The 72,089-nt window shown below is 39.3% G+C and overlaps 3 protein-coding genes, 2 long non-coding RNA genes and 1 other non-coding gene across 11 annotated transcripts; 3 read left to right on the top strand and 3 right to left on the bottom strand.

Annotated features, from left to right (window-relative positions):
* The first annotated feature begins 10,638 nt into the window (after positions 1 to 10,638).
* LOC131232174 (small nucleolar RNA R71) lies at positions 10,639 to 10,745 on the top strand. Its single transcript, XR_009164788.1, has one exon. It is a non-coding gene; the product is annotated as a small nucleolar RNA R71 (small nucleolar RNA).
* A 12,512-nt stretch (positions 10,746 to 23,257) lies between these two features.
* LOC131231584 (cyclin-dependent kinase F-4-like) lies at positions 23,258 to 28,584 on the bottom strand. Of its 4 annotated transcripts, XM_058227832.1 has the most exons (6): positions 28,337 to 28,584; positions 26,408 to 26,551; positions 26,255 to 26,328; positions 25,696 to 25,804; positions 25,134 to 25,199; positions 23,258 to 23,465 (listed from the first exon to the last, which is right to left on the bottom strand). In XM_058227832.1, exons 3-6 carry the CDS (start codon positions 26,269 to 26,271, stop codon positions 23,340 to 23,342), a joined length of 318 nt encoding a protein of 105 aa, XP_058083815.1. In that variant the 5' UTR covers positions 26,272 to 26,328; positions 26,408 to 26,551; positions 28,337 to 28,584; the 3' UTR covers positions 23,258 to 23,339. The 4 variants fall into 4 exon arrangements, 1 of the variants encoding a protein (XP_058083815.1); XR_009164447.1 differs by lacking the exons at positions 25,134 to 25,199; positions 25,696 to 25,804; XR_009164445.1 differs by lacking the exons at positions 25,134 to 25,199; positions 25,696 to 25,804; positions 26,255 to 26,328; positions 26,408 to 26,551; positions 28,337 to 28,584 and adding an exon at positions 23,973 to 24,418.
* A 2,658-nt stretch (positions 28,585 to 31,242) lies between these two features.
* On the top strand, positions 31,243 to 33,416 carry LOC131231576 (receptor-like protein EIX1). 2 transcript variants are annotated; one of them, XM_058227820.1, is made up of 2 exons: positions 31,243 to 31,918; positions 32,914 to 33,416. In XM_058227820.1, exons 1-2 carry the CDS (start codon positions 31,295 to 31,297, stop codon positions 32,953 to 32,955), a joined length of 666 nt encoding a protein of 221 aa, XP_058083803.1. In that variant the 5' UTR covers positions 31,243 to 31,294; the 3' UTR covers positions 32,956 to 33,416. The 2 variants fall into 2 exon arrangements, with proteins under 2 accessions (XP_058083803.1, XP_058083805.1); XM_058227822.1 differs by lacking the exon at positions 32,914 to 33,416 and adding an exon at positions 32,065 to 32,197.
* A 3,788-nt stretch (positions 33,417 to 37,204) lies between these two features.
* LOC131231403 (peptidyl-prolyl cis-trans isomerase CYP19-4-like) lies at positions 37,205 to 37,864 on the top strand. Its single transcript, XM_058227571.1, has one exon. The coding sequence runs from the start codon at positions 37,222 to 37,224 to the stop codon at positions 37,837 to 37,839; it is 618 nt and encodes a 205-aa protein (XP_058083554.1). The 5' UTR covers positions 37,205 to 37,221; the 3' UTR covers positions 37,840 to 37,864.
* Positions 37,865 to 38,564: 700 nt separating this feature from the next.
* Positions 38,565 to 39,691, bottom strand: LOC131230857 (uncharacterized). The gene is made up of 2 exons (XR_009164114.1): positions 38,939 to 39,691; positions 38,565 to 38,860 (listed from the first exon to the last, which is right to left on the bottom strand). It is a non-coding gene; the product is annotated as an uncharacterized LOC131230857 (long non-coding RNA).
* A 2,715-nt stretch (positions 39,692 to 42,406) lies between these two features.
* On the bottom strand, positions 42,407 to 43,420 carry LOC131231214 (uncharacterized). 2 transcript variants are annotated; one of them, XR_009164248.1, is made up of 3 exons: positions 43,193 to 43,414; positions 43,046 to 43,114; positions 42,407 to 42,482 (listed from the first exon to the last, which is right to left on the bottom strand). It is a non-coding gene; the product is annotated as an uncharacterized LOC131231214 (long non-coding RNA). The 2 variants fall into 2 exon arrangements; XR_009164249.1 differs by having other exon boundaries at positions 42,408 to 42,949; positions 43,193 to 43,420.
* Positions 43,421 to 72,089: the final 28,669 nt, after the last annotated feature.

The raw sequence follows: 72,089 nt of genomic DNA, 5'->3' as shown, positions 1-72,089 counted from the left end.
AAATTGATCTGACTCAATCGATTGACATGTCCAATCAACACACTCTTAGGTTGATCTGTCATGTTCTGAAATATGATAATGGGATTAATAGTCTATAATACACGTAACTTTTTTTGGACCAATCACAAACTGATGAATAAAGGTGGGCCACCTTGATTTAATCAAAGGTGGACACCATTGGATGGAATATGTGGATCAATTAATAATTTTTCTTAAATGATTTATTAGGGACCTTGGATTTGAACCTATTCGACTACCCATTGATTTATCTTTACCGAGTACAGGCGAGTGAATCCCTACATGTCTCCTCTCCATTACAATTAAGATGGATTTGATATGATTGCTATGTTTGTTATATTATAGTGTTAAACTGGTTTACTGATGTATGAATGATTGTTTTGCATGGCTATTACTGTGAATTGCTTATACTTAGATGTTATATCATTACATTCATGAAATTAGAGTTTCCTCTCATTTGGAAAGATGTATATGACAAGTTGTGTAGGATGATGCATTGGGCATTGAGCGTGAATCATTTGCATTGCATAAAAATCCTCTGCTGATTCTTAGAGGCCCACTCAAGATGATTTGCATGCACACTTCGTGCTTGGGTTCCTGGGGGATCTCCCTAAAAGGTATACTAGGTATAATTGTTACTAAATACCTATTATACTACTGGAAGCCTACTCAAGGAGTAGATGCCGACCTTGCCCATGTGTACCCAATGTGATAAAAGTCTACCAAGTGCAGATGCGGGTTAACAGATATCCAACCAAAGCAAGTGGACTATTTCCCCACTCGATGCATCATTATTGCATTACATGTCATTCCTTCATCATACACATTTCTGTGCTTTAAGTGTTGTTCTGTGTTATCCTAATAGCATTGTGCATGACCAATGATAGGTTCACTCATTGGGCCTGGCTAGCTAAGATTTGTTGAGTAGCAATCGTATAAAGGTGATCGAGACTAAAAATGTAAATTAAGTAAGAATGAAGCCAAGATGATAGATGACCTAGGATCAATGGCCCTATTTATCTGAGGACAAACTCGTTGGATTGAAGTAATTGAATGGATCGTTAGACAAGAACAGTTGATTATGGAATTAATTTCTTTAATTTATTCATTGATGATTAGACATTGTTAAGGTAATTGTTACTAGACGTTCTGTGTGAAACGGTTCTTGATATTTATGGTTGAATAAAGTCCCAAATGGGTGCACTGTGTTGAGTTATTAATTAGTATGATGTGCTTGGAGGATGTGTTACTTGTGGATCATGAAAGTTTTTGGAATTGTATAATATGTATGGATGTGTAATTGTTAGATTGATGAATTATGGAATGAACATACAATGCATTTAAGTTAAGCCTCCTAGTAACTGTATGCTAAGTCGGTTTGAGTACACTTGGTGTACGAGTCATGGACTGTAACTCGGGTCTAAGAGTACATACTCTATATATAAAGTGCAAGGCGTGACAATCTACCACTGAATTCCCTTCTTGGAAAATATGATTGAACTTAGGTTGAGGAGCTGGTGCTTCTTTGAGATGACTCCCATTCAATACCAAATACTAGATGGGCAGGAATGTTGGCAGTCAGCAATCGACGTTGTGAGGATATGAGAATCTTCTTCTACATTGATAGTGGATAGCCTAAAGTGATGGCAAATCTCCAAACCATCTAGCATAGCCCGTGTTGTAGCTACATTATTAGAAACTCTACCGTAGGAGCTATGAAAAGCAAAGATCATGTAACCAGAGTGGTTTTTATAAACTCCTCCACTAGCCTCTCCTGGGTTGCCTGTCGATGAGCCATCTACATTTAATTTGAGCCATCCTCTCTTAGGCATCTGCTATTTGACAATATCCACCTTCCTCATGGGTGGGGGAAATATGATATATGCCAAGAGCTTGCAAGGTCACCTGATATGATAAGGCACTTTTGTATCCTACCTCCATCGGGTTTGTAACTTCTATAAGCCAGAAAGAAACTAACTATAATCTAATTTACCGACATCTGAAGACCTTCAAACGGGGTATAGTTATGGCTCAGCCAAATTTCCCAGACTATAAAACCCGACACCATACCTCAAAGGATACTCACTCAATAACTCATTGAGGTCTTTCTCATCCATTGTTTGGTTCTCCCATCTATTGATTGATTAGGAAGAAACAGAATATCAAATTGTTTCCCAAATTATGACCATACCTTGGCTGTAATGATCCCATGACATAATAGGTTGTTGATAGACTTTATTGCGTTTAGAGGCGGGGAAGCTTGAGATTACAGAGTAAGAAGAAAAGGGGCAATGTAGTAATAAACTCGGTGAGACCGAGGTCGAATCCACAGGGACTGAAACTTGTACGTGATCTGAAACCAACTAGATATAGAACTAGCAAAAAGATGTAATATAAATCCAATGTAAATTGATGAATAATGGTGAGAGATTAAACTTAAGGAATTCAGAGGAAGGGAAACTGGGGATTCAGAGGATCCACTTGTAGATATCAGGGAGATCTTATGCCATCATCATGTAAACTAAACTGAATTTCTTTTGATATAGTTTTTTAAAAGAGATGAAAAGTATATGAATTAGAATGGATTCCATCATCAATCCATGCCCAGGAGGCAAAGCAAACAATAGAATTAAACTAATTACCAACCAGTCAACAATGCATGAAAGTTAGGAAGGGTATCATCATCCGACTATGCCTAGGAGACGATGGTGAACAACCGGGCTTCCTGACGTCATATACATCAAAAGGGAAAATGAGATATTCAAGGCCATTACAGATCCATTGTAATTTCAATCACAACAGACCATTAAAGACAAAAAAAAAACATTCCTTTAATTTAACTAAGAACAACATCAGTTTAGTTTAAACGAAAAAGCATAAGTAAAAAAAACTCCCATCAGGCTACAAGCTTCACCTCTTAGCCCCAGCTAAGAGGTTTAGCCACACATGAATGGCCCGAACCCAAAGCAAATACAAACGTTCCTTCAATCCTCTTGTTGCTCAAGTCCTCAGCTTTTCCTCTGCCTGAAAACCAAAAACGATCCCTCTCCCGTCTCAAAACCTCCTCCTTTATAGACGTATTTAGGCGCACTCCTCCCGCTGCTGGAGTTCGTCTCCAAGGCTTCTGTTTTACACAGTTTAATAGCTCCAAAACACCTTGCGTTTGATTATTTTCGGGATGGCTGTACTGGCTTGGCTTCGAAATTTCCTCATGGCTGGGGTCTCGGCTAGCGTGGGCTCCACATGAATGGTTCAGATCGTTCATCCGATCAAGGATGATGGGCCACAGCTGTTCGAAATTTCCGGATTCCTCCGGACTGCGTAAACAGGACGCGTAACGTACCTGCGCTGTTCGGATGGTGGGGCCCCTGATCATAATTATTTGAGAAATCCAGCTCGTCCATTAGCTTAGTCACGAAAAATAGGTCGGACATGACCATTTTTTGGATCCGCTTCTTCGTGGCCCGTGAATGATTTCATTCCACCGTCCGTCTGCCGTTTGGACGATTGAAAATCGTTCTCCTCTGCCTTCTGAAATTCTGTCACCTAGGCAATGTTTATAGGGAGAATGGACGTCTGATGAACGGTCCAGATCCGATTGATGAATCACGGTAGTGGCCCACAAAATTTCTCCGCAACTTCTGACGTGAAACAGAGTTTCCGTGTCGGCATAAAACATGTCTGATGGACCCCACAGTGATGTCTTTGATAAAATCCACCACGTCCATTGTATTCCTAGCTAAAAACCAGTCAGGAATGGACGGTTTTGGAGTGTAGTTGGTGTGGTCCACTGAACTTTGCTCGCTGCCGTCCATCCTGCGATTTATAGTTAGGATCTTCCGGTAGCTTGCATGAGGACAAACTGACACCTAGGAGAGGGTTTTTGCCCCCCTATGGACACAATAGACAGTACTGATCATCCATTTGGATGATGTGTGGGACCCACTAGCCAAAAAAAGGTCGGACAGCGTTGGACGCTGCCTCCGTGATGAAGAAGGCTTAGGTCGGCCGGCTTTATATCCAGATATAAAGCCGCCAGTCGGCGCGCCGTACCTCATGTACACGCCTGCACATGCGGAGTAGACCGTGATGTTCGTGAGAAATCCGCTCCGTCCATCCGTTTTGACACGTGGTTTAAGGGGCTGAGACCAAAATTGGATTATATCCAGATATCGTGCGGGCCTCAAAATCAATGAATTGTGGGATCTGTCCGTTGGGCCACTTCAGAGGGATCCAATGGATGAAATTTTACGTGTACGGTTAATTTATGGCCCTCGTGCCATGTATGAAGTTTTGAGTCAAATAGATGGTGGGAAACCCGTGATCTTGCATTCTGGACTTTCAGGCCGCTTGAGCTTTCTCGATTTTCGTGGATCCTCGGCGTATAATTCCATAGATCTTGGTCCCCAGAGTCCGTCCCTTGCTTTGGTGCATTCTGAACGTTAAATCCGTGCTTTTAGCATCCCGATCCAGTCCCAGCTCGCAATTTCACCTTGCAACACAAACATGATTAAAATGGGTTATTAAACGGTACCATGTTCATAAATTCAGGTAATAACTGGGTCTGATATGTAATATTTGACCCTCAACACAACCCCCAACCAGCATCTTGCTAGTCCCGAGCAAGGTATGCGAAAAATAAATTGAGAATTACAGGACAATTTCTACAAACTCAAGAGATTTATGAAAAACAATTCAGATACTCGAATTCTAAGATTCATGAATGTTGGCATTACTTTCTCCTGAAATCAAGCTCACGGTAAACTTCATAATCAAGCTCAAATATTAATCCATTAATTAGAACGATTCTAAATATTGAGTTCCATGGGTGTATCGTGTAATCTCGGCTTATCATTAAGGTTCACTTCTTAATTTCATGATATTATCGGTAAACACTAAGATAATTCATAATAACTCAAACTTTCCTCACGGATCATCTTTTCATTAATCGACCTTTGATATATATATATTTTTTTCATTAAAATACCGCCAAGGGGAGGAATCAAATCTTCACCTATAGGGAGCAAACCTATGATGAAGACCATTGCCCACCCCTTTCCGCCGGCTACTTTGGGAAATTGAACCTTCACCTATAGGGAGCAAACCTATGGTGAAGATTACTCACCCAATCCTTTCAATTTTCTCAGGCCGGTTCCTTTCATGCTTAGTGAGTATCAAGTAAATCTTTCAATATCAAACTGAAACCTTAATGTGAAAGCGAGATGTGATATGTGAGAGCATAACTCAATCAATGTTTATAACTTCTAATTCTGGATTAACAATTCAAACTTAATTATGCAATCCAATAGATACTGAATCCAAGCGTCTTACATTTCCAACATCATGTATCTTGAAATTCCAAGTGCCCTAGATTGCTGTCAAAGTCCTTTCGAATTCACAAGAAAGTCCAGAAAAATACAAAAATTTCACCAATTTTTGTTCAAGACCAAGAAAATGCTGATTAGGTCACCTAATCTCCCACCCCCAACCAAAAATCTATATTGTCCTCAATGTAAAAGAAATAAGCATGCAATGCACATGGGACCACGGAAATATAGGAGGAGTGATGGAAAGAATCAAGAGGCTTTCCAAAGATATCTACATAAGAGCAGGTGAGCACAAGAGAGAAACCAACAGAAGGAGAAAAAAATAATAAAAAAATAACAAAAATAAAATCCTACCTACACCACTTTCACAGGTACTCTCGATTGCATTTAGCGTATGCAACAAGCCTTTAAACCCCTAGGTTGCCCCTAGTGGACTAGTTGTAGTCTCGTGAGGGTTTGCAGAAATGCTACCCACAAACATAGAACTAACTAAAAAAATTGAAATGAAATGAAGAGCTGGGTTGCCTCCCAGGAGCGCTAAGTTTACCGTCTTCAGCCAGACAAATAAAGCAACTACCCTAGTCCTATGAAAGCGATAAACCTACCTATACCTCCATCAGACTAGGAGATCAATCCTGGTAAACAGGATCAGTCAGAGGCATGGACATGTCCTCTGAATCAAATTTCTCGACAAATGGTTTCAATTGATGTCCATTGACTTTAAACTCTTTGCCATTGTCGGGATCTCTTATCTCAACGGCCCCATGAGGAAAAACAGTAACAACAATGTAAGGGCCGGTCCAACGAGATCGAAGCTTACCCGGAAAGAGATGTAATCGAGAATTGTACAAAAGGACCTTCTGACCAGGCGTGAATGATTTTCGCAAAATGTGTTGGTCATGAAATGCTTTCATCTTGTCCTTGTAAATTCTCGAATTATCGTACGCATCATTCCGGATTTCCTCAAGTTCATTCAATTGAAGTTTGCGTAGCGAGCCAGCGTTGTCCAGATTGAAATTAAGATTTTTGATCGCCCAGTACGCTTTATGTTCCAACTCCACAGGCAAGTGATAAGCTTTCCCATAGACAAGTCTAAAGGGAGACATTCCAATAGGGATTTTAAAGGCAGTACGGTATGCCTATAAGGCATCGGTCAATCGGATTGACCAATCCTTACGATCAGGGTTAACCGTTTTCTTCAAAATGTGTTTAATTTCCCTATTAGAAATCTCGGCTTGCCCACTTGTCTGTGGGTGGTACGAGGTGCTCACCTTATGAGAGATACTGTATTTCTTCATTAAGCTCTCAAATGGTTTATTGCAAAAGTGTGAGCCCCCATCACTAATGATGGCTCGAGGCGTTCCGAATCGAGAAAGGATGTTTTCTTTTAGGAATTTAATGACCGTGCGATGGTCATTAGTTTGACACAGAATCGCTTCGACCCATTTAGTGACATAATCCACGGCGAGCAAAATATACAGATTTCCAAACGATTGGGGGAATGGTCCCATGAAATCGATGTCCCAGCAATCAAATGCTTCAATGATAAGAATGAGATTCCTCGATGGGATAATGCTCCCAATTTTTACAACGCTCACAAGCTTTGCAAAACTCATGAGTGTCTCTAAACATAGTGGGCCAAGAAAAGCCACATTGTAGAATCTTGGCCGTGGTCTTTTAGCAGAAAAGTGACCACCCAGGCCTGTGTGACAGAAGGAGATGACGCTCCGATGCTCATCTCGCCTGGTACACATCTCCTTAGGATTTAGTCTGGGCAATATTTAAATAAATAAGGATCATCCCGGAAAAAGTTGAGCACCTCGGTGAAAAATTTCTTCTTTTCTTGCGCAGTCCCGGTATGGAACCTGTGCAAGATAATTAGCAATATCGGCAAACCAAGGTGAATGGGAGACTCAAAACAGTTTTCATCAGGGAACATGTTGTTGATATGAGTCGTCTCAAGGGAATCGAGGTATAAAGGCGAGAAAGGTGATCGGCCACAACGTTTTCTACTCCCTTTTATCTTTAATTTCCAAATCAAATTCTTGGAGTAGAAGGATCCATCGTATCGGGGGCTTAGAATCATTCTTAGAAAGAAGATACTTGATTGCCGCTGATTCGTATAGATAATGATCTTGGATCCGATCAGTAGGACCTAAATTTGTCCAAGGCGAACACTACGGCTAAGAGTTCTTTTCCGTAGTCGAGTAGTTCACTTGGGCGGATTTAAAGTCCTACTCGCGTAATGGAATGACGTAGGGTCTCTTATCTTTCTCCGGCCTAGAACCGCTCCAAGAGCATAATCAAGCGTCGCACATAAGCTTAAAAGGAAGGCTCCAATGGTGGCCGCATGATAGGTGCGTGGTTAACGTGCCCTTAAGCTTGGTGAAAGCTTCCGGGCATTGCTCCCACTCGTACAGAGCATCCTTTTGAAGAAGATTACATAAAGGACGAGAGAGAGACTAAAGTCCTTTATGAATCGCTGTAAAATCCTGCGTGTCCTAAGAAGGATCGCACGTCTCTGATGTTCTTGGGTGGAGGTAGGTTAGAGATAAGATCGATTTTTACCTTATCTACCTCGATTCCCTTGAATGAGATGATATGCCCAAGGACAATTCCCTTCTGAACCATGAAATGACACTTCTCCCAATTAAGTATCAAGTTCTTTTCTTCACATCTTTTCAACACACATTTAAGACTTTCCAAGCATTTCTGAAAGATGGACCGTAAACAGAGAAGTCGTCCATGAAGACCTCTAGATGTTGCCCCACCATATAATAAAAGATACTAAGCATACATCGCGAAAGGTGGTAGGGGCATTACATAGTCCGAATGGCATCCTTCGGTAGGCAAAGGTGCCGTAGGGACATATAAATGTGGTCTTTTACTGGTCTTCAGGGGCTATCTTTTTCTGGTTGTAGCCCGAATACCCGTCAAGGAAATAGTAATAGGAATGACCAGCTAACCTTTCCAGGATCCGATCAATGAATGGTAAAGGAAAGTGGTCTTTCCTCGTGACGTTATTCATTTCCCGTAGTCAATGGACATTCTCCAACCAAGAGTGACTCTAGTTGGCACGAGTTCATTATTAGCATTGGCTACGATGGTGATTCCGGACTTCTTAGGGACCACTTGAGTTGGACTTACCCATTGACTATCGGATATAGGGTATATAATACCCACGTCCAATAGTTTAAGAACCTCGGCTTTAACCACTTCCTTCATGTTTAGATTTAGTCTACGTTGTGGTTGCCGAGCGGTTTTGCATTATCCTCAAGATATATGCGGTGAGTACAAATCGAGGGATCGATTCCCTTGAGGTCCGCTATCGTCCATCCCAGGGCTCCTTTATGCTCAATGAGAGTAGATATGAGCATACTCTCCTGTTCTTTCTCTAGGTGGGCAGAGATCACCACCGGGTATGTCTCATCTTGACCTAAATAGGCATATTTCAAATCAGAGGGTAAAGGTTTTAGGTCAAGCTTCGGCGGCTTGAGGTTAGACGGTAGAGGCACTACATCGGTTTGTGGTAATTCTTCAAATTGTGGCCTCCACCGGTTAACTTCAAGTACCGGTGCAGTATCAAGCAAGGCGCACGTCTCCCTAATCATGTCATCATCAAAATCATGGGAGTGGGCCAGGCATGTCTCTAGATGGTCGGAGGATAAGGTTAGAGGTGTCGTATCTTCCACGAAAGAGTCAATCATGTTAATGTCGTGGAAATCATCATCCTCCTCTAAGTTTCTGCCGTTATTGAAAAAGATGTTTGACTCCAATGTCATATTCCCAAAAGACATAGTCATGACACCATTCCTGCAATTGATAATTGCATTTGAAGTGGCAAGGAATGGGCGGCCAAGAATGACGGGGATCTGAGTGCTTATGTTATTGATGGGTTCGGTGTCCAGGATGATAAAATCTACAGGGTAGTAAAATCTATCAACTTGGACCAACACATCCTCGATTATCCCTCTTGGTACACGAACAGAGCGATCAGCAAGTTGTAGTGTGGTTAGGGTGGGTTTTAATTCACCCAAACCTAACTATTTGTATACCGAGTAGGGAATCAGATTGACGCTCGCTCCTAAGTCAAGAAGTGCGTGATCAATTCGATGGTTCCCGATTACACATGATATGGTTGGGCTACCGGGATCTTTGAATTTCTGTGGCACGTCTTGCTTTAGGATGGCACTCACTTTCTCAGTCAAGAAAATTTTCTTTTGAATACTTTGCCATCATTTGGTCGTGCATAAGTCTTTCAAGAATTTGGCATATGAAGGTATTTGTTTCACGACATCAAGTAGAGGAATGTTGACTTTCACTTGTTTCAACACCTCTAAGATATCCTGAGAGTTAGAGAAAGGTTTTGGTGAAACCAACCGTTAGGGAAATGGAGCAACTGACTTCTCTAGAAGTTCCGGTTCTAATTTTTGTGGGGCATCACTAGATCCATCATTGTTGTCCTCTTCTGGTTCTTGAGGCTTTTCGGGCCTAACTGGAAGAGTTTTATCAATGATCTTTCCACTCCTAAGAGTGGTGATGGATTTAGCGTGCCCCATCTGATTTGAAGAGCTGGGATCATTAATCTCGTACTGCGGTTTAGGATTGGGGAGAGGTTGTGCAGGAAGCATCCCCTTTTCTATAACCGTCATACGAGAATCTATCTTTTGCATAAAATCTGTAATTCCCCGCATTGCCTGAGCCAGCTCTTGTATGGAATTTTGAACCGGTTCCTCTTAAGGTTTCACTTGATTTGGATTTTGATTGAAGAAACCTTGAGGGGTAGCCGTTTGTCCATTCCTCCAACTAAAGTTTGGATGATTTTTCCAACCAGGATTGTACGTATTGGAGTTAGGTCCAGTAAAAGGTCTTTGATAGTTGTTTACGGCATTAGCTTGTTCATTCAACACTCCTCGAAAGGCGGGTATTGTAGGACAATTTTCAGTTGTATGAATGTTGCAATCACAGATCGAAAACAATTTCATTAACCTTATCCTTCTTTCCTTCCATGGCCTCAACTTTCCTTATGAGCGTAGTCACTTTACATTTGAGATCATCCTCTTCTTTCAAGAGATATAATCCACCTTTCTCCTTTAATTGAGTCGGCCTAGACGTGGTGTTCGACTTTGGGTAATAGTCCCATGATTGTGTTTTTTCAGCAAGACTATCGAGGTAATCCCATACCTCGTCAACATCTTTATTAATGAACTCTCCATTACACATTGTCTCGACCATTTGGCGCATGGAAGATGTCAGTCCATCATAGAAAAAATTTGTAATGCGCCACGTTTTAAATCCGTGTTGTGGGCATGAATTGACCAAATCTTTGAACCTTTCCCAACATTGGAAGAATGTTTCATCTTCCTTTTGGGCAAAGTTCATGATTGCTTTTCTGAGGGTAATCATTTTATGATGTGGGAAGAATTTTTTTATGAATTCCCTCTGCATGTCATTTCATGTGCCAATGGATCTAGGACGCAGTGAATGTAACCACGTCTTAGCCTTCTCTTTTAAGGAAAAAGGGAAGAGTTTCACCCTAATCCTTAGATACATTAGGAAAACATAATGTAGCTATAATCTCATCGAACTCTTTCAAATGTAAATATGGACTCTCTGATTCAAGTCCATGGAATTTGGGAAGGAGTTGGATAACTCCTAGCTTGATGTCCATTTGTCCTGTGTTTTCAGGGAAAATCATGCATGAGGGCGTACTCACTCCCGCCGGTTGTAGATAATCTCGTAAAGTACGAGGCGGGGGTGCCTGATGCACCTCATTCTCATCTTGGGTATCCTCCACCCTGGGTGGAAGTAGAGGAGGTTGGTCTTCAGCCATAACTTCAGTTAACTCAGGGGATTTCGAGCGGTGTCTAGTCCTGCGATGGATAGTCAACCCCTCAACCAATCCTCCTTCAGTCAAGAGACGTCGAGTGTTGTCACGGGCCCACTTGGGCATGAAAACACTCGTAGCCCTAAATCAAATTCAAAACCTAATCCTAAGAAAGAAAAAGAAAATATAAAAGGAAGGAGAGGGAGAGTTGGAAAGAAATTACCAAATTGAAGCCCCTAAGTTAAGGACCTGCAAAAGAAAACAAACAAGTCAGTTCTAAAGAGAATGTCTAGAATTAGAAAATCCTTAAAAAGGAAGATAGAAGTAAACTAGTTTCTAAAAGAAGAAAGTCCTACACTAAAAAGTAAATTAAAAAGAGATATGAAAAATAGAAAGTGGAGAGAAAGAACTTACCGAATTAGAAATTTCTATCTTAAAGGCCTACACAATAGGAAAGTTAGTTTCTAAACAAAAATTCTATGAGTAGAAAATTAGGAAACAAAATTAGATTCTAAAAGAGTTAGAATTAGAAAGTTACTAGAAAACAAAAATAGAAGGTTAATCTCTAAAAAGGGAAATAACTAACCTAGTTTCTAAAAAAAAAGGAAAAAAAAGAGGAAAGTTTTTAAAAATAAACAATTTCCTATAGATAGGAGGATACTAGATTTAGAAATTTTCTAAAATTTAAACCCTAATTTTAAGAATAGAAAAAGTAGAGAAATTAGGAAGGAATTACCAATTTAGAAACTCATGTTAGGTCCTACAAAATCAAGAAAATAGGTTAGTTTCTAAAAACAAAATAAAATAAAAGTCTACAACTAAAGTTAGTCAAATTCTAATCTTAAATTAATTCTAAACCTAATTAATTTCAGAAAATCGCAACCGTCAGTCCCCGGCAACGGCGCCAAAAACTTGTTCACTCCCCAAGTATAGGGTTGTGATGTAGTAATAAACTCGGTAAGACCGAGGTCGAATCCACAGGGACTGAAACTTGTACGTGATCTGAAACCAACTAGTTATAGAACTAGCAAAAAGATGTAATATAAATCCAATGTAAATTGATGAATAATGGTGAGAGATTAAACTTAAGGAATTCAGAGGAAGGGAAACTGGGGATTCAGAGGATCCACTTATAGAGATCAGGGAGATATTATGCCATCATCATGTAAACTAAACTGAACTTCTTTTAATATAGTTTTTAAAGAGATGAAAAGTATATGAATTAGAATGGATTCCATCATCAATCCATGCCCGAACAACAAAATTAAACTAATTACCAACCAGTCAACAATGCATGAAAGTTAGGAAGGGTATCATCATCCGACCATGGCCAGGAGACGATAGTGAACAACAGGGCTTCCTGACGTCATATACATCAAAAGGGAAAAGGAGATATTCAAGGCCATTGCAGATCCATTGTAATTTCAGTCACAACAGACCATTAAAGACAAAAAAACATTCCTTTAATTTAACTAAGAACAACATCAGTTCAGTTTAAACGAAAAAAGCATAAGTAAAAAAAACTCCCATCAGGCTACAAGCTTCACCTCTTAGCCCCAGCTAAGAGGTTTAGCCACACATGAATGGCCTGAACCGAAAACAAATACAAAGGAAAAGAAAACGAAAAAGAAAAGAAAAGAAGAAAACAACTTAGTCTTTCTCTCCCTCTCACGTTCCAGCAGCCGATCCCCCCTCTCCCTTTCCCCGTCGAAACCTCCTCCTTTATAGATGTATTTAGGCGCACTCCTCCCGCTGCTGGAGTCGGTGTCGAAGGCTTCTGTTCTACGCAGTTTAATAGCTCCAAAACACCTTGCGTTTGATTATTTTCGGGATGGCTGTACAGGTTTGGCTTCGAACTTTCCTCATGGCTGGGGTCTCGGCTAGCGTGGGCTCCACATGAATGATTCAAATCATTCATCCGATCAAGGATGATGGGCCATAGCTGTCCGGAATTTCCGGATTCCTCCGGACTGCGTAAACAGGACGCGTAACGTACCTGCGCTGTTCGGATGGTGGGGCCCCTGATCATAATTATTTGAGAAATCCAGCTCGTCCATTAGCTTAGTCACGAAAAATAGGTCGGACATGACTATTTTTGGATCAGCTTCTTCGTGGCCCATGAATGATTTCATTCCACTGTCCGTCTGCCGTTTGGACGATTGGAAATCGTTCTCCTCTGCCTTCTGAAATTCTGTCACCTAGGCAATGTTTATAAGGAGCATGGGCGTCTGATGAACGGTCTAGATCCGACTGATGAATCACGGTAGTGGCCCACAAGATTTCTCCGCAGCTTCTGACGCGAAACAGAGTTTCCGTGTCGGAATAAAACATGTCTGATGGACCCCACAGTGATGTTTTTGATAAAATCCACCACGTCCATTGTATTCCTGGCTCAAAACCAGTCAGGAATGGATGGTTTTGGAGTGTAGTTGGTGTGGTCCACTGAACTTTGCTCGCCGCCATCCATCCTACGATTTATAGTTAGGATCTTCCGGTAGCTTGCATGAGGACAAAATGACACCTAGGAGAGGGTTTTTGCCCCCCTATGGACACAATAGACGATACTGATCATCTATTTGGATTATGTGTGGGGCCCACTGGCCAAAAATTGATCGGACAGCGTTGGACGCTGCCTCCGAGAGGAAGAAGGCTCGGGTCAGCCCGGTTTTGACCGGGTTGACCGTCCGGTGCGGCACGGGCACTGTACCTCATGTACACGCGCTGTACATGCGGAGTAGACTGTGTTGCTTGTGAGAAAGGTCACCTGATATGATAAGGCACTTTTGTATCCTACCTCCATCGGGTTTGTAACTTCTATAAGCCAGAAAGAAACTAACTATAATCTAATTTACCGACATCTGAAGACCTTCAAACGGGGTATAGTTATGGCTCAGCCAAATTTCCCAGACTATAAAACCCGACACCATACCTCAAAGGATACTCACTCAATAACTCATTGAGGTCTTTCTCATCCATTGTTTGGTTCTCCCATCTATTGATTGATTAGGAAGAAACAGAATATCAAATTGTTTCCCAAATTATGACCATACCTTGGCTGTAATGATCCCATGACATAATAGGTTGTTGATAGACTTTATTGCGTTTAGAGGCGGGGAAGCTTGAGATTACAGAGTAAGAAGAAAAGGGGCATAGTCTTGTCCAGGAGTTTGGATCAGTGTAGTAAGTAGGGCAGCTTGAAGAATCCCAAGGACAACGTCTATGTTCACCAGAGCTAGAAAACACAACATCTGTAGGTCTTGTGGCATAATCGATCTAAGGAGATTCTCACTAGGAGGAGAAACGATGAGAGGCAAAAAGTTGTTTCCCAACTGTCTGAGCATTGTGTTAGGCTACATTAATGCCACAATGCTCCTAGCATCAGCACTAGCAAAATACTAAGTTTGGCCTTGAAGGAGGACATAGAAAGCATGCCTAAAAAGACAGTGTCAGCGTGACTTAGAAGTGGATTAGCACTAGCTCCAGATGGGACTTGGAAATCTCTATGATCATCATCCACAGTAGCATAGAGGTTTCTGTCTTGGCAAGCACCAGGATAGGAGAGCGATTGCTGGTCTATTGGGATGGGCGTTCAGTGATCGCAGAATGTGCATTTAGATGCAAGAGAGATTATGAATGGATAGGAGACTACTTGCTAGTCTAGGAATCAATTTAGACAAAGTCCATTTGGTCCAACAGAGGTTTCTATTGAGTGGTTCAATCATGACAATGCTCCTAGCATCAGCACTAGCAAAATACTAAGTTTGGCCTTGAAGGAGGACATAGAAAGCATGCCTAAAAAGACAGTGTCAGCGTGACTTAGAAGTGGATTAGCACTAGCTCCAGATGGGACTTGGAAATCTCTATGATCATCATCCACAGTAGCATAGAGGTTTCTGTCTTGGCAAGCACCAGGATAGGAGAGCGATTGCTGGTCTATTGGGATGGGCGTTCAGTGATCGCAGAATGTGCATTTAGATGCAAGAGAGATTATGAATGGATAGGAGACTACTTGCTAGTCCATTTGGTCCAACAGAGGTTTCTATTGAGTGGTTCAATCATGTTCCAATCTGATTTCAGCGTAAACTTATCAGAGGGTGTCAAGTTCCAGACAAAATTATCTTTTATGTTGGAGATGGATACACATTTATCTTTTTTTTTTTCTTGAAGAATAGGCGCAGGAAGAAGGCTCTCAATTTCTGTAAGATTCCACTTGCCTTCATGCCCCTAAAAATCTTTAATTGATCCCTGCACTAGGTGGTCTAGAATATTAGACAGAGAGACTCTAGCCAATAGGCCACCACTTGACCAGTTCTAGGTCCAAAAGTGACTTTCCCCTCTCCTATATGCCATCTCGAATTGTGGAGAACAAACATCAAAATTTTCCCGTAGTCCTTCCATAGGTTGGAATGAGAAGAGTGAATTGAACTGTTTGTCCGTATGAATTTCTTCATATATTTTGCTCAAATTGTTTTTGCTCATAGTGATTTACCAAGAACTTCCAACCCATCTTAATTCTAAATGCCTTCATGACATCATCTAACCTCCTTATGCCAAGACCTCCTTCCCGCCTATGTTGATAGTTCTTCAACTAGGTAATCCAATACCTCCTGACTTTGCCTTTCGAACTGCACCAAAAAAAGTTCATAAAATCTGCTTCCATTATCTTACAAGAAGCTTTCAGAATGTTCATCATTGCTGGAAGATGGATTGGGTTGCTTGATAGGACATGTTTGATCAGTGCCATCTTTGATGCTGGATTGAGGAGCTTCGCCATTCAACCAAAGACCTTATTAGCTATTTTTTGGATGAGAAGAAGTAGGAGAGGAGCATGGCATCTCCCTTTGGTCAGTGGCTCACCTAGGTAAATGAGCAGAAATGAGGCTTGCTTGAAGCCAGAAAGAAGTAAGAACTTGCACACCCTTGATGATTTAGCTTTCGAAGTTAGAATGAAAGATCTTTTCACCTTATTCACTCTTTGCCTGACACTTTCTCGTACTTGGCAATGAATTCTAACAATGTGGGAATTAATGAAATCCTTCCATTCATGAAAAGTATTGTGTCATAAGTAAATAACATATGAGAGATTAGGGGACAAGTATGATAAAGTTGGTAAGCTTGGCATTCCCCATAAATGAATAGTTTTATAATCTCTATTCTTAAAATTTCAGCTATAAGAATGAAGATGGTTGGCAAGAGGGGATCTCCCGGTGTTAGACCTCCAGTAGATTGAAAGAAACTAGATGGTTTCCAATTTATAAGAATGAAAAACTAGCAATCCTTCCAACATCTTTGCACTAGATCTATCCATCTTCGATCAAAGGTGCAACTAGAGAGGACCCGAAGAATAAAGTTTCATTCAAGATGATCATAAGCTTTCTCCATGTCAACAAGCTTAATCATAAGGTTACCTTCATGATGAACTTTTCTTTCAATCTAAAAAGCAATCTCATTTGCAATAGATGCCTTTTCTGCTATTGATCTATGTTGCAAAATAGTTCCTTTCTCTTTGGAGACAATAGCTAGAAGAAGATTAGCTTGCCTCGTGACCACCACCTTGGAAAAGATCTTGAAGATGCAATTGCACAAACTGGTCAGCCTGTAGTCTATAATGTAAATTAGGTTCTTCTTTTTGGGAATAATACACATAAGAGTGCATTGGTAAGATCTTGGAATTGGCCCTCCTGCAAAGAATTCACATGTAACCTTGTAGACATCTTCTCTTATAATGTCCTAGTAAGAGCTGAAGAAAGCACTATAGTAAATGTCTGGACCTAACAAACTGTCAACCAGGATAGCAAATTCTAAGTTTTTCACCTCTTCTTGCATAAGACGACTCAAGATATAGTTGTTCATTTTCTTTGTTACAAGGTTCGGATTGCAAAGCAAAAGATCGGTGGCCTCTTTGGTTGGTTTAATTACGGATAGCTCTTTGAAGTGTCTTTTAACATCAAATGCAATATCTTCATCATTGTGAACCTTGGCCCCTGATTGAAGCTTGATATCCTTGATGGTTGACCTTCTTTTATTTTTCATGATCATCCCATGAAATCATTTATTAATGTGATCTCGTTCTTTTAGCTAGTTGGTTCTCAATTTTTGCTTCCAAAATATATCTTCTTAGAGTTGGGTTGTCTTCAAATTGGTATGGGTTAGAGCTAGGGCAACTTTGTGGTCTTCAATTCTAAATTCTAGGAGAGCACTTTCTACCATGTTGATATTATCTTCGACCTTCTATATATTCTAGAAGACATCACTAAAAGTTGATTTGTTCCATTTTCTAAGGGCCCTTGTTAGATTCTTTATCTTGAGGATGAGTTTAACCATGGGAGCCACCTCAAACTCAACCTCTCAAGGTTCTTTAACCGCTCTCAAGAAATCTAAATGAGTTGTCCACAGTAGCCAAAATGTAAATGGTCTCGGGAAGGAGCTTTAATTTATTAACATATAGAGAAGCAAGGGGGAGTGATCTAAGTGCATTCACTTTAAGTGGTCAACCTCATAGTGCAGGAAGGCTTGGACCTAAGCTGCATTCAGAAACATCCTTTCCGACCTAGCCTAACACCTATTTTTGTCGGCTCTATTGTTACACCATGTAAATTTTAATCTAGAAAATGCTGCATCTATTAGGCTTGTGTCATCAATGGCAGTGTGAAATTCTTCCATAACTCTAGTTGCAAATGAGGATCCCTATACACTCATCACCATTAATAATAAGAAGTCTCTACACACTAGCCATGGACCTGAAGTGGACATAGGGATGGTCCGCAAATCATCCCAAAGATGGGTCTTATGGTCCTTAGTACAACTAGCATATACTCTAGTAATAAAGTATCCCAGATGAAAGTTAACGTAGACGGATCCTCGAGAGATAACCCAGGTTTAGCGGGTGGTGGTGGGGTCTGCAGGGATGCTTCGGGTCGTTTCATCTGCGCTTTCTCCTCGGGCTATGGTGTTGGCACCAAAACTTATGCGGAGCTGCGCGCGGTCTTCGAAGGCCTCTCCGTTGGCCTAGCTAGGGGATACTCTCAGATCATCGTCGAATCTGACTCTTTACAGGCGGTTAAACTCTTGAACGGTCTGTCCCGCCCGAGCTGGAAAGGGAGCTATTGGTTCGATCGGATAAATTTGCTGAAGAACGGAGGTCGCATCGAATTCGTGCATGTGTTCAGAGAAGGAAATGGCCCGGATGACGCCCTTGCCCGCCTAGGGAACGAGGGTCAGACCACCTCCTTGTTTAACAGATTCACCGATCTCCCTCATCGTATTCGCGGGTTGCTCTTTTTGGACAAGGTGGGGCTGGGTTCAATCAGAGCAGCACCTTGAGGTTCTTGAAGTCGTTTTTCCCATCTTTTCTGTTTTCCATTCCGTCATATGATAGGTTCCTCCAAGTCATTTTTTCCTGGGTTTCCCGAAAGCAGATGTTGTAAGTATTTTCTTTCTAATGGAAACAGCCTTTTCTGAAAAAAAGAAAAGAAAAAAGAAAAAGTATCCTAGATGATGTTCATTTGACATGATATGGGACATGACACATTGACGGGAAGCTACCAAAGTCCTAACCCGCAAGTTACTTTTGAAAAGAGCCCAAATTCTCCCTTTAACACCCTCTTCCATGATGACTTCTCAAAGCCCAACTTGTCTACCACCCTGTCTTGCTTAGAAGTTCTAATCATGGGTTCCTAAAGGATGAGAACTTCCACCTGCGCTTGAATTGGGCCAAGGTAAGGGCATTGTTGACACCCCTCACATTCCAACATAGAACATTAGTCATTAGATACCGAAGAAGTGATCAGAACCTTTTTTTTTTTTTAATTTTGGATTCTATCCTATCTTAGGCTTCTTCTAACTTACATAATGCCTCACTATTGGCCTTTGTGCTTCTTTAATCCCCACATAGGTCAGACTCCTTACTCTGGTTCACTTGATAACCTAGATTGGTTAGCCAAATTAGGATCCCAATCACCCCTTATGTCTACCCATAAGTTCACCTCCTGGTTAGGGTTGGCTCCTTGGACAGAATTGGAATTCAATCCTCCATCCTGTTCAAGTCGCTCATCAGTTTTAGATGTATCATCATAAAAAACTATAGAATATGTGCCCGAACATCATCAACATCTAAAGAAAGATGAATTGGTAGTTGTTTGTTATTACCAAGGGGTTGCAATTGTTAACCGGGCCCTCCCGAGATCACCTCAAACATTCTGTTAACTCCGGAGAGATAAGCTTCCCACCCTTTACAGTTGTTGTTTCCCATCGGAATATTATGCTAAGGTAAAATAGGGGTAGAAGGCACACGTGTTCCGTATGTCCCTGGCAAATAATGTCTAAGAGCTGAAGAAATTGGATCTTTCCCCTTTCTGTCTCTCTATGTAGAATTTGGAGGAAAATTTGATGCAAGATAGGTAAAGATTAGGACTGGCATGCCGGGAGAGGGATAACACTCAATCCTATGTAGTAAGCATCTGTGGGCTAAAATTGAGCATGCGTGAAATCTATTACACTGGGTTCTTTTGTGGCTTTGCATGCTGAGGATTAGAGTGAAAGATCTTATGGAGAGAAAAAAATCACTCTCCAGTATTCATTATTGAGTTAGTTGTACGAAGGTGTTTATATGATACCTAAAGGGTGTAGGACAAGTTGACTCTCAGAGGCAATAGGAGGAGTACTTGAGAGGCATAAATCAGGTTGGTCCACAGGCGCATATTGGTGAGCATCTGAGAGGCATATTGGTGAGCATCTGAGAGGTGCAAAATAGGAGATATGCTAAGGACATTTTGTCAGGCATTTGAGCGGCACTGAATAGGCATGTTCATAAAAGTAATCTATTGATCAACTGAAAGCATAGTCTCTTCATTCCTCTCTTCTTCAATGGAACCATAGAGAGCTACAACGCCAAGGGATTGTGGCTTTATCACTCTCTCTTATTTTGTGGAACCTGTCTCTTGCATGACATTTCTTTCTTCACAATTGAGAATGCTTAAATCGAATACTCTAGCCACCCAATGCTTGGTACCTTCTCTTTTGGGGTTTGGAGGAGAGAGGAAGGTGAAACTCCTAGTTTAGTCATTTACAGGGTTGAATCAAAGAGGCAGGCTCGAAATGGACAATAATCAGGAATAATAGGCCATCAACCTCCAAGTCCAAAAGTGATTTGAGAGCAGCTGACAAGTAAGGGACTATCTTGACCCTGTCATATATCAAGAAGGAGCCATTCAAATTGCGGTTGTCCATCTCTATAACAAAGTCGAAATATTCTGCTATTTGCCCAATGATCTATTCACACCATGCATGGAAGGTAATTCCTTCAATGTGAATCCACATACCTCTGTTGGTCACTATTATTGATGATCCCCAAGGCCTGATGGTAGAGATGTTCATCTTTTAATGAAGAGGGTTGTCATCCTAGAAGTTGATAACTTCCTCTCAAGATTTGAATGTTAGAATGAAAAATTTGTCTATAGCCCTAGATTGTTCAACTTTTGAAACACTAAAAGGAGAGCACATGAGGGTATTTAGTAGAAAACTGGAGTTAATCTCAGGATTCAGGGCTTTAACTAGGACGACATAGGCAAGATCCTTTCTACACCTATTGGAGATCCACTTCAGGACAGAAATAGATAGATGATGAGGGGTAGCTGAGGGGATGGGATTCACTATAACAGCAAAGCCCCTGAGAGGGGGTTCCATGTTGGAATCCCCTCTTTCGAGAGGAGCAAAATCCATCATCTATGGCAGTGCCTAAGGGGGGAAGGGAGGCAACTCCCCCTCTAGAGACCAGGACTTCAAATCCTGGGTTAGTCTTCTCTAGGCGAATATGAGCCTTATTGATAACCATTTCTCAACCCCTAAGCTTCTAGCTGTTGAACTTTTCCATGTCCAAGAATGCTTCCTCCTTGTGCTTGAATCTCACAAATGCAAAGCCCCTCCCTCTATTAAAGTTTATAAATTTGGGGATGTGAACATCAACAATATCTCCAAACTTTCCAAACTTTGCCCTAATTTCATCGTGCTTGGTTATGAAAGGTAGATTTTTGATGAAAAGACTAGTAAGAGGATCTTAGCAACATCGAGACTCGATAAACTTCCGGCCTCTGGCCAAGTCAGGGCCTAGATGTTCCTCCTTCATCATTGATCCGTCTTCTCTTCCACTTAACACCGCCATCAAGCAGTTGGGTTATGGAGGCATGTGGGAAATCACATGTTAGACCATTGTGTGTGTGTGTGTGTGTGTGTGTGTGTGTGTATTACTTATTTATTTTAAATTTCTTTTTATTTAACTATTGCCCATTAAGGTAAACCATGTTTATTTTATTTAACAATCTTATGTGTGGTCCGGTCCATTGTCAATTTTACAATTTTTGTATTATTATTATGTATTCTGGATTGCTATCTACTAGTAGCTAATTATGTGTTTGATTATTGTGGGCCACATTTTTTGTACTAGAATGTATTTTGCTAAATGCTATGAAATAATGTTTCGAATTCTAATTCATTTTCATTTAATTTTTGATTGGTTACTCCAATTAAATAATTAATTAAATTTAAGGATTGATGTCATTTCTTATCCATTTCTAAGCTGTTGAAATATCTGGTTCTTTGGGCCCTAGAAGTACTTGTAGGACCAACATTCTTTTCCCTGATGTTAAGGGTGCATCTTGTGAATCCCATTATGTATTAAATATGCCATAAATATCTCTCTATTAGGTAATCTTAACAATCTGATTGTTGTTTGTCCAAGTGGGGATGTTTAACAAACAGTTCACATTATTTGCTCTAGGTTGCTATTTGTTATTGTTCAATTATCTTCCTTTTTCGATTATGGGAGAGTTTGTTAGATCACGCTTGTACATTTGATATCTATTTGCTTAATTGATGTTGGATCATCCTTTATTATTATTATTATTATTATTATTATTATTATTATTATTTATGGAGTTAATCTTTTTTGGACTTGTTCCTTTTAAAGGGGGATCACACTTGTACATTATGATGTAAGCCGATCTTTTTGAGCAAATAACATATACATTGGAGAGGATGATTTTCAAATAATTTTTTTTATTAATGTACTTTGTATAGTTGAAGAGAATATTATTAATGTATTTTATTTGTTAGATATATTGTTAATATTTTTAGTTTCCCAATGCTTATATCGAGTTATTGTTCCAGATTATAGTTATCTTGAATTCATGGGCTCACTTTTGTAGCCCAATTGATGATTGATTTACCCTAAGAATTGGTTTAAATATTCATTTATATGAGTCAACAATAATACATATTTAGTGCCAAACTTTTTTATATGACATTTTTGAACGATTTCCTACTCTAAATTGTGCTTTGTATAAATATACAACTTCTGACTTGTAACTAATTTATAAGCTCCCAACACACAAAAATCAAGTTACATTTAACTGACTAATAGCTTACATCTAAACAGAATTGCCTATAAATGAGTTTTACATATAAGTAATTCACCTATAAGTAAATTACAACTTAAAGAACTTACAAGCATCCAAACACCCCCTTTTTGAAATAGAACCTTCCAATTTTTTTATTCTTTACCATTGAAAAAATGTCCAACAATCGGATACTAAGATGGTCATATAATCATAATTTTAATTTCATAATGCATCTAAAATGGTACCCACAATGTAAGACTATTTAATCTTAATTTCTTTATGCCACAGATGCTTGACCATCATCCATCATTCTCTGCCGGGCTCACTACAAGAAGAAGGATATTTTGCAGCGCTTTTATGCGCCACCAAAAACCATAAAAGCGCCGGTGTTTTCTTTTCCCAGCAATAGGCAAGCGCCGATAAATGGGGGTGTCGGTAAAAGCTTTAGCGGCGCTTGTCTGAGCGCCGCCAATTGCATAAGTGTAAAAACGCCGCCAAAAATCTGTTCAAGTGCCGCTTAAGTACTGTTCTCAACACTTTGTTCACAAAAAAGCGCCGCTAATCTACACAGGCGCCGGTAAAAGTCTTTGTATAGATTTGAAAGGCCCCAATAGGCCAATAATATATTTTTTTTTTTTTATATAATTCAATTGAAAAACTTGCCTTTTTTTTAATATTTGAAACATAAAAAATGATGCAATACAATTAAAACTGAATATTAAATAATATTTATATTACTTCATAATAAAAAAGTATAATATTTATTACAATAAATTAAAAATGGTCTCGAATAAATAAATAAATAAAAACAAATCCTCTATATGGTCTACTCGTAGCACGAGTGGCATCAAAAGGTTGAAGTGCTTGTAGGCCTAAATTCAGGCAGAATTGATTAAAATCCTGCACACAAGGAAAAAAAAAAAAGAGTAAAAAGGTAGCATTCAACAAATTGATGCATGGAAAATAATCAATCATTTGATCCTATCCTTAAAAAGTCAAAAACTATCAAGGCAACAAATGTTGTAACTTGAATTCCATTACATCTATTGGCCCTACATTGATGCATGTGTTTTATCCACACCCGTCCATCCATATGCACCCTTCACACATGACATTCAAGTGTACACGTGACCAATATTAGTGGTGAATCTGGTTCATTAATTACAATGCTATGATCTGCTTTAGGTGACATGGATGAAACTGGATGGTATCTAAGATGTGTTGAGAATCCAAGCAAGAATCTTCTACATAATGATCACAATAATAGTAGTAAAGGAACAAATTTAGAAAGTTAAGAATCTATTAGCATCTACAACAACTCTCAATTTAATTACACTCTAATATTTTAAAAAAAAAAAAAAAAAAGAAAAAATCAAAGAAAACCATTCCAAAATATCAAAGCATTACCTCATATATTGTTGGGGTAAATGAAAACCCATGCTTTATTTCTCTGCATAGAAAAAGAAACAAGGTTCAAAAACTGAATCTCCAGACAAACCAATGAAAAAGTGAAAAATTGAGTTGATAAAAACTTGCCTATAATCAAAGGAAGACATGGCCCCAAGCTCATGTTCCAACTGCTGCATGGCATCAAGGTTCTGCCTGATCCTTGCATCAAGTCTACAAATCTGCAGGAATTTCAGTTTACTACAACTGAATATCAGAAAAATGAAATGAAGAATGTAGAGAAAGTTTCTTCTTCTTCTTTTCTTTTGTATTGAACGAATTTCAGTTTAAGCCATGCTTGAATCCAAGGTTACTTCAAACATGAGGAATTTGAATTCACAAAAATATTGTTTAATTTTCTGTATACCTTTTTAAAATCTAGAAATTCAGTTAATTTTACTTATTTTTAGCTGGTGAATCTCTGATTTCAATTTTTCTGCCCCGTCTAAAGATGGGCCCATGGTTTGAGTTTGGATCAGTACATGTATGCCCATGATTTGAGCGGCCTGACTTGTATTAGGCTGAAGTGTCTTGTTACCTGTTACAAGTGTGGCCAGTAGTTGTGAGATATAAACTTTAATTTGATAAGCTCTATCAAAGAATATAGAATATAAATATCAATTGTTTAGGAAAAAGATGGACAACAATTAGATGGTAAGGTACACCCAATTAGATTGGGTTGGGTTATGGCAAAAAGAGAACTTATAAATTCCTAGATGGCCAAATAGAACTTAGATGGTAAGGTACACCCAGTCAGTTTCTCATAAAGAATTTGTTTCCAGAAAATAAATTCTTTAACAACTTGTAAATTCCTAGTTTCCAAACAACCCAAAATACAGATTCGTTACATCACATATGGATAAGGAATAGAAGATTATAACCAACTTATTTGGAAGTGTAAACAAACAGATGCATGTGAGTTCTACTGTGTGCTTGTAAGTAATTAGATTACATGCAAAATCATTCATGTTGATAGCTTCCAACATTCTCAATCTGCAAAATCATTCATGTTGATAACTTCCAACATTCTCAATATGATCTAACATGAACCTTGCATGTATTTGGGGTTCTTTTGGAATGGGTCTGCTTCCGAAAGAAAACTACTTCAACTGGTATACTTACCGAGACGAGGTTGATTGCCTCTTTACTGGCAGATGGTATGAGCACAGAAAGCTGGACACTTGCACACTGCAATATTAAATCAGCAACATTTAATTCTCTGACTTCAAAAGAACTTCATTGGATGTTAACAGAAAATACAAGTGAGTGTTACAAACCACAAAGTAAACCTACTATGTAAAGAGAATCAACCATGTACAAAACACTATGCAAGTGTACATGTATAACATACACATGTATTGCATTGACATGGCAGTCCTAATGACTCTTCAATAAACTTTCTTTTATTTAGTTACAATCAAGAAAACCATATTCCAGGGATGGATATAATGCTGGCGAAGTGATTTATTGACAGCAAATTATTGACCACTTCATTGTGGCAAGCAACAACCATTAAGAACAACACGTGCTAATTAGGAAACAGTTAAAGACTATTCAAGCTGGTCCATTGCTTGGGCACATGATGACAACAAAACATGAGATTCTCCCTGTAGGATATAAAATGGGCTGTAGCATATTACAGCCAATTGTAGCTGCGAATTTGAAGAATAAAATAAAGTCCAACCTCTGGGAATTGGTACTTGATTGCATTTGCAAGTTGCAGGCCTTCAGCCCAAGAATCCTGACTAGGACTGCCTATCACATTGCATATTTTGTAAATTTCATCTGCTTCGCTACATCCCAGAATGAAAACATATCAGCCACATAAGTTTGCACAAAGGCCAGAAGACAGAACAATGTGAACCGAGGAAAAAAAGAAATATATAAAGAGAGAGGAACTTTTTTTTTTTTTTTTACACAAGCACACACGCACGCCGTAGTGGAATTTCACCACATATGGGTACTCGAACCCTTGACCCGGTGTTAAGGAGAGAGGAACTTGCAAGAATGTGGAGACAATGGGAATTGAGTTCCTTTCACAAACTGAAGAATATTGATTACAATATGGAAACAGGAGAAAATAGGCTAATTTATAAACTAGCATGTTACATTCATAAACTTGAGTGAGAGTAAAATACTTAAGGCCCCAATTATACTACGATACTCATATGGATCAGGGAGAGGCTCTCCGTCATTATGAGAAACCTAGAAGAAATGACAAGAATAGTGGTAGACCAACTCACCTGAAGCTTTGAAGCATTATACATTAGTATGGTGAAAATCATGCTTACAGGTCCAGCTTCCTTTGCGATGTTTCCTGATACAAAAATTTTCAAAGAATTAGGCCAATGTTTACACTGAATAGAAAATAAACAAGATGTGTCATGAAAGCTTACAGGATATGGTGGGTTTGTTCATAGTTTCCTCGTATTCATGTGAGTTTGTTTGGAAGATATATCCAGATTTATCTATTGCATACCAATACATGCAGATTTTCTTTTTAGAAAAGGTACTTATATTGCCTGCTTATGCAACTAAATCTGCAATTTAAGAAAACAAAAGTCAATGTTTTAAATTCATTTTTCTGACATAATCAAAACCCAAACAATACATCATGACTTGAAGTGTCTATTTAGAAGCAAGGAAATTGCAATTTGGTCATTTCAGTTTATAAGTACAAATAATTGCAATTTGTTTTGACAACACATCCACACAGTCACATCAAAATAATAACAAACCATCCAAGTAAAATGATAAAATCCAACAACCAATCTCCAACATCACTATCTTAATCATGTTCTTTCGCATCTCAACACTTTCTAGAAATAGAATTACTCTCTATTACTTAGACAGCCTGCATGTGGATGGCAGGGCTGCCATGTGAATTTAGCAAACCTCAACTTTTTCCTTTCCAATAGAGTCAGCAACACAATTAAAAGAAATACTAGGAATCTACACATGACATGATGGTTAACTATGAAGGGCAATAAGATCACAGGGTTACTAAAACTGAAACCTCCTAGATAACTAATAATATTGAAATTTGTCACAATAGCTGGAATATCATGAAAGGATCCATAAAAGCATTGTTTTATACAAGGCAACCAATCAAGGAAGTTCTCTAGCTATGCATCTCTATATGAATTGTCTCAGATTTCTGCACTTGGAAAAAAGATCGGTTGGCAACCACTAAAAAAAAAAAAAAAAAAAAAAAAAAAACAATATTCAATAAATGATGTTTGACAATTAGAATCTGAATGCATCAAAGCTACCCCTTTGTTGAATTGAAGGCAGATCATGGGAATTCAATTAGAAGCTGGCCCCCCAATGCACCAATCTCACACAGATTCCCAATTTCGACTTTTGTGTATTTGAGATAATATATTTTCATAAAAAATAAAAATAAAGTGGCACTTTCAACACTCTGTAGGAATTGTTCATACATATTAGAGGTGACTTAGTCAAGAAATACAAAATGAAACAGCAAATAAATAAACAAATTAAAAATATCTAATTTGTCAAACTTCTAAATCAGCCAAATGTAAAATTAGACACATGCAGACATGAAGTGGTTGCACTAATTGTTATTTGGTAACTTGATGAAAAAGGTGCAAACATTATTTGGTAAATATGAAATGAAGTGTGCTAACTAAAATATCATGTTGCAACTTAATTATTGCAATCAAAATCAGTCTATACCCAAACAACGACAGTCAGTTACAACACACACACACTCATGTTGGGGTAAAAACTAATCCTTCCTAGTTTACTCTAACCTCCCACATTGAAAATATTGTTGGGTTTAGGATATTATTTCACAATCTGCAAATTGCTTTTTTAAAAAAATATATTTTTTCATGCTTCTTCCGTTAAAAACCAACAAATAACTAGGCCAGCTCAGAGCATTAGTACAGATCATAGGAAGTGGGTGCCATGAGTTCAGCCCTGCTTTGTGGCCATACCCAAAGGCAACAATATGGCTTCTAACCTTCCAAGAAAGACAATAATCTTGGATATTATCTAGGTATACAATGATCTCTTCGAGTTAATCAAAATCCAACTAGCAGATAGGTGCCTGCTTGTCATGAGCATACCACATCCAAACAGAAAATACAACAAAATCTCTCCCAATGTGATCACTAGTCTCACGACATTCCCCTCATCATTTGGGCAACGTTCGACAGTCCTGATGTCTGTGTAAAATTTCAACAATTCAGTCATATGATCTGAAAGTTTCAGATTTTAACATGGGTATCATACATACGAAAATGATAAATAGCAATGCAATGTAACAAAAATACTAGGTTGAATAGTTGAGGACTGACAAAACAATTAAAACCACCCGTTTCCAGATTTAGGACCTGTGCAGTAACCAGTGGGTCCCATCATTTACGGATTGGGTCACGTGGAGGGAGTAAGTAGAAATTACATTCCTCTTTACAAGTAGTTTGGATAAAAATATAAATGTCTCTATCATGATTAGAACAAGATATATAACAATATAAGTTGTAGTTGGAGCAGATTGCTACAAGTCAATCCGCATCAACATCAAAAGGATTTGGTATACCTAGTTACTGATATACTAATATCTGATACTGACTATTTTAACTCAGACCCTCTAATGCCCTCCTCAGTGTGTGATGAATGATAGAACTTGTTGACAGTTTGCATTCCCCATGTTTACTCTTCTCTTCTGGAGGATCTTCTTCAAGCTCAACCTTGGTACATGGAGAGAACTTACCACTGTAGAACTTCGAGTCAATACAAATGTTTGAAATCAAGCCTGACGTTGCCATGAGGAGGAGGGATATAAAGCCTGTGCAAATTTGAGGGGGATCCAAACAAGCACAAAAATTCCAATCTAACAGAATAAAAAATAGCCAAATTTCCAAAAAGAATGGTAACAAAAAGCCACTTACAGAGCTCAGACGGTGAATAGAGCGCTCCACAGGCAAAGAAACAGCGACAAAGACCGTCAATACGACCACAATAGACCATGTTGGCATCAATGCCAATGACCGCATTTCTTCTCCTCCATCCGCCATCCTCACCAATAAACCTCTACCTTCTTCTCTTTCGTTTCTTTCCTTCTTCCTTTTCTCTGTTTCTGAAGATTCCAACGTAGAAACAAACCACCGTCCCCACAATTGGAAAACCCTCCCCACATTACGCAATTACAAAAACCCCAACTCTGCCTACATTCCGTATTTTGGCATTTTCAAAGCCCTGATTCCTTCAAAAGCAACAGAATTCACCACTACAAAAATACAGAGCCACTGAACAAACCTGCAAATCTCTTCTGCTTTTGCTATTCTCTTCCCCCAAATCTCTTCCATATGCTTGCATTCAAACTTGCGATTGACTTTTCAAAAATTCTTCTATTGCCCTCCTTGTCTACTCAAAAGACGGTCCAAATACATACACCTACATTTCATTAATGCCACCGCTTGCTCGCTCTCTCTCCTTCTGGTTTTGTGGCTGTCGAATGCTCTTTTTTCAACAAGACAGCCACTTTTTGTCGTATCTTTTCTGTTTTTCGGCTGTAAAAATAGCTAGAGCTTTCTCTTGCTGATTTTCTCAGCCGGCGTGGCCAATGAATCGCCCTCCAGCTTCCTGAGCACCGCGGCCGAGTTGACTATCGTGAATGGGACACACTCCAGCAGGCAGACGGTGACCATGGATCAGACGACAGACAGCGGATCCGCATCTCCATCATCATCATCCAATGGCTTCTTATCACTGTCAGATCGGCGGAGTTGTTGAGGCGGATCGGATGAGGGTTTGGTAGCAAGGGACTGGAGTTTTAGATCGCGGCGAGGGGTGAAAGTTCAGTTTTCGAAGCCATTTATGAGATTAGGGTTAGAGTTAGGGTTTGGAGTGTAGGATCGGTCGTTGAAGGAAGAGATGAGCTGGAGGGAGAGATCGAGGGAGGAGATGAGGTTGGGGACGAGGGATTGGAGGGAGGAGATGAGGTGGTGCTGGTGGAGCTATCGATTTTTGATCCAGTCCTGGATTTGCTGACCCGTGTCCTTGAGGGAGAGGAGATTGTCCTGAAGTTGCTGCCGCAAGTTTCAGAGTCGCTGAAATGACTCCATCGCGTCGTGGAGTTGCAGAGAGAGAGAGAGAGAGAGAGAGAGAGAGAGAGAGAGGGGCGGGGATTCTGATGGGTAGATTTTTTTTTTTTTTTTTTTTTTTTTTTTTATAGATCCGCTTAGGAGCGCCCGGTTTTGCTTAGCGCCGGAAAAAGACCACTCCGAAATTGCCGACTAAACCCATTTCTGTTGTAGTGGCTATTAAATTTTTTCTCATTGCAAGGCATTGTAAATCTAAGCTTTATAGTCAAGGGTTAGTTAAGAATCTACTATAAAGGTGCCTTACCTGTCTATCCACTCTTCAAGATTTTGAGGAACCCTAACCATGCATCACGTGAAAGCCACTGTGAATATTGTATACTATTTATTTTTATTTTTATCTTTTGGAGAAAGGTGGAAACAGACCACCTTCTAGGCATTGATGGAGAAAAAAGTTACAACTTCGAAGGACGGTGAATATCTACCGCAACCGCCACCAACATTACCTTTACAGAGACCCGACTGTGAAGATAAGATGCTCTAAAATTCTTGCATATCTGAAACTCAGATGGGCCATACCATTTGAAAGTATGTGATGTAGAGTAGGTCATTGACACTTTCATGTCCAAGATGGACCAGAGAAAGCCCGATTGGAGGCAGAAGTGATCCGGACCGTCAGAACCTTACAACAGGTGTACTTGGCAAACTGAAATGAGTTACTGGACATACCATACATGATTTTGGGGCAGGAGAAGCTACTTTATCCAACCAACCCAGACATGCCGGGTTGCCGGTGCTGAATTTGCGAGATTCCATCAGATGAACAGTCAAAAATCCATTTTATTTCCGTTTTTAATATTTATAATAAGTTTTAGTTCGATTATAAATCTTCATCCTTTGAGCTTCAGGAGTTGTGTGCAACATAAAAAGTTCTTAGAAAAATTAGAAGAATAACATGGCTAATCCAAATAAGACACTATGAATTGTAACTTCCTAAAATTCACAACCTACTATAAATAGTAACTTTTTTTTTACAATGGCCTGTACACAAGCCGAGTTTTCTACAGTTTGGTAGAAATTATGGTGAGACATTAAAGTTTCAACTTTTTACTAACAAAAGTAATTATTATTTCGGAGCTCTGCTTATAAATAGTTTGTGGGGAGCTACATTCCAGTCAAGAAATTCTTCTCTTGTTTGTTGTTTGAGTAATCATGTGTAGTCTCACCCAACTTCTCATATACTTGGTTGCGTTTCTATGTGTAACCGTGAAATGCGATGGAGCTGGTAACATAAGTTGTATGGAAAGAGAAAGGCAAGCTCTTCTCAAGTTCAAACAAGATCTCAAAGATCCCGCTCATCGCCTCTCCTCATGGACAGGTGAAGATTGCTGCAAATGGAGAGGTGTCCGTTACAACAACAGAACTGGCGTCGTGATCCGGCTCGATCTTAGAAATCCATATCGACCTGAAAAATTAAATTCATTTGCCTTTTATAGGGAGTTGGCCTTGTTTGGTGAGATTAATCCATCTTTATCCGCTTTGAAGCATTTGAATTATCTAGACCTTAGCATGAACCAGTTTGGACAGAAGCAGATCCCAAATTTTATCGGTTCATTCAAGAAACTGAAATACTTCAACCTCTCTAATGGTGGCTTTGTCGAAGCAGTTCCTCATCAGCTAGGAAACCTCTCGAGCTTGAGCTACCTCGATCTCAGTTCTGACATCTCAAATTATTTAAAGGTTGACAACATTGAGTGGCTTTCTCATCTTTCCTCTTTACAACACCTTGACATGAGTGGAGTTAATTTTACAGAGGTTGGTGGTAATTGGGCACAGGTAATAACTATGCTTCCTTCCCTCCTTGAGTTATGCTTATCCCGCTGTCAATTCACTACATTTCCTCTCTCTATTCCGCATGTTAATTTCACTTCCCTTGCCATCATCGACCTTTCCTCGAATGATTTCAATGCTACTCTGTCTAGGTCTAATTGGTTGTCCAACCTTACAAGCCTTGTCTCTCTTAATCTGAGCTTCAATCGTTTCCAAGGTCCGGTTCTTGATTCATTGAGAAGCATGGGGAACTTCTGCAATTTGCAGAGCTTGATTTTATCAAAGAACAATCAACAGTTTTTCTCAGTGCACTAGGAATAGTTTAGAGATGTTGGATTTTAGTAGGAATAAACTTACTGGGAACTTACCTGATGGGTTAGGAGATTTCAAAAATCTAAAATCGCTTCGTCTTATCGATAATGCATTTTTTGGTCAGATTCCTACATCTCTTGGGAATTTGTCATTCTTGCAAAAATTGTTTCTTCAAAGTAATGATTTGAATGGGACCATTCCTCAAAGTCTTGGACAACTTGGGATGCTAGTTTATTTGGATTTCTCGTACAATTCTTTAACTGGTATTTTGTCTGAAGTTCACTTTGCAAAGCTCGTGAATTTAGAGGTATTGGACCTATCTTTTAACTCATTGCAATTTGATGTCGGTTCAAGTTGGGTTCCGCCTTTCCAATTAAAAGATATTGGCCTAGCTAATAGCCAGCTGGGGATTCGATTTCCATTTTGGCTTAAAACCCAAAGGAAGTTTGAATACCTAGACCTGGGGAATGCAAGTATTTCAGACAAAGTACCAGATTGGTTTTGGAACTTTTCTTCCCAAATCTACTCCCTTGATCTATCTCACAACCAAATTAGTGGAAAGGTACCAGATTTATTGAAATATGAGGCTCTAAAAGTTGTTGATTTAAGTTCAAACTTCTTTGAGGGTCCATTGCCCCATTTTCCTAGTAAGGTAACTATAATAAATCTCTCCAATAATTCATTTTCAGGACCAATTCTCCCGATCATTCAAGTACGCATGCCATTTCTAGTACAACTGTCTCTTTCCGGACACTGTCTAAATGGCAGCATTCCAAAGTCCATATCCAAAATGAATTCTTTGGTACAGTTTGATCTCTCTACAAATTATTTTTCAGGACGAATCCCTTTGCGTTGGGAGAATCTCTCCGCAATTCAAGTTTTGGATTTATCAAATAATAATTTGAGTGGAGCAATTCCTAGCTTAATGGGTTTTCTTCGTCAGCTCCGATCATTGCACTTGAACAGAAATTCCCTTTTAGGAGAACTGCCATTGTCCTTGAAAAATTGCACAGGTTTTGTTACGCTCGATCTTGGGAATAATGCATTCTCTGGAAACACACCATCCTGGATAGGGGAAAACCTACTGTCACTACGAATTCTTCGCTTATGATCCAATATGTTCTATGGCTTCATTCCCCCACAACTTTCTTTCCTCACGAATCTTCAAGTATTGGACCTTGCAGTTAACAATCTCTCGAATAATGCATTCTCTGGAAACATACCATCCTGGATAGGGGAAAACCTACTGTCACTACGAATTCTTTGCTTACGATCCAATATGTTCTATGGCTTCATTCCCCCACAACTTTCTTTCCTCACGAATCTTCAAGTATTGGACCTTTTTTTTTTTTTTTTGAACAAAAATCCTTTCACATCACAGCTTATTTTGGTCCCAAGGGGTTCAAGTCTATGACCTCCATACCACAGCCCCCCGAGACAACCATTTTTTTTTTGGCAAAAAGATTCCATTCATATCATCAACAAAGTTACAATGGAACAGATTTCGCGCGCACACGGGCTGACAAAAGGGAGCCCGGATCGCCTATCATGTAGCTATACAGATTTCGACCTCAAGTATTGGACCTTGCAGTTAACAATCTCTCAGGAAAAAATCCAAATAGTCTTCGCCATCTCAATTCCATGATCGAGGAACTGACGTTCACATTTCTACCACCAATAGTTGGTCCATATGTTCAGCCTGACATATACCAAGAAAACATAGACCTGGTAATGAAAGGGAGGGAACTTGAATACACCAAGATCCTCCATTTGGTAGTGAGCATTGACCTGTCAAGCAATAATCTGTCCGGAGAGATACCTGAAGAACTAACCAAACTTCGTAGATTGGTTAGTTTGAACTTATCTGGAAATCATTTTACAGGAAAGATCCTAGAAGAAATCAGTGACCTGCAGTTGTTACAATCGCTTGATATGGTTCAATTCCTTCAAGCATGTCCACTTTGACTTTTTTAAGTCATTTGAACTTGTCCAATAACAACTTGTCAGGGAGAATTCCATCTGGCTCCCAACTCCAAACCCTCACTGATCCATCTATTTATGCTGGAAACAATGAACTCTGTGGGTTTCCACTTGCGGAATGCAATAAAGATGTAGCACCTATTGACCCAGTTCTTGACGATGATGATGGAGAAGATCTTGAAATGGTATGGTTCTACATAAGCATGGGACCTGGATTTATGGTGGGGTTTTAGGGGTTCTGTGGTTTACTAATTTTCAACAAGATGTGGAGGATTGCCTATTTCCGATTCTTCGATGACATGAAAGATAAGCTCTTTGTGGCACTCATCTTGAATTTGGCCAAGTTGTAAAAGAAGCTGCGGATAAATGAAGTTGGAATGTAAGGAAGGAATCCAAGGTGGATCATGACTGTTTCTATGTAATTATAGTGAGATTATTACTAGTTTTGCTACACTGTTATAAAATAAAGAGAACAACTGTATTCTAAATGCCCATGTGTGGGATATAAAGCATCTGTTCACGTTACTTCTTTATATATTTTTCTATTTTGTGTTTTCTTTTGCAATGCTCCACTGATTTAATTAAGATACTCTCCTCAATCCGTGCTCCGAATCTCTCATGCTGGCATTGAAATCCAATATCATCAAACACCAAACAAGGAATTCTTAGATGGAATGGAACTTCTTCGGAAGTCTTAATAGACAGAGTTTTACAAAAGCTGTTGGATGGTTGGATGGAACGTAGCAACTGTGGTGCGTACGTGCGTGTGTGCGTGCGTGTGTGTGTGTGTGTGTGTGTGTGTGTGTACACACACATCCTAGTTGTCCCCTACTGTGGTATGTTATTAACAGTTAAAAGTTACTTTTCATTCTGCATACAGTACATTTGAGTTTGCAACATAGAGACCTATATAAAGATATCAATGAACTTCTATGAAATGGTTTCACAGGATTCAGCCCATTGTCTCGGTCGATCGCAATCTTGGGAAGAGTAATTTCACCTTGCAGCTTTTCATCTTGTGGTAAACATACGATACATCTGGTCTATCATTTACATGGGCCCTCTGGTGAACATTGCCACTCTGCAAAGTAGTGGGCCAAAAATGCCTTTTGAATGTGGAACTTTACATCAGCCTAAAGCGAGATCACCAGAGAGTGCATTTCTTGTTAGTTTAGACCGTTGGTTTTCCTTTATTTAGCACTCCACATGCTAGTCTTGGCACGGCAAATGAATCAACTGATGGAACAGATGTCATATATACTTGTGCCGAATTACTACGTATGAGGTGATTTCAAATACGTGTTCTACGTTTGCACCTGTGAGGCACATCCAACAAGAGTCAGTTTGTCTTTAACTGTTCATTTATTTTGAACACATGCAGCTCACTGATGATCATGGCCTCAGATGAAGTCCACAGACCCATTTACAATTCAAATGCATGGAGTGGCAGTGCACCAATATCGTGTTCTTCACGTTTACTTTTAAGGGAAAAAAAAGAGGAAAAGCTTAGGCCCTGTTTCATAGACATTTAAAATGATTTTATCTTATTTAAGTAGACATTAATTATGTATTCAAGATCTTAATATCTAATACATAAAAATTTCATACAAAAAATAATTATTTTGTGGGCCCAAGAATGTTTCAACGGTGACCTTATGAACATATTGGATCAAACTGATATTGGTGTTTTCCCTCTGTCCATGTCGGTGACCTTATGAACATATTGGATGAAAAAGATGCATAATTGTGGGCCCAGGAATGTTTCAACGGTGGACATCATTATCCCCATTGTTTCCCGTGGTGTAGTCCACTTTAGCTTTTGATATGCTTTAATTTTGGGCTCAACCTTTAAAATGAGTTGAAAAAACAGATGGGCCCACACGGAGTTTTCCCAGTATGATAAAGTGTAACGAGCTACTCAGTGCACAATCCAGTTCTAAAAAATCAAGTGTGTCGTAACTGAAGTGTGCCACACCACACGTGATAGTGCTGATGGAGACACCCACCATTGAAGCCTTTACCATGGTCCATCATGATGTTATATGCCATCCAACCTATTCATAAGGTCAGTTCCATCACGATGATGAAGGGAAAATTCACTTGTCAGCATGGTCCAAAACTTTGAAGGGTTATAAGAAGTTTTCAATGGTATATATATGTCTCCATCCCCAAATTTACCTATACGTGCTGTAACCCACTTGAGTTTTGGCCCAGGTTTTGGCTCAAGTCCTAATTACATAGGCTGTCACAAATTATGGTTAGACTGGATGTTCGGCACAAGTTAGAGTGGGCTCCATCGATCTTATTGTTTATAGGGGGAGGAAATTCAAGTGGAGGTGCATGTCTCAGCTATTGGTGTTTGAAACAGGGGATTAAATAGTATGGAAGTGCTTTAGGTGGAATTAACACCATTATTTCACAATGATTATATGTCCAATCCCAGGCTTGGGATCAAATTCTTTACTGTGAACCTATGTTTGCCGGACCTTGGAATTGTAATCAACGGAGCATATTTCACAATTGATGCTAGATAGGGTCACCGGTGTGCATATGCATGCATCTCGGCTATCACATGTAAAGGGCGAATATGAATTAATAATGTAAATAAAACACATGCATCAATGTGGGGCCCACTATTTGGAAATCCACTAGAAATCATGTTGTATTTCTTGTTGGGAGTCATTGATATGATACTTAGATTAATCCAAGCCTACCCATTATTTCCAGACACGGGGTGAAATTTACATTGGATCAAATGCAATCGTAGAAGTCAAAGTCGACCATGTGGTGGGCAAGCGTCTTTTAGATAAGATAACTCATCAGCTCAGAAAGATGAATGACTTGGATTCCAAGTCAAGCAATGACCTCGTACTTAGATAGCCCTCCCATAAAGATGCTTGGAGCAATCCAGAAAACTTTCTATCCATGGGCCACACGATTCCATGCAAAATGCGTTGCAAGGATGTGGATAGTGTCATAATAAGCTTTTCGAATACGGACTGAACGGAGAAGGAGAGATGAGAACGATGAAGCTCTTCATTTATTTCGCTACTCTACTTTCTTCTCTAGCCCTAATTCAGGCTAAGAAAGATCTGCAAGAAGTGACACATAAAGTTTCCTTCGACGTTGAGATCGGTGGCAAACCTGCTGGTCGTGTTGTCATGGGCCTCTTTCGTAAAACTGTGCCTAAAACAGTAGAGAATTTTCGAGCACTTTGCACAGGCGAAAAAGGTACAGGGAAGAGTGGGAAACCACTCCACTTTAAGGGGAGCTCGTTTCATAGGATCATTCCCAGCTTTATGATCCAGGGAGGTGATTTTACTCATGGCAATGGAATGGGGGGAGAGTTGATCTATGGCACTAAATTTGCTGACGAGAATTTTAAACTGAAACACACTGGACCTGCGCATCTATCAATGGCTAATGCTGGTCCAGATACAAACGGGTCGCAGTTCTTCATTACAACTGTAACAACCAGCTGGTTGGATGGCAAGCATGTCGTGTTTGGGAAAGTTCTATCCGGAATGGATGTAGTGTACAAGATTGAAGCGGAAGGTCAGCGGAGTGGCGTGCCCAAACGGAAAGTCGTGATTGCAGACATTGGTGAGCTGCCACTGTCATGCCAATCATGTTGAAAATAATAGATGACTTTTCTTCAGCGCTTTTCAAATGTCACGCCAGATGTTTTTATGTAGGATGTTGTGCACTGCCTTTCTAGGAAAAAAAAAAAAGGGTTTATTTGTAGTTTCATGTTTTCAATATTCTACTCCCACCACATTGCTGTTTTGGCATGAATTAGCCTTTGTTGCATTCAAGGCCGTCCCTGGTGTAACCAACATCTATTTCCAGATCAAGGTGTTGTCGTTGCATAGTGGAAAAAAAAAAAAAAAAAACTTTTCCAATACATAACATTAAGAAATAATTACTACAAGAAAATTATCCTTTACCGGCGGTCAAAACCGCCGGCAAGGCCAAGAAAACCGTCGGTAAATCCTTTGCCTGCGGTTAGCTAACAGCTGGTAAAGCCTCAGTCGGTAAAGGTTTTAGCGGCGGCCACGACCGTTTGACAGTTGTGCTGGACGCCGCTAAATCGTCAGTTTTTGTTAAAAATAGTTTAAAGCTACGGATAAAATCCGTAGCTAAATATGAGTAGCCCCACAATACAACCGTAGCCATTGGTACCGTAGCCACAGTAAATGCGTGGCCTGCTGAGTGGGGTTCAGAAAATCAGTTTCACATCAGCTGATACGGCAGTGTTGAATCCATATCAGCTTACCCCAATAAGATACAGGGAAACTCTTAGTTATTCTAAGCATATGATAGGCAATAAATAGAATTCATGGAAGCCCTCCTAGGCATATACTGTAAAGAAATTGCTTCCTATTTCAGTTTTTAACTAACATATTACAGGCAGACAATGCCTATAGTGAAATAAATCAAACCTTAATTGAACAGTTTCTATGAATTAAAGTACAGAACATATAACAAATATTAGCACATGGTTACATATCAAAATATTTGAAACAAAATATCCATGCCCTCCTTTTACAATTACAAGATATCATCCAAACATTTCATCACCATTCCACCATTCTTCATTTTCTCTGGTTACTTTGCATGTGCAGATCATCGCACTCTCTGCTGTGAGAAAAATGTCTGGAAAAGAAAATTGTAATTAAAGAATTTGCTAGAGTTTGCTTGCTCAAAATTTATAAAAGAATTTGAAGCATATACCTAACTTTAGAAACTATTCATGGATAGAACAGGGAGTACAAGTTCCTAGGGCATTCGGTCCAAGTATCTTGATGATGCTTGTTACAAGTGGGGATGATACTTCTAAAATCCAAACTTTGATTTGATAGGCACTGCCATAGATGGAAGATGCTCCGAAAATCTTACAGATCGAATTTCCTAATCTGTCAATCAACGTCCTACAAAAGATGGTTAAGAAAAAATTATAAATCAATTGCCTGGAAAAAAAAAAATGGCCAAAGATTATATGGCAAGAATTCTCAATTAAATTTCCTTAAGTCATACCAAATAGATAACTCTTTATAAGAATATAATTAACACAATTAAATTTCAAACTCAAGATGTGAAATTACTATACTCATCCAATCTGAGCTTCAAATCATAGAATGACTGCAAACTGATCCAGACACATTGGCTTCTCAACAAGTTCTCCATGCACAAACAAAAACTAAGCTACTATAATCAAACATTATACATGCTATGATGCCAACTATCATATGCAACTAAACAAGTCTAAAAACACATGAAGTAAACATAAAACAGACGTTAAGCTCACAAGTATGTGGAATCGCATCCGTTCACATGCAGCAGCACATACGTCAAGTTAAATAGTCTAGACTCTGGGAATTACTGTAACTAGTCGTGAACCCAAAATCAGATTGATTGGATATTTGGATGATACTCATTACTGATTGATGGATATATTTTTGGTGAATTCAGGCCATTTCATGTTCCCTTAATAGCAAAGTCTGTGGGGGTAACATCCCGTTGAAATTAGACATGGAACAAGCTTACGATCGGCTCAATTGGAGCTTTTTTATGTCTTGTGTTGCTGCAATTTGGTTTTTGTCATGCCTGGGTTAATATGGTGGAAAAGTGCTCTTTTTGAAGAGGGCCTATACTTTTTTCTCGAAGTTGGACAGTACTCTCCAAGTAACCCGATTGATCCCAAATAACGAGAAGCCAGTTCAGACATAAAAGAAGCTTCAAGCATGACACCCTCCACTTTGGCTATTAGCAGAGTTGCAAGATAGACCTGCCAAATTCCTGTTTAACAAACAGAATTAGTAGAGGCATGAAGATTTGGGTTGTTGTTGTTGTTACTATTATTATTATTATTATTATTATTATTAGTATAAAAAGGAAATAAATTATAATAAAAACAAAAACAAAAATACACGATATCATATCAATAGCCAGTACCCATGGAATCATTCAGGCATTTAACCAAGCTTAGCAATTGCAACCTAAAGTACTCAGATGTAGCACAGTAGCAGAGGATTACATGGATAGTCAGGATTGAAAGGTTCAATCCAGGGAAAAATCAGTTTAGCATGCACTGTGGGTTCAATCCAGGGCAAAATCAGTTTCGCATATGATGGAAAGTTCAATTTTTTAGTTATTGATTGTAAGTTAGGATCATCCGACCAAAGTGGTTTTTGAAACAGATGGGCTATCAAGGATAAGAGCCACATCATCGATGTCAGATCAATGATCAGACTATTTGTAGCATGGTAAATATGGACTGTCAACTTTTGTAGGCATTGGTTGGAAGATTATGATCATTCAACCAATTTAACTATAAAAACGTGGCAAAGGTACAGGAATAATTTTAAACAGCATGTCTAAGAATTAAAATAAAAAGAAATAAATAAAAAATAAAAAAAGCCATAGGAATTGTGACAGCCTTGATTTACATCAACAACTTATAACTTCTATTCAGAAAATAAAGTTTACTAACTTGGAAAACAACATATATGTCAAATACCTTGGGCAAGTCATCACCATTTACGATACAGTGTTAACCAGACAGCAAACCAGCCAAAAACATGAATTATGTTGCAGAAAACAAGAAAAACACTGAGTTTTTTATGAAGTTGCACCGGCACTAACTTTTATGCTTCACAGGAAACAGTAGAAACTTGAAAATGTATACATCACTTTAATCATTTTAAAATAGTGATACTGTAGTGGGTTTTATTCAAAGGAATGATAATGGGCCATCAGATGTTAATTCTTATGAAACTCGGTCTCCACTATTTTTAATTTTCTCGAGTTCATCCAACTGCAGCAAATTACAGAAACCTCTAACTCGTGAATTGTCTTGTTACCTGGTCAGTGGTGGCTGAGTTGTGTCACAGGGAAGTAGACTCTGAGAACTTTCCGGGAACAGAGGTGGTGGAGAATGTGCAAGGTTAGGCTCCAGTATAAAACCCAAACTATCCAGTTTATCATCATGAGAGATTCCTGCCTGAAGTAGCGTTTTGTTGTCATCTCTAACCTTCTTACCCTGAAGAAGAACACCAATTCGCAGCCCGCCTCCAAGTATAGCAGTCACAGCTTCCATAACTGTCCTCTAGAAATTCGACAGTTAAGAGATTTGTCAGCAAAACACATCCTCTGATGTTGTTCCAAGCAAGATAGTATACACCTACTAAGGTCTAAGATATAGTTACTTTGTGAAAAATAAACGAGAGAAGTTAATGAGCTATTGAATTAAGTGTTTGATCATTGAGAAGTCTTTAATCACCAATATAATTTTTTTTTTCTTGCATTGTGCAAAACCCATCAGCCACTTGGAAAAAATACCTGTAACGCTTCTCATAATTTAATCTTTGCTTTTCAAACGCATGGTGGATCCTTTATAAGGCAGCAAAAATTTGCCGTTCTCTGCCTGTGAACTGCACCTGCTGTTGCAGGGTTACAGATCCTGATTGGGCAAGTGACAGGTATTGCATCTCAACAACTGTAGCTTTTTAACAAATGGACAGCTTTGATTTGATTTCATTTCCAGACTTTTTGAAAGGAATATATTAAAAAATATGACTAACCATCCAAGTCCAACTAATCCAAGTCATCCAGCATGCACCTCTACTACCCATGAGTATGTGTATCAAAGCCAAAACAGGTGGAGGTGCATAGACCAGCATCCAAAACATTGCAATGTTGTGTACTTTGATCTGCATTGCGGACCTGACTTTTGTTTTTTTCTCATCTGATGAACGTCCTGGATCCCATACAAATGTGTCAAATTGGCACATGTGAAATTATTATAGCGTGGTAAACTAAGTAGTGTAAGAGTAGAAACTTCAAGAGAGCTTTCTAAATGAAAACTTACCAAACCCATCAAAGAAATGGCATTATAAATAAATAAATAAATAAATAAAAATCAAAACTATATGTTTGTTGAACAAGGTTTTTCATCCATAACCATTAAAAACCATCATAGCTTAGTGTTTATTTTTTTTTCAACCAAATGCAGAAACAGAATAATACACTTTCATGACAAGTCATGCCACAGGCTCACCATTTATGAGCAAATAAAAGAAAAGATACATTAGTTACTCCCACCTCAGAAGCAAGCATCCGCATATATGGTCAGAAAAGAAATGCGGAGCAATTACAAAAAAGGCAAGAAAACAGAAGGTAATAAGAGAACTCAATGCACATTTCAGAAACTATCGAGTACCTGTACGAGACCATGCAAGGTCAACTTGGCCTCATCATCCACATATATCTCCATTGGCTGAAACGGAACAAATGTCAAATTAAAGCAGATTAGGAGCCTCTCCTCAAGCTAATTGAATCCAGTTGGATGATGTACGGACAACTCTGGGAACCGATTCTGGTCCATGTCTGACTTGAAATACTAGCATTATGCTTCCTAATAGAAACTTGTTTAATTCACAACCTTTTAATCCATATCCTACCCAAAATAGATCCCATTAGTAAACAACTGATACTCAACTCCTGATCACAGCCTTATGTACTAAACAACCAGGTATACGACAACTGAGTGACATTGAAGACAGCAGCACAAGTAGGCTACAAAAGTAGCTCCAACAATGTAGATGATTAACCATCATTAGCCCAAGTAAAATAATTGAAGTTCTAGGTGACCTGTATATTGTATTTCATACTTTTACTAGCACAAACCTGGAATTACTAAACTGAAGCATCCTAAGGAAGAAATACCACACCCCCAAAAGTGAACTGGAACATATAGGACCCAGGCAAACATGTCAAAACACACACACACACAAAAGGTTCCAAAGGAAAAGACCAAGGTAATTTGATGAAACTACACACCTGAATTTCCTTATCAAAGGCCATAACCTTTACTTCATCACTAGAAAGAGCAGCATCCTTCTTGGCTTTCTAATACCAACCACCATTCGATTTCTTTCAGCTCTATGAAATGATAAAGATAGATCTTAACAATGAATTTGCACTCACCTTGAGATCATCAAGATGGTCAAGTATGAAAAATCGTGCTTCGTCTTTCAATCTAGAGTAGAAACCTACAAAATTCTTTAGCTTTAGTTCAGCGGAAAAGTTTTGATGTGCATCTACAATCTCAAATTCAGGATTCCCATTTCCAACTGTGCCTTCTTAGAAGGCATCCTTGAATTCCCAGTCATTTTCATCCAAATCATCATCACCATTTACTAAATCTAAATTCAGGCCCAACTGAGTTGAACTAAATTCATTTGCAGTGGGCTGTCGAGTAGAATTTACAGTGGATATCTGCTCAGCTTGACTGTACAGATCTGAAATAAGATCACTAAAAGCACTGCTCCAACCAGAATTGACGCCATTGAAGCCATTGCTAACAGAGGTGGTGAGTCCATGAAAAAACCCCTCTTCGGCATCAAACATATCACCATAATCCGGTTTTCCATTGCTAAAAGTATATGAAGGAGTGGTTCCTTGACTATCCTCCAACATTTCTTCAATGCCCTGCAACTAAAAATTATTGAATTATCAAATATAGCCAGCATTCTTACAATTCATGTGCCACAAGACAATAGGCAAACTTCAGTAGTAAATAAAAAGTAGGTGGTACATTTTTAAAAAAAAATGTGAAGAGTTACCAGCAGTCTATCACTGAAACATGCAACTTTTACAAAATTGAAAACCAGGTATACTGTCCTTGATTTTAAATTAGCAAAGGAGGATTTGGGAATGTAAGCATGGAATCTAATTGTCACCTCTGATCCAGAGGTTTGACACTTCAGCCTTACAGAAATGTGTAAAGTTCATTGCTGTCATTAGTATGAAGCTCACTTTAGCCTTATGGGTTCTTTTTATTCTTACTTTCCTATTGTTTTTTTTTTTTTTAAGAGATGCATGGTGCATGAGATATTGTAAAAGTTCCCTTTGTTATTTTTCTGTTGCCTTCTAGAAATGTATTATACATTGATTTAAACTTGATTTTTTTTTTCTTCAGGTGACTGTCATGATCATGTCATTGAAGGCTGGAAATCTCGGTCTAAACATGGTTGCTGCCTGTCACATTATTCTTATAGATCCTTGGTGGAACCCAACTACGGGAGATCAAGCTATTGACAGGGCACATTGAATTAGGCAGACTCGCCCTGTGACTTTTTCACGGGTAACTGTTAAAGATACAGTGGAGGATCGGATATTAGCTCTCCAGGTAAGTTTCTGTTCATAGTCTGCTGGATCCATGGATTTAATACTATAGGATGACTTTGATGTAACTTGTTTGACTTGTAGTTAGGCATATGGCAAAAAAAAAGGAACGGGAAATATTCATTTCTAGTTCAGCCTCAATTGTTAGAAATACGGTAAAAAAAATTAAATTAAAAATGGTAAAATAATAGAAACACCAAAATTCAGCGAATGGAAAGTTCACTTTTAATATGGTTTAGACAAGTAGTAGACATGCATCTTGAGATTAGGGCCCATTGTAATCTTTATTTGCCATCCAACCTATTGATTAGGTCAAACAGACCTGGACGAAGGGATCCAAAACCTTTCTAGGCCCATATCAACATCTTCATGCAAATGAACCTCTGATACATGACTGTCTTCTCTCAGACAACACCTATACACTAATCCGCAATTAGGGAATCGACACTACAAATCCCTAATTAGGGATTCGAAACTCAAAAAATCCCAATACACAAATCATTGCACAATGTTACTTGAAGGATTAAAAAAATGCCAAAAAATGCCCAAATTGATATGAATAGATAAGGGGGGGGGGGGGAGAGAGAGAGAGAGAGAGAGAGAGAGAGAGAGAGAGATACCTGATGTTGCAGCAGAGATTGAGTGGAGAGACAGATACCTGATGTTGCAGCAAAGGGCCGAGGAGATAGAAAGAGAGAGGACTAGGGTTTTGAGAGAGAGAGAGAGAAGACTAGGGTTTTGAGAGAGAGAGAGAGGGAAAGCGATCGGAGAGGGAGAGGCAGAGAGAGGGAGGGAGAGAGAGAGGGAGAGGGCCGGAGACGGAGAAGGAGAGGCAGAGAGAGCGGCAGAGCGAGGGAGTGAGAGGGAGAGCGAGCAGCAGAGCGATGGAGTGAGAGGGAAACCGAGCGGCAAAAAGAGGGAGTGAGAAGGAGAGAGAGAGGTGCGCGATAGGTTAGGGTTTTTTTCCTTTTCTTTTATAGGTATCTATACGGACCTGCCGGCAGCCGTTAAAACTAGCAGCCGGCAAAGAATTAGCCCATCGGTCGGCTAAGGCCCATTTTCTTGTAGTAAATCGACAATATTCTTGATTGTTTAGACTGAAATCTACCAAATTCAGCAAGGTTATTGATGTAGAGCGGGTTGCATAAAATTTCATGGCTAAGATGGACCAAAAGAGGCCTGATTGGAGGCAGAAGTGATCTGGACTGTCATAAGCTTAAACCGAGCATATCTCGCAAACCAAAATGAGTTATCCAGCGTGCCATATATGGTTTTGGGTAGGAAAAGCTACTTTAGCCACCCAACCTGGTTATGCCGGGTTGCGCACGCCGAATTTACAAGATTCCATCATATCAACGATCAAATTTCCATTTTAATTTTATTTTTACTATTTATAGTAAGTTTTAGTTTGATTATAATTCTTCATTCGTTGGGCTTTAGAAGTTGCATCCAACGGGAAAAGTGCTTAGAAAACTTTGGAGAGTAACATGGTTAAGCCAAATAAGACACTTACTATGAGGTCTAGTAGGAATCATGACCATCTACAAATAATAAGTTTAGTATTTTATGGTAAGTCACGACTTCTAGTAGTTTTAGTTATAGTACGCTTTTGAAACTTCTTCCTAGGGGTTTATATATGTTATTATTTATGAGATTATAAGCTCGTTTTTCATCCTCAATCAAGTTATTATGAATTCCTAGAATTATTTCTATTTTCTTATTTTCCTCGTGGATTTGAGGTATCTTTGTGAGGAGTCCAGAGTAATTCTATAGATTCGGAAGAGTCTAGAGTAGTTCCATGGATTCAAAATCCTCATAAGGAAGACAGTGCTTGACCTCGTCCATCCCTGCGTCAGTTATCACCTGAAGGTGGCCCATCTCTGAAAACACTTCTTGATGGAATATCATCACTAATGGCCGATGCTTAGGGTGCTAGGCATTACAAGCCAACTTAAATTTTTAGGATAAATTTAGTTAGATCCTAGATTAGGTTTGTTTAGATCTTAAATTATCTCCTAAACTTTGTTTTGATACAGATCACTTGTATATATTTTTCTATTCTTTTTCTCTGTTCACACCCTGCATGTCATCAACCCGCACTTTCGAACTGATCTGAGCCGTTTATCAATCAACCAATCAGGAGGCGCAGACTACCCACTACTCCTAACTATGGTTAGAAGCTAGATGGGGCCCATTGTGATGTCTATGAGAAATCCACCCTGTCCATTTATTTTTCTAGCTCATTTTAGAACAGAACCAAAACTCAAGTGGGTAACCTGGCACGTAACAATTTAGAGTGAAATGTGTACTATTGAAACCTTTCTTAGTCCACCGTAAGGTGTGTATGCCGTCAAACTCTTCATAAATTCATTCATTCCAACTAGGCCTTACCGAAAAACAATATATATATATATATATATATATATATATATAGCCTGATCTAACCCCCAATGAATGTTTCAACAGTCGGTATATAATCCCTACTGTTATCACTACAAGAAGGACTTTTAGCGGCGCTCAAAAGCGCCGCTAAAATCCCCAAAAAGCGCTGCCGTAGATTTTCGTGGCGCTAGGCAAGCGCCAATAATTGGGGGTGTCGGTAAAAGCTTCAGCGGCGCTAGTATAATTTTAGCAGCGCTTGTCTTAGCGCCACAATTGTATAATGGTATTTCTGACAGAAGTGCCGACAAAAGTATAAAAAGCGCCGGTAAAACTAAATTTCAGCAAGTAGGAATATATAATCCAACCTGAACACATCTTTCAAAACAGTTATTAAAAAACCTAACTATCTGATTTGGACTGAACAGAGCTCACTCTATATTGGCCCTATATCAACTGTCATGAGTTTTGGTGGTGAGTGATACCGTATGTCAAAACTAATTTTTAATCCATTTGCCTATATGTAGGGAAACTGATGCAAGTTGCCTAATTCAGGGCAAAGCTCACTCAACATAACTCACAGGGATTAATTTAAGGAAAAGAATTTAGGCAGCAAAGCCAGGCAATTCATATCAACTGATGCCTAAGTAGGTAAGAATCTGATATTTCTAACCAAGCTAGCAGCTCTCCTTCTTCCAGCTGAGAGAGAGGAATCAATTGAAATCTCAAATCAAAAATAAAATGGATTTCAAGGCATAGATAGTGAAATCAAAATCGATTCCGATTTTGAATTTCAGTTTTTTTTTTTTTTTTTTTTTTTTGTGTGTAAAATCACATCACCTAAGCAGGAAAGCAAATAGATGCTTGAAGCCCTCTAGGCACTGCAACATGATATTCCCCACTCGTTAAAACATCCATACCTAGTAAAATAATTAGCTAGATGACACCTTGGTAGATAGACAAAGATGTAAGCTCAAGGCAGAAAGACAAACTACAACACAAATAGAGCAAAGAGAGGGTAACCAAAACAGAAACCCCCTCAAAACAGAACACCACTAAACAATACATAAGGACGCTCAAGGGTATGGAGAAATTCTCTAATCACAGATGTATGGATTCCTCCTAGAGGTCCACTGATCTTCTTTGTCATTCGCCATAGTAGATTCCTTTAGCACTAGATCTTGATGCTAAACAAGCATAAGAAGGTAGACAGAAATATCATCTCTTGGAACAGGAAGAAGTGTATAAATCCATTAACAACGGAGGTACAGTTATAAATCCCTCAAGGATTTGAAATACTTCCAGACATAGAAATATCCCTAATTAGAAAAATATGAAAATTATATTTAGCAATTTTGGTGTAGTGATGACATGGATCAGCCCAGGTGGGCCCTAACACCTCCCTAGTAGGTGAGGCAGTCCACACTTTACTGACAGATCAATCAAGCATAGGTGGATCAGCCCAGGTGGGCCCTGACACCTCTCTTTCTTTTTCTTTTTTTCTTTAAAGATGAGAAAGTTCTTCTCTTTTACTTACCCCTGTGCCTTTGCTAAGGTAAAGTCCATCACCACGCACTAATGTGCATTTAGAAGGACCGAATCACATCTACGGAGTTTCCCAGAAATTTGGTCTTTAACTTGGATGTCACATCATAGGTAAAATGATCATTTTCTGCATGCCCCACGCTCATTGGAGGATGATGACTCACCTGACATTTGGAAGCATGATAAAAGAAAGGAATTGAGCATCGCAGAACAACACCATGGAAATGACAATGAAAAAGCAACCACAACAAATAATGTTAACATGGTTTAGCAATTAACGGGTGGGTCGTTGGGAGAGGCGGTGGGTGTATGCATGAATGTGTTAAAAAAATCAGCTGAAAGTGTTCTTGTGAAATATCAGCAGCCAAAAGATGACAAATCAAAATCAAAGTAAACTTATGAACAGTTCACCTGCTCCGCAAGGAATGTAATGCCACCATGATTAACCATTTCATAAGTCTCACCAAGGATGGGATTGAAGGGCTTCCAGGTTCATTGATAGGCATAGTAAACAGATATTGCCCATGATGCTGCAGACAATAGCCAATATTCCATTAAACCAGATAATCCATGAACGCAACTCATAAGCACCACAGTAGAGAAGACCACTTACTAGCATAGACCATCCGCATGTAGGGATCCTCACATTCATCAGCCAGGTCTAACAAGTGGGAGTACTCCAGCATATGTGAGGATAATGCAATTTATAATGCTCAATATGTGATAAGCAAGGCTGAAGGCATTGAACAAAATTGACAAGCATCAGGTTTAAAGTGCAAATAGCACAGACCTCTGCCACTTTCTGAATCATTGTCATGGGCTCAAATATAAGAACTGGAAGCGTCACCATTGATGTAACATCTGAACCTATATACTTCTGCATCATCTTCCAATAACTATCTCGATCCTGCAAGAGACACAAAGAAGATTCGAAACACAAAAAACAAAAAGCAAAAAGACATTCATAAAAAATGAAAGAGCAAACAGATCAATGTCATGGTCATGAAAATTATGAGTAGCAATTATAAAAAGAAATGAACTTATCTCAGTTCATCACTGCTCCAATGTACAGTTGACAATATCGGTGAAAAATGAATCAGACAGTTCCTCTTTTTCCAACTGCCAATTGAGGACTACTTCCTACACCCAGATCCATAGCTCAAGTAGTAGACTGAGTGAAAGATACCTCGTTTCAACAATGAGGTCTTGGTATCGATCCCTAGTGGGGGTGGCTAACAGTGAAGTGTGAACTGACAGTGTTGTGTACTAACAAAGCTAACAGAAAAAAAGAAAAAGAAAAAGAGGACTACTTCCTCATTATGAATAGTAAGGAAGGTTGCAGTTGTAACTGTTGGAAGCGGTGATGGATTTGTGCAAATCCAAAACCGTGTGAGCATCGTCTGAGCTAGCTGTGCTAGCTGTGAGATTAGATTTTCGTTCTAAAATTAGATTGCTAGCTGTGAGATTTTTCTAGCTGTTGAGATTTTTTCTAAGTTTACTCTGCTAGCTAAGAGAAGATAAACAGTAGATTTTTTCTAGATTTTTTTCTTTCTCTAGCTGCCCCTGGGATGTATCTGGACAAGGATAGATTAGTCTTTTTACATAACAAGAAAAGCCTATAACAGCACCGTGTATTCATTTCCGTTTTAATACAATTCTAATATAGCAGCATATCACTGTTTCTTTTAAAAAAAGGTTTATTTTCTGTTTTGAGGTGGCTGCAGCCACTCGTCAGCAAAAGGATTGGGTTTACAACCCATCAAAGTGGTATCAGAGCCGACGATCCTTGGGCCTCATCAGCAAGAGGCAGATCCTGAACTCCCGGTTTTCAAAAAAAAATCAGTTTTGAAAAAAAATCAGATTGCAGCCGCAGTTTTTTCAGAAAAAATCTGTTTTGAAAAAAAATCAGATTGTAGCCGCAGTTTTTTCAAAAAAAAAAAAAAAATCAGATTGCTGTTTTTTTTAAAAAAAAATCAGATTGTAAAAAAAAAATTCTGTTTTTTCAAAACAATCAGATAGCAAAAAGCCAAGGATTTGTCCACAACTCGACTGTTTCAGCAAAGATGGCCAGCACCATCCAGCCGCAGGTTCCTAAGTTGTCAAAGGACAACTATGAAAAATGGTGCATCCAAATGAAGGCGTTGTTCAGGTCGCAAGAACTATGGGAGATCGTCACCGATGGGTATGAAGAACCCACTATGGAAGAAGAAGCCACCTTCACCAACAAAGAAAAGACTGCTCTCAAAAATCAAAGGAAGAGAGACAATAAAGCTTTGTTTCTCCTCTATCAAGGGTTGGATGAATCCACCTTCAAAAAGATTGCCGAAGCAACATCAAGCAAGCAAGCATGGGATACCCTTAGCACCATCTTCAAGGGTGTAGATCGAGTGAAGCGGGTTCACCTTCAAACATTGAGAGCCGAGTTCGAAGCAACTCACATGAAGGAAGGTGAGAATGTTACTTATTATTTTTCGCGTTTGCTTGTAACTGTCAATAATTTGAAAAGAAATGGTGAAAAGATTGAAGATGTCCGAGTTATTGAAAAGATACTTCGATCCCTCACAACCAAGTTTGAGCATGTGGTTGTGGCGATCGAAGAATCAAAAGATATTGAGAAACTCTCCATTGAGGAGTTGATGGGATCGTTGCAAGTTCATGAGCAACGAATGCAGAAAAATGCCAATTCCATGCCGATGGAACAAGTTTTGGAGTCAAGATTGACTCTGAATGATAACAATGGTGGACGTGGAAGTTCACAACGTGGTGGACGTTTTGCTAACAATCGCGCAAGAGGCAGAGGGCGCAGATACCAACAAAGTCACGGAAAGAGGAAATGGTAGAGGTAGATCTATGCGTGGATGGGGAAGTACAAAGAACATCCAATGTTATAATTGCAACAAGCTTGGCCACTATGCATCTGATTGTTGGAGCAAGCCGATGAATCAAGACGAGCGATCCAACTATGCCGAAGCATCAGGACATGAACAAGAAAGCTCCACACTTCTCCTTGCACAAGAGAAAGGTAGTGATCAGCAGGACGTATGGTATCTCGACACGGGTGCAAGTAATCACATGTGCGGCGACAAGAAACTCTTTGTGGAACTCACAGAAGGAGTTCATGGCGATGTAACGTTTGGAGACTCATCAAAAACGCCGGTGAAAGGTAAAGGTAAAATCAAAATCTTTCAGAAGAATGGTGTTCCAAACTATATTTCCAATGTGTACTACGTACCCAACATGAAAAGTAACATATTGAGTCTCGGACAACTCTTTGAAAAAGGGTATGTCATACACATGGAGAACTCTTCTCTTTCCATAAGAGATATGCATAGACGTTTGATTGTAAAAATCCAGATGGCGAAGAATCGTATGTTTCCTCTTCATATAAACACAATGCTTGAGAAGTGTTTGTATGGAAAAGTAAAGAATGATTCCTGGATGTGGCATCTTCGCTTTGGCCATCTAAACTTCAATGGCTTGAAACTTCTGTCCTCATCAAGCATGGTGCATGGCTTGCCTACCATTGAAGCTCCAGAACATGTGTGTGAGGCGTGTACACTTGGGAAACAACAAAGAAACTCCTTTCCAAGTGGAGTATCCCGAAGAGCAAAAGAACCGTTGCAGTTGGTTCTCACTGACATCTGTGGACTATTAGAGTCAATCTCTCTTGGAGGTAATAATACTTTATTACCTTCATTGACGATTTCAGTAGAAAATTGTGGGTGTATGTAATTAAAGAGAAGTCTGCTGGTTTTACTATTTTTAAAAATTTTAAGGCCCTTGTTGAAAAAAGAAAGTGGTCTTAAAATAAAAACCCTTAGATTTGACAGAGGTGGGGAGTACACCTCAAATGTTTTTTGAGAATATTGTAGGGAACATGGCATTAAGCAACACACTACAGTGTACACGCCATAATAAAATGGAATTGCGGAATGAAAAAACCGCACCATCCTCGATATGACGAGGATCATGCTGAAGGAGAAAAGTCTGCCAAAGAATTTCTGGGCAGAGGCAGTTGTATGTACTGGCTATCTGCTCAATAGGTGTCCAACCAAGAGCGTCAGATTCCAGACACCGCAAGAAGCATGGAGTGGATACAAGCTGAGCGTGGCGCACCTTAAGATCTTTGGGTGTGTCGCCTACGCTCAAGTTCCAGAAGCGAGAAGGAAAAAGCTTGATGATCGTGGCGAGAAGTGCATCTTCATCGGCTACAGCGAAGAGTCAAAGGCATACAAGCTCTACAACCCACTAACCAATAAGCTGGTGGTAAGTAGAGATGTAGTATTCTGCGAGAAAGAATCTTGGAAGTGGAACCAGGAAGATTCGGCCAAAGAAAGTCAGGTTGAGGCCGAAGTATATGAAGAAGAGAGGCATATGAATCAGGAGCAGACACCCACATCACCCCCTGCAGATCTCAGAAGTCCAGGAGTACGCTCCATATCTCTTGGAAGTACTTCATCAAATCAGAATTCATCCAGCACATGTTCATCCGATTCTCCTTCATCCTTGGCTCCTATTAAAATGAGAAGCCTCAACAACATCTATGCAGAAACTGAGGAAGTGAATTTACTCTGCCTATATGCGGACCACGAGCCTCTCACATTTGAGGAGGCTGTGAATGAAGAATGTTGGATAAAGGCTATGGAAGAAGAGATTCATGCCATTGGGAAAAATCGAACATGGGAGTTGACCTTACTCCCTAAAAGCCAGAAGGCCATTGGTCTCAAATGGGTATACAAAATCAAGCGGAATGCTGATGGTAAGATTGAACGATATAAAGCAAGGCTCGTAGCAAAAGGTTACAAACAGAAATATGGGGTAGACTATGAAGAAGTTTTCACCCCAGTTGCTCGCCTTGACACTGTAAGAATGATTATCTCCCTTGCAGCTCATCACAGTTGGATGATCTACCAACTGGATGTGAAATCTGCATTCTTAAATGGGGTACTCGAAGAAGAAGTATACGTTGACCAGCCTGAAGGCTTTGTCATGCAAGGGGAGGAACACAAGGTGTATCGGCTGAAGAAAGCCCTGTATAGGTTGAAGCAAGCTCCTCGTGCTTGGAATGCACGGATCGACGGTTATCTTCAAGAGAATGGTTTCGTCAAATGTCCATATGAGCATGCCGTCTACACAAAGAAGAATGCCCATGGTGATATACTTATCGCTTGTTTATATGTTAATGATCTGTTGTTCACTGGGAACAGCCAGGAGATGTTTGAAGAATTCAAGCAGGCTATGTTCAAAGAGTTCGAGATGACTGATGGTGGATTGATGTCCTTCTTCTTGGGCATTGAGGTGAAGCAACAAGTCGGCGGCATTCACATATCCCAGAAGAAGTACACAAAGGAACTTCTTGAGAAGTTTCAGATGGCCGACTGTAAAGCCGTAAATACACCTGTTACAACAGGCCTGAAGCTCACGAAAGATGGAGAAGGAAGAAACGTCGACTCAACCCTATTCAAGAGCCTAATTGGAAGCTTAAGGTACCTCACAATCACTAGGCCAGATATAGTCTACAGTGTTGGGCTTTTAAGCCGATATATGGAAGCCTCAAAAGAGTCACACTGGCTAGCTGCAAAACGAGTACTGAGGTATATCAAAGGGACTATTGAATTTGGTCTTTTTTATCCGTACAATGATGAGGCAATGCTGTATGGATACTCTGATAGTGATTGGGGTGGTGACCAAGATGAAAGAAAAAGCACCACAGGCTATGCTTTCTATCTTGGGTCGACAGCATTCACATGGAATTCGAAGAAGCAGAGTGTGGTTGCCCTGTCCACATGTGAAGCAGAGTACATGGCAGCATCGTCCACCGTCTGTGAAGGAATTTGGTTGAGAAATCTGCTAAAGGAGCTGAAGCATCCGCAGGAAGAATCCACAGTCATATATGTGGATAACAAGTCGGCAATCGAGCTAGCTAAAAATCCGGTGCAGCATGGAAGAAGCAAACACATTGATACCCGGTACCATTTTCTGAGAGATCATGTGAAGCAGAAAACGATGAAGTTAGAGTATTGTCATACTACGGAACAGGTGGCGGATATTTTCACAAAGGCATTGCCGACAGATGCATTCAAACGACTAAGAACGATGCTCGGAATGAAGCCGGTTTTGGTTTGAAGGGGAGTGTTGGAAGCGGTGATGGATTTGTGCAAATCCAAAACCATGTGAGCATCGTCTGAGCTAGCTGTGCTAGCTGTGAGATTAGATTTTCTTTCTAAAATTAGATTGCTAGTTGTGAGATTTTTCTAGCTGTTGAGATTTTTTCTAAGTTTACTCTGCTAGCTAAGAGAAGATAAACAGTAGATTTTTTCTAGATTTTTTTCTTTCTCTAGCTGCCCTTGGGATGTATCTGGACAAGGATAGATTAGTCTTTTTACATAACAAGAAAAGCCTATAACAGCACCATGTATTCATTTCCGTTTTAATACAATTCTAATATAGCAGCATATCACTGTTTCTTTTAAAAAAAGGTTTATTTTCTGTTTTGAGGTGGCTGCAGCCACTCGTCAGCAAAAGGATTGGGTTTACAACCCAACAGTAACTGCCAATGTAATGTTCGAGTTGATATTATGAAAAGCATAATAAATGCCAATTATATATAAATACTTTTTGATAAGCGAAGCAGATTTGAGTAGTCATTCTGTCTAGACCTTGTTCTCTGAGTGTGATATTACTTGCTACATATATTGGCACCAAGAAAAAAGTATAAGCAATGTTTATTGGCTTCTTGAATCCTGAGTTCTTGGGAATGAATGTAGGTGACTCATCAACCTTACACATGGCACTGATATAGCTCCATCCACAGTTGGTTCAGTGATTTGGACAGTCAGGATTGCTGTACAACTATGCCATGTGTACGGTTGAAGAGTCTCCACCAGTTTTTAAGTTGTGGAAAATTAACCTAAGTTTAAGTACCTAACTACCTATCTCAGGTCCTGTTGTGATTATTATGGACAGTTAGTGGATCCATCTGTTTCTGATAGGTCTAAGGTGTGCCACAAGAGCCATCTCTCTCTCTCTCTCTAAAGAAATACAATGCGGGTCATTTTTCCCGTTATATGGCCATTACGACAGTGTACCGGTGGCACCGTTACATGACGGATGATTCGTAGTGACATGATTAACATTCCTGTGTGCTTATAAACTATCAATTGCAGCCACAGGTTTATGGGGTAACATGTTAACCACCCTTGTGAAGACATAAGCGGTCAAATTGCCTACAGAAATATCAGAGGGCAACACATTTACACGTTAACCATCCTTCAATGATGTAAGTGGTCCAACTGGAGAAATATCTGAGGGCAACACATTGATCATCCTCAGCAGGATATAGTAGATCAACCATGATCATTACATTCATTGCACAAATATATGGTATATGAGTGGTGAAATTAGTGGTGTTGTGAACAGTTTGCAGGTTTTATCTTAACTATAGATGTACAGTTAATTTTTAATGGTGAGTGTTCAATGACTACTGTTTCCTATAGTATGGTTCACCTGAAATTTATATATGCTTTATTTTTTATATCATGCTTTAAAATAAGCTGGAGAAACAGATGAATGACATAGATATACAATTAATACATATAGGTGGGTCCTATGGTTAGGGTCTCACCACATCGGTGGTGCAGGGGTCACATACAAGTCACTCTCCATAACGTGGCCCACTTCAACTGCATCTGCGGACCACATTAATACCCTCTCTGTAAACAAGCTGAAACCACATCCTCTAATAAACCAATCATGGCCCCACATCCATCTGCACAATTAAGAAAAGGAGAAATACTCTGATACTCTTGCAGAGTGTGAGAGATGATACACAGGCACTTAGAAATTGCATACATGGGATACCAGTAATTCAAATTTAACTGTCCAAAATATGTCTTCCCAATTTGGATGTATCATGAACTAAAATTTATGATTTTTTTTTTTAATTATCCACTATCAGATTGGTGGACATTTATTGGACGGTTAAAATGAAAAATATCCAATGGTCCAGTGAGTGCAGGCATCTGAGGTTAGAGTCGTTCCATCAATCTAATTTTTGGAATTTAGTTAATGTATGCCACGTGTACAATTTCTACGTGCTTGTGTATCAAGTATCCCACGCTGTCTGAGTATCATGTAACTACAAGAGCCTGCTAACAAACAATACCATGTTTGGCAAGCCACTTTGCAATTAACTTAGATCAGGAAAATAGAAGAGAACAAAATCCATATCATCATAGCCGTAAACAACATTTGAATTTGAAATACTATGCCAACTCTAACATATAAATTGAAAACTGTTAGAATAGAGACATTTCATCAAACACATGTTGTGCACACCTTAAACATTCACAACAATAAACCATAAAAGGGATTTTTTAGGAAAGCCCTAATCCTTTTCCCATTACGGAGTTTAGGAAATCCCTAATTCCAATATTGTATCCCCTGATAATCTGCGGTTTTACAGATCTAAAAATAAAAAACCTAAATATCTATTTGAGAGAAATGAGTACCTGGCCGGGGAAGAGATGAAGGGCAGGGGCTGCTGGCCGCACCAGATCTGGAGATGATGCAAGTGAGCAAGAGAGAGAGAGAGAGAGAGGCGTGAGATCTAGAGATAATGCAAGTGAGAGAGAGAGAGAGAGAGAGAGAGGCCGGGGTATGGAGAGAGAGGCTGGGGTCCGGGAGCGAAATGAGGCAGATGGAGAGAGAGGCTGGGGTCCGGGAGCGAAATGAGGCAGATGGAGAGAGGCGCAGGGTCCGGGAGTGAAATGAGTACTATAGGTTTATATATATACGGAAACGCTCACCTGCGAACCAGTTCGTACGTACTACATACGAACTTTTTTGAGAACCCATCATACGTGATGTGGATCCAAAATCTGAACCGTTCATGTGAAGAAGCACCTCGTGAAACTCCCCGGGACCAAGTTTTACTTTGATATAAAACTTTGATGGGCCATGAAACCTGAAAACAGTTTCCTCCCTTGATTTTCATTTCTCTTTTCTATGGCCCACCAGAATTTTAGATCAGGGTGAAATTTTGTCACATGGGGTTTCATGGGATTCCACATCACATGGACCGTTCAGATTAGACACCCATGACACGTGTGCAAAGGTGCGCACGTGCGTAGGTGCACAGGGGAGCATGACTCTATATATATATATATATATATATACACACACACACGGTAAAACATCCGTGGCCCTGTTTTACACAGCACCGGTGCAAGAGGGACGTAAAGTGTCGCGGTTGGTCTTATTTGTTGTACTGTATTATTCTGTGGTCCACTTGACTTTTGGTTCTGCCTCATTTTTTAGGGGTGTCGATGGGCCGAGTTAAGGCTCGGTTAAGATTTGTACAAGCCCAGCCCACATTGTTCAACATAGGCTCCAGTCTAGCCTGAGAGCCAACAGTAGTCTTAACTTAATATTGAGGAAGAGACCTGATTAAGGCACATTATAAGGGGAGAGAGAAGAGAGATGGAGAGATTGGAAGAGTTGGATAGAAGAGAAAGAAAGCTGTGGCTTTCAAATACAAATCAGGCTGGCTCCCATTAAAAAATAAGGTGGGACTCCACAAAATTATGGGTTTTAAGAGAGAGAGAGAGAGAGAGAGAGAGAGAGATATATATATATATATATATATATATATATATATATCGCCGAATGCTCAACTGAGTTCGCATGGAACTCGTGCGAACTTTTTTGAGAACTCATCATACGTGATGTGACTCCAAACTCTGAATAGTCCATGTGAAGCAGCACCTCATTGACACCCCCCCGCGGGGCCCAATTTTTACTTTAATCCAAAGCTTTGGCGGGCCATGAAAAATGAAAACAATTTTCTCCCTTGATTTACATTTCTCTTTGCTATAACTCAATAGAATTTTAGATTAGGGTGAAAATTTGTCCCTTAAGATTTTATGGGATTATGCATCACATGTATCATTCAGATTAGGTGCCCATAACATGCATGCAAAGATGCGCATGTGTGTAGATGGGCAGGTGAGCTTGACTCTCTCTCTCTCTCTCTCTCTCTCTCTCTCTCTCTCTCTCTCTCTCTCTATATATATATATATATATATATAAGTTGGCAGAGGAAAGCCACCTTTGATTATTGATGGGCTCATTATGATGTGTAATTGAAATCCACCTCAACCATTATATGCCTAATCTCATATTAGGCTTAGGAAAAAAGATCATGTGGCCACACCATAGGAAATGGTTGGGAGAAACGTCCATCATTGAATTTTGTAGGGCCCACCACGATGATTATATTAAGTCCACTCCATCCATTATAGGCCACACCAAAATTTAGACATGGGCCTCCAAAATCAATCCCAATCGTTATTCAGGTGGGTCACACTAATAAAAAAAATTAGAGGGTGAACGTTGCCCTCTGCACTTTCCAATCACCAACGAAAGCAACCTCAGAGTTGAATCAAATAATCAATAAGAAACCACAACAAAACAACCATAGAGAGCACATGTTTTTAATGAAAAGCTCATTACGGGAAAAATACACGGCACAAAGAGACAAAAATTCACTATGAAAATGAATCACAAGAGATATTATGAACTTGTAGATGCAAAAACATAATAAAAAATCATTCTTAAAATCACATCTCTTATTTAGAATAAGTTCCCCATATCCTAATCCAGTGTTACACTCATTTATATAACTCCAATTCTAAAATTGGAAATGAAATCTTATACTTGCGCAGAAACTGCGTGCTCCATTGATTGATCGACATTGATCTATTGACGCCACAATGTTTGATCAATCAAATATGCTCAGAAGTGTTCAAAGAGCTAACTTGATTTTTTGATATTTTCTCGATTGATCGAGCCTTCATATTCAGTTGATTGAACATATCCAACTTTGTCTAAAGAGTTTATTAGGAAATTCAGAAATTTCTAAATTGATTGAGGCTAGAATCGATCGATCGAAATCTCCTATTTTTCACTAGATTAAAGACACTAATTTCAACAATCTCAACAGTGGCTTCAATCCTCATGCTCCATTTTTCAAGCTGCTTACTCTATGCCAAATAAAAATAAAATGCAAAATATAAAAACAGATAGTTGAAATAAATAACAATGTCAACTGCAACAGTATTGAGAGGTTGATACAAACATTGTTCAAAGGACAACCTTACACCAAAAACCAAGGTTTATAGTAGGACAACCTGATTTCTTGAACTCAATAAGGATCAAAAACTCAAACTAAAGCAAGAAGCAATAGAAAAAAATCTAACTATTACAACATTCACCACATGTACATGAAGGAGATACAAGCATTCAACACATACATCACATACAAAATCCACCACAACTCCAAGAATTATAGTGGTTCGGTGTGTAAACCAGCTGTTCGCAAATAGCCACACCTACTCCACTCCCAATAATCACAATCCATGTGATATTGGCTTGCACTAGGAAGGAAGGTTTTCCAAAGTTCACCTTAAAACCTTTACATTTGTGTTTTTCAATTGGGCTTACACAATAAAAAAATCCCGCACTGAGATTTTCTGGCTAATCTTAGTCAAAACCAAAAATAGAGATTTTCTGGCTAATCCCACAAACCAAATACAGAACGTATAAAATACTTATCTAAAGATTCTTCTTCGATGTAGCCCGGTAGAACCGCTTCTTTGAATATGAAGATGTTTAATGTTCAATCACATGAATGGAAGGGTTCTAGGTTTAAATGAATTTTAAATTAATTCAACCTTGGGCTACTTTGATTCAATTTCTTGGATCTCAAAAGGGATAGAACAGAATTTCCTTTTATAAAATCAGATTGAAGTAGCAAAAGATCAAGAAATTATAAATAAAAAAAGCTATAAAAGAATCTTAAATTACTGTACAATAGTTTCACAATCACGGGGACTTAACTCTCAGAATGGTAGCTTGATTTAGCTTGGAATTAATGAAAAAATCTGAGAAAAGACCTCTATTTATAGGTAGAAAAATGGTTCCTTCGACTGGTCTAAGGTCTCCCTCGACTGGTCCTGAGAATAACCAAAATTTAAAAATTCTGACGCAATCGGATAAAATCGACCTTCTTGACTGGTTGAGTGGAGCTCAAAATGGTTGCTGGAGTTTGAGTTGAGCCCTATTCAACTAGTCGAGCACTGTTCCCACGACTGGTCGAGAAGGGTGCTGGACTGGTTGTGACCCTATCAAAAAATTTCAAAATTTCAAGTTATTTCCTGGACTGGTCGACACAAACCCTGGATTGGTCAAGCCAGATCCTGGACTAGTTGAGCATAAGCTAAGACTAGTCAAACCAAAGCCTATAATAAGTATATTAACCAATATAGAATATGTAATATGAATGACCTAATCCTAAGGTCTTTCTAGGGTCATATATACTTGAAAGTTGAACATTGAACCATGTAACTTCAGTTGCTTTCAATTAATCTTGTTCTTGAAGTTCTTGAAGCATAATCTTATACACTTGAAATTCTTGAACTTAATCTTAAATTCTTGAACTTGATCTTAAACATGTAGTGCTTTTGAGCTAACATAGTCTGTTGTCAAATTTGTGGTGCCAAAATCACAGTTATGTTATATATAACTTGCATAAGTGAAGCTCTCTCAAGGATCAACATTCATGAATAAGCTAAGTTCACAACAAGCAAAGCTCACAAGACAAGACTTCAAGAACTTCAAGAAGAGTACAAGGCAGTTTGTAAAGATCTCAAGACCCTTTCAAGATCAAGCTACATCAAGATTTCAAGATTGATCTACATCAAGACTTACAGGCTCATACTTCAAGGTCACTTATTAATGTTTCAATGTCCATACTTCATGATTGAGGTTTGATACCATAGGTTGACCTTAGAAGTAGGTCATTTGGATACATAAACCGAATGTTTATTTTACATTTGGGTCAAAAATCAACTTGAAACGATAGAAACCTATCACTAATTGTCACAAATTTGTTCAAATATCTCTTCAGATTTTTCAAAGAACTCCCTACGACAAATCTCCCATTCGAGAATTTTTCAGACCTACGTAGAACTGACTAGATTGTAGGACGTAATACTCGTCAGCTTAACAAGCATGACAAGCGATTCAAGAAATATCGAATTAATAAGTATGCACCAATCTACCGATACTTCACAATAATAGCTGCTCCATAACCGCTAATTGCTATTTAATATTCTCTTTCCTTAGCTTTATTTAATTGATTTTGTTTCAGCTATTCCAACTCCCTAATAAGAGGAATTATTATTCCATTTCTTTGGAATCAAAATAACAATTAAGGCAAGCCCTATTTGGTTTAATTTAAAATCTATTAGAATTAGAACCATCGTAGCATTGGACATTGAACTTGGACATTCAATCATCTACTCGACTTAGTTCTACCGGGCAACGAAGGAGATAATTCGGTATTTTACATTTAATTGTAAATCCCTTTCTATTTTGGTTTCTTTCAAGATTTGCGAAAAATCTTGTTGTATTGGTTTTCCGAGGAGAGCCAGGAAAACTCGAAGTGGGGTTTTTAATTGTGTAAGCCCACGACAAAGACACAATTGTAAGGGTTTTGGGTGAACCTGGGAAAACCTATTTTTAGTGAATGCTAATATCCCCTGTGTGAGGATATTAGGAGTGGAGTAGCATTTTGTGTGGCTATTGTTTAACAGTTGGTGAACACACAAGCGAACCACTATAATCCCTTGTGTTGTGGTTGAATGATTTATACTTCTAATCTTTAATTATTCTTTTGTGGGATGTATGTATGGTGGTGAATGTTGTAATCATTTAATTCAAGAATTGTGAGAATGTTGTAATAGTTTAGAATTTATTTCCTGCTATTCCTTTATCGCTTGATATTTTAATTTCATTTGAAAGTTGTTCCAACAAGGTTGCCCTGCCATTTTTATGGTGTATGGTTGTCCCTAGAACAATACATTTTTTATTACAAGTTATTTCAATTCAGTTTGTATTTAATTCTGTATTCCTCTTCGATTTAAGATTTGATACAAAGATCTTTCTAGAAATAAGGTTGTCCTACCATAAACTCTGTTTTTGGTGTAAGGTTGTCCTTAGAACAACGTTTGTATCAACCTCTCAAGATCTGAATTTTGAGGTTATTTTACTTTACTGCATTGTGATTTATTTTGGCTATCATATTCTTTTTAATTCCGCTGTTATAAGTTTTATTTGGCATTGAACTTAATCTTAAATTCTTGAACTTGATCTTAAACATGTAGTGCTTTTGAGCTAACATAAAGACTTGAAGTAGCACATGAATTAGGTCTTGAACTTGCACTTGAGCTAGCACTATGACTTGATCTTGAATTTGAGGTCGTACTTAAACTTGAAGCAATACTTCATGACTTGAATGTAGCACATCTTCACTTGAAGGTGAACTTTCCATCACTTTACAGGTCCATCAATCTAAAGTGGTTTGTCACAACAAAATTTGACAACTAAGAGTGCTAAATATATAATACAGCACTTACAATCTCCCCCTTTGTCAAATTTGGGACAAAAAACAACTTGAAAGATCAACCTATACATACCTAATGCACAAGTTCACAATTCCTCTTCATCAAAAAACTCCCCCTCAATCTACAACCCTCAGTTTGAGCTTGGTGACTTGTTGTAGAGTATCTGTAGTAACAAATACACATATATCCATAAAAAAATGCACTCCTCTACACCATACTACACCAATCAAACTTCCATAACCGCAATGCCTACAAAATTCTCCCCCTTTTTGTCACAACTTGACAAAGGAAGAAATTAACAGTAAACAGCCAAAGATGTGATTATGATAATAGCAATAGAATAAGAGTATAAAAAAATGTAAAGCAAGTAGAGTTTAATATGAAGATAGGATAAAAAGTGTCATAAAGTAAAGCACAAAATATCAAGCAGTCATACATGTCCAGCAAAATATAAAGTGATAATCCAAGTTATTCATGCCCAAAAGATAAATAAAAAGACTACTAATCTGATCCAGAAGAAGATGGGGGTGGAATGGAAGGATCAATCTGACGGAGTCCTCTGGTAATGCGATGAAAATACGTTCGCATATATTTCATGGATGATTGTCTTGAGAAACTTTCAAGGCATCCACCTTCTCTTCTAAAGAGAAAAGACGCTCATCAAACTGAGGTGCCTGAAAATCAGGATCAGCTTCGACATCGTCGGAGTCAAGTTCATTAAATATATCTTCCATCATGGCCTCGGTTGGCAATGCATCTTCTTCACCAACTTCCTCTGCTATTGCATCCATTTGGCCTGGATTCAACTTAAGTTTCATCTTGTTTATGTTTGAGTTGTTGAAGGGGAGAACCGAAACAAGAGCTTCATTAGGAGGCATGACCATATTGCAATGTACGGCTAAGGTGGTCATTAAATAGGCGAAGGAATATATTTGTGGCCCGAGTGAACACGAAATTGAATAATAATGTAGCATATTAAAGATGGAAGACATATGAGAATACCAGACACAACGGAATGCAAAATACAAACCATGAATGAAGTAAGCTCAGCTTTATTTCTAGAGCGCAGATAGACATTTGCAATAAAAATGTGATGTAGGACCTTGTATTTGGGTAACATTTGATTGGCCCGAAGTGCATTTCCATCACTCCATTCTGAGTTGATGTTACATAACTTACGAGTTACTAAATGTCTTTTTGATTCATTCATTCGATCGGCTAAAGTTGGTATGGGTATACCATCATCATTCACATTTACATATAGCAAACTTGAAATTACGTACGTATCAACTTGAAAATTGCATTCCTTAAAGGTAAGTGTGAAAGTCAAAATTTTAAGTGACACGTCGCTCATACAAGCAAACATACCCTGCACAATGGAGCGGTATGCGGGTCTGCCCCAATTCAAAATATTTTCCCAACCTACAGCCATTGGGATGGGAAGAAGTTGAAACTGAGCTAAATGATTCGAATTAATATTGCGCTCAACAATGATCTCTCGAGTACGAAAATCCGCACATATCAGGGTCTTCCTCGGGAGTGTCACACCCCAAACTCAGAAATCGGATTCACAGGAATCTCGATCACCGAATTCGGTGCCGACAACCTCCGTAGTACCCCATTCTCGGTTCCCAGTGCTCATTTGCCAGGTTCTAATCCTGGGATCCTACAACGAGGATTTTCCAACGTACATTTATCTCGTAAGAAGCATAACCACAAGTTTACCTAAATCACAAAAGCAACATCATCATTACATATCCACTAATATAAATATTTGAATACAATGCTGAAAGGGAAATACATTTGTTAAAATCAAAGCTCCAAAAGTCAGCTACATGCTCCAAGCTCCACGCTGCTGCAACCTAACATCACCTGCATGCATCTATCGTGCATAAGCTTATAAAAAGCTTAGAGGGTGGTGTAAGTGTGTGCACAAGGTAAGTGTCAAGTATTCGATACAATGTCATAATCATACAATATCAAAAATATTGGTAAGATCATGAATAATACGATATCAGAGTAAGCGAAAATGAATCAATCAATATCAGAATACATGATACAGATCAACTATGTAAATGAGGAGTCATAAAGAGCCAACTATCAGATGTTGATGATGCATTGCAATATACAATTTTCAATGAGTTCACGTATAGCGTCAGTCGTACCTAGACCATATAAATGCAGAAACACATTAATCCAAACCTTGTGTTGTGGTTGAATGATTTATACTTCTAATCTTTAATTATTCTTTTGTGGGTTGTATGTATGGTGGTGAATGTTGTAATCATTTAATTTAAGCATTGTGAGAATGTTGTAATAGTTTAGAATTTATTTTCAGCTATTCCTTTATCAGCTTGATTTTCAATTTCATTTGAAAGTTGTTCCAACAAGGTTGCCCTGCCATTTTTATGGTGTATGGTTGTCCCTAGAACAATACATTTGTGATTACAATTTATTTCAATACAGTTTGTATTTATTTCTGTATTCCTCTTCGATTTAAGATTTGATACAAAGATCTTTCTAGAAATAAGGTTGTCCTACCATAAACTCTGTTTTTGGTGTAAGGTTGTCCTTAGAACAACGTTTGTATCAACCTCTCAAGATCTGAATTTTGAGGTTATTTTAATTTCTTGCATTGTGATTTATTTTGGCTATCATATTCTTTTTAATTCCGCTGTTATAAGTTTTATTTGGCATTTCTTGAACTTAATCTTGAACATTTGAAGTTCTTGAACTTGATCTTGTCCATGCAGTGCCTTTAAGCTAACATATAGACTTGAAGTAGTACATGAACTAGGTCTAGAACTTGCACTTAAGCTAGCACTTTGATTTGATCTTGAATTTGAAGTCGTACTTGAACTTGAAGCAATACTCCATGACTTGAATGTAGCACATCTTCACTTGAAGGTGAAATTTCCATCACTTGTACAGGTTCATCAATTCAAAGTGGTTTGTCACAACGAAATTTGACAACTAAGGGTGCTAATCATACAATATAGCATTTACAATCTCCTCCTTTGTCAAATTTGGGACAAAACCAACTTGAAAGATCAACCTATACATACCTAATGCACAAGTTCACAATTCCTCTTCATCAAAAAACTCCCCCTCAATCTACAACCCTCAGTTTGAGCTTGGTGACTTGTTGTAGAGTATCTGTAGTAACAAATACACATATATCCATAAAAAAATGCACTCCTCTACACCATACTACACCAATCAAACTTCCATAACCGCAATGCCTACAAAATTCTCCCCCTTTTTGTCACAACTTGACAAAGGAAGAAATTAACAGTAAACAGCCAAAGATGTGATTATGATAATAGCAATAGAATAAGAGTATAAAAAAATGTAAAGCAAGTAGAGTTTAATATGAAGATAGGATAAAAAGTGTCATAAAGTAAAGCACAAAATATCAAGCAGTCATACATGTCCAGCAAAATATAAAGTGATAATCCAAGTTATTCATGCCCAAAAGATAAATAAAAAGACTACTAATCTGATCCAGAAGAAGATGGGGGTGGAATGGAAGGATCAATCTGACGGAGTCCTCTGGTAATGCGATGAAAATACGTTCGCATATATTTCATGGATGATTGTCTTGAGAAACTTTCAAGGCATCCACCTTCTCTTCTAAAGAGAAAAGACGCTCATCAAACTGAGGTGCCTGAAAATCAGGATCAGCTTCGACATCGTCGGAGTCAAGTTCATTAAATATATCTTCCATCATGGCCTCGGTTGGCAATGCATCTTCTTCACCAACTTCCTCTGCTATTGCATCCATTTGGCCTGGATTCAACTTAAGTTTCATCTTGTTTATGTTTGAGTTGTTGAAGGGGAGAACCGAAACAAGAGCTTCATTAGGAGGCATGACCATATTGCAATGTACGGCTAAGGTGGTCATTAAATAGGCGAAGGAATATATTTGTGGCCCGAGTGAACACGAAATTGAATAATAATGTAGCATATTAAAGATGGAAGACATATGAGAATACCAGACACAACGGAATGCAAAATACAAACCATGAATGAAGTAAGCTCAGCTTTATTTCTAGAGCGCAGATAGACATTTGCAATAAAAATGTGATGTAGGACCTTGTATTTGGGTAACATTTGATTGGCCCGAAGTGCATTTCCATCACTCCATTCTGAGTTGATGTTACATAACTTACGAGTTACTAAATGTCTTTTTGATTCATTCATTCGATCGGCTAAAGTTGGTATGGGTATACCATCATCATTCACATTTACATATAGCAAACTTGAAATTACGTACGTATCAACTTGAAAATTGCATTCCTTAAAGGTAAGTGTGAAAGTCAAAATTTTAAGTGACACGTCGCTCATACAAGCAAACATACCCTGCACAATGGAGCGGTATGCGGGTCTGCCCCAATTCAAAATATTTTCCCAACCTACAGCCATTGGGATGGGAAGAAGTTGAAACTGAGCTAAATGATTCGAATTAATATTGCGCTCAACAATGATCTCTCGAGTACGAAAATCCGCACATATCAGGGTCTTCCTCGGGAGTGTCACGCCCCAAAGTCGGAAATCGGATTCACAGGAATCCCGATCACTGAATCCGGTGCCGACAGCCTCCGTAGTACCCCATTCTCGGCTCCCAGCGCCCATATGCTAGGTTCCGATCTTGGGATCCTACAAGGAGGATTTTCCAATGTACATTTATCTCGTAAGAAGCATAACCACAAGTTTACCCAAATCACAAAGGCAACATCATCATCACATATCCACTAATATAAACATTTGAATACAATGCTGAAAGGGAAATACATATGTCAAAATTAAAGCTCCAGAAGTCAGCTACATGCTCCAAGCTCCACGCTGCTGCAACCTAACATCACCTGCACGCATCTATCGTGCATAAGCTTATAAAAAGCTTAGAGGGTGGTGTAAGTGTGTGCACAAGGTAAGTGTCAAGTATTCAATATAATGCCATAATCATACAATATCGAAAATACTGGTAAGATCATGAATCATACGATATCAGAGTAAGCGAAAATGAATCAATCAATATCAGAATACATGATACAGATCAACTATGTAAATGAGGAGTCATAAAGAGCCAACTATCAGATGTTGATGATGCATTGCAATATACAATTTTCAATGAGTTCACGTATAGCGTCAGTCGTACCTAGACCATATAAATGCAGAAACACATTAATCCAAAATGCCATATGTTGCAGATGTAATGCAATATGCGGTGCGAATGGAATGACCATGCTGGAGTGTGAAGTCGGGATGATAGTACGTAGTATCGCAGGCTATGGGGTCCATCACAAGGGACTTCTATCCAAACCAGTCTCATACCTAATTTGGATAGTCAGACTCAATGTGGTAAACTCCTGATCTCAAGTTAGTCGTGTGCCCCAACCAAAATCCTGGCCATTGCAAAGGTACACGTAACAAATAGTTGCGCACCACCAGCCCGAGTGGATAGTGAATGAATGAATGAGTATGCAATGCCTACTCCACAAATCCATACTGTACTTCTCTGGGATCATCACCGGGGTCTGATACACTTTACATGCAAATCAACGCCCACTGACGTGCGACCATACAATTGGAAGAGACCTCAATATCCGCCTGACTAGTAGTCAGCCAATATCTACTCGGCACGTCGATAGCGAACCCATTCACGAGCTGGTCAAACTCAGCCTAGCTATGCCCCCTACTCTTAAGCGAGTAAGGCCACTCCCCCTCCCAACTGACCACGACACAGTGGGAGACGCGGCCTCTTGGTATCCAGCACTCGAGCGCTCATGTATCCACTCGGTCTCGACGTTGGGGCATCTCCTGGCCACGGAGGTTTAGGGACTTTCACCCACGAACATCCAAAGTACCCAGATGCTCAAACCAAATATTTTCGGTGTCCCATCTAGCTATCCACGACATGCTAGTGGAGGTTACGACCCTGATGTCGCTAGGACATACAGTAATCATAGTACACAATACAAGATGCATGAGTTATACAATCTGGTCATGCATCAATCCCGCGCATACCGTGCGCTCATGTGAAATAACCTCCACCTATCAGGGGGTCTCATAACAACCTGCCTAATGACATATACAATGGTCAACCACATCTCAAACATACATATGATGCATATGTACATGTATCATGATGCTATGCTATCACATACTCATAATCGGTACCAATAACCGGCCTCGATAATCGGTATCGACAGTCGACCTTGACAATGTCGATGTTTAATCAACATTGCCACCAACGAGTGGCCCACATAGAGCCTAACATGTAGTGGACCCATAGCCTTACACAAGGGTCAAATAAATAACACCATGGGCCTCACTCAGGAGCTTATTACACATCACGATGGGCCTTTCCCATGGGCCTAACATACATCACAATTGACTCCTTTGCTTGGCCCTCAATTGCATCACGATGGGCCTCATCACATTGGGCCTTAAACACGAGCTGAATACACTTCACAACGGGCCTCAAGTACGGGCCATATATAATCACATTGGGCCTCGACAATCGGAATCGGCAATCGGCCACGATAATCGAAACCGGTAATCAGCCATGACAATCGCCCTTGATCGTCAATCTGCAATCGGCCACGACAATCGAAATCGATCAATAATCAGCCTTGATCGATAATCGGTCTCGATAATCGGAATCGACAAATCGGCCACGTCAATCGAAATCAGCAATCGGTCACGATACTCGGCCTCGATCGCTAATCGACAATCGGCCACGATAAATCAAAATTGGCAATTGGCCACGACAATCGGAATTGATAATCGACCTAACCAAAGGCCTAAGGGAAGGTTACATGAGGACTTTCAACCGTCATTGCCTATTAATGTGGACATTTAACCAACATTGCCCCCAAGGAGTGGCTCATACAAAGGATTCATACACAACGTAATAGGCCATACATACATCGCATTGGGCCTCAACCATGGGTCTCGAATACATCACAATGGGCCCCGCCCATGGGCCTCGAATACCTCACATTGAGCCTCGCCCATGGGCCTCGATACACAATGGGTGGGCCCTACACATGGGCCTAATATATATCACAGGTGAGCCCTGCACATGGGCCACATACGCATCAAGTGAGTTGCTTCAATGGGCTGCACTAATAGGCCTCATACGCATCAAGTGGGCTACACTAATGGGCTTCATGAATGGACTACAAATATATCAAGGCGGGCCTCACAGATGGGCCACAAGTATATCAAAGTGGGCCACATCACATGGGCCACAAAATACATCAAAGTGGGCCTGACAAATGGGCCATAAAAATAAATCAAGATGGGCCACAAGTATATCAAAGTGGGCTGCATAACAGGGGCCACAAAATACATTAAAGTGGGCCTAACGAATGGGCCATAAAAATACATCAAGATGGGCCTCACAGATGGGCCACAAGTATATCAAAGTGGGCCACATCACAGGGGCCACAAAATACATCAAAGTGGGCCTGACGAATGGGCCATAAAAATATATTAAGATGGGCCTCATAGATGGGCCACAAGATGTATGTTTTTTTTCCTAGCCATCCATCCATTTTCAAAACGGTGGACCCCACCTTAATGTATGTGCTTTATACATTTCGTCCATCTGTTGGGACATAGGGGCCACCCCACACGTGTCACATGTGTGGGGAGGGACCCACCTTGTGGCATGTATAGTATATCCACTCCATCCATCTATCCAGATGGCGTGGACCCCACTATAATGTATGTGCTTCACGTCCAATACATCCCAGCTGTCCATCCATTGGTGGAAACCACCCTAGTGTGAGTGTTTTATCCACACCACCCATCTGACGATATACTTCATCAGGATCATCCATCAAGTGGGACCCACCTGATGTGCCATCAGATCGTCCAGATCAGGCCCCCACAATGATGTATGTTTGGTATTTCACATCTAGACGCTGGATGTGTGGGGACCACTGTATATGTATATTAAATAAATGATAATAATATATATATTATATGATATATATATATATATATATATATATATATATATATTCTATATATCCGGTGGGCCATGTACGTGGGACTCACCAGATGAAGTGGATTGACTGGTTATCTACACACCAGCTGTATGGCTGTGTATCGAGGTTAGCAAGTCTATGTGGGGCCCACATATGAGGTATGTGTTGTATCCTCAACGTCCATCCATTTGGGGACGTGGACCCCACCTTGATTTATTTATTCTATATCCACTTTATCCATCTGTCTGGGGTGGTGTGGGGCCCACGTTGATGTGTACATTGTATGTCCATGCCACCCATCTGCCGGGCTACAATATGATGTGTGTTTTATCTATACCGTTTAAAGGACGGTGGGCCCTACCATGGTGTATGTATTTTATCGGCACCATCCAGTTGGGACTGGACCCACCTGAGGTATGTTTTGTATGCACGTCGTTCATGGGCTGTGGTCCACCATGATATATGTTTTACCCTTGCCATCCATCAATTTTCAGGCCCACCAGAAGCATGTGTTTTATCAAGCCTAATTGCTGATTGATTGAGGCCTATTGTGAATGTATGAGGCCCGCCATGATGTGTGTGTTGCATACACATTATCCATTTGGTGGGGCCCATCCTGCTGGCCCACCATGTTGTATATGTTCCATATTCATGCTGTCCATTTATTTTGAACCGTATGGGTTATCTCATCAGGCCCATTGTGACGCATTTGAGGCCCAGGTGGTGCGACCCAGTGTGATGTATACCTGGCCCATGCGATGAAGCCCACTTGTTATGTATTCGAGGCCCTCGGGCAAGGCCCATTGTGACGTATTCGTAGCCTATGAATAAGGCCCATTGTGATGTATTCGAGGCCCATGGGCGAGACCCATTGTGATGTATTCGAGGCTCATGGGCGAGATCCATTGTGATATATTTAAGGCCCATGGGCGTGGCCCATTGCGATTCGTTTGAGGCCCTTGTATGAAGCCCAACGCGATATATGAGATGCCCATGAACGGGGCCCAACATGATGTATGTGTGGTCGATATGTAGTGTATTAATCCCTGATGTGGGTCACTCCTTGGGAGCAATGTTGGTTAGATGTCCACATTGATGGACAATGATGGTTGGATGTCCACATTGTGACCCTCTCTTAGGCCTTGTTAGGCCCCATTCTCATCATTCTCTTAATGGGTTAACCCAAATAAGTAGGCCCTATTTTTCATAAACGGATGGCTCCATGCTATCGGATTTGAAATAACCACGGCTGAGGGCCAATCTTGATATTATGGTTTAATTGGTAATTCATATATAGATCCCACCATA

Source organism: Magnolia sinica, chromosome 17 (assembly GCF_029962835.1).
Source record: "Magnolia sinica isolate HGM2019 chromosome 17, MsV1, whole genome shotgun sequence".
Classification (NCBI taxonomy): Eukaryota; Viridiplantae; Streptophyta; class Magnoliopsida; order Magnoliales; family Magnoliaceae; genus Magnolia; species Magnolia sinica.
This window is presented reverse-complemented; position numbering and strand designations above follow the sequence as displayed.

Bases quoted from the DNA above. Each gene is read 5' to 3' on its own strand.
- LOC131231584 (XM_058227832.1), bottom strand. The intron at 25,200-25,695 runs GTTGGACTTTAT...TTAATATTGCAG, and splicing joins TCAAGTACCAATTCCCAGAG to TGTGCAAGTGTCCAGCTTTC. The intron at 23,466-25,133 runs GTAAGTATACCA...CCTTGTGTGCAG, and splicing joins AGGCAATCAACCTCGTCTCG to GATTTTAATCAATTCTGCCT.
- LOC131231576 (XM_058227820.1), top strand. From the start codon at position 31,295: ATGTGTAGTCTCACCCAACTTCTCATATACTTGGTTGCGTTTCTATGT. The intron at 31,919-32,913 runs GTAATAACTATG...ATTCATTTTCAG, and splicing joins TTGGTGGTAATTGGGCACAG to GACCAATTCTCCCGATCATT.
- LOC131231403 (XM_058227571.1), top strand. From the start codon at position 37,222: ATGAGAACGATGAAGCTCTTCATTTATTTCGCTACTCTACTTTCTTCT.